This window comes from Blastomyces gilchristii (assembly GCF_000003855.2).
Source record: "Blastomyces gilchristii SLH14081 genomic scaffold supercont1.4, whole genome shotgun sequence".
Taxonomy (NCBI): domain Eukaryota; kingdom Fungi; phylum Ascomycota; class Eurotiomycetes; order Onygenales; family Ajellomycetaceae; genus Blastomyces; species Blastomyces gilchristii.
The window spans coordinates 3,363,768-3,435,856 of record NW_003101679.1 but is presented as its reverse complement, the minus strand read 5'-3'; the positions used below and the strand labels follow the sequence as shown (position 1 = coordinate 3,435,856).

At 30.0% G+C, this 72,089-nt stretch overlaps 5 protein-coding genes across 6 annotated transcripts in view; 3 read left to right on the top strand and 2 right to left on the bottom strand.

Moving 5' to 3' along the window:
* Positions 1–3,005, top strand: part of BDBG_02978 — a 6,925-nt gene extending 3,920 nt beyond the window's left edge. The window contains exons 2-3 of one of the 2 annotated variants that reach the window (XM_002626755.2): positions 1–1,944; positions 2,041–3,005. The exon at positions 1–1,944 is cut by the window's left edge and continues 2,516 nt beyond it. In XM_002626755.2, the coding sequence (XP_002626801.1) occupies positions 1–1,944; positions 2,041–2,291 (2,195 nt within the window). In that variant the 3' untranslated portion in view covers positions 2,292–3,005. The remainder of the gene's footprint in view (positions 1,945–2,040) is intronic. The other variant, XM_031721041.1, reaches the window with a different exon arrangement.
* A 16,950-nt stretch (positions 3,006–19,955) lies between these two features.
* Positions 19,956–20,252, bottom strand: BDBG_16719 (uncharacterized protein; the record flags this gene model as incomplete). Its single annotated transcript, XM_031724609.1, has 1 exon — positions 19,956–20,252. A coding segment is annotated over one exon (296 nt), but the record flags the coding sequence as incomplete, so codon positions are not given.
* Positions 20,253–42,066: 21,814 nt separating this feature from the next.
* Positions 42,067–42,528, bottom strand: BDBG_16718 (uncharacterized protein; the record flags this gene model as incomplete). Its single annotated transcript, XM_031724608.1, has 2 exons — positions 42,067–42,297; positions 42,451–42,528. Coding segments are annotated over 2 exons (309 nt in total), but the record flags the coding sequence as incomplete, so codon positions are not given.
* Positions 42,529–45,735: 3,207 nt separating this feature from the next.
* On the top strand, positions 45,736–46,018 carry BDBG_16717 (uncharacterized protein; the record flags this gene model as incomplete). Its single annotated transcript, XM_031724607.1, has 2 exons — positions 45,736–45,750; positions 45,826–46,018. Coding segments are annotated over 2 exons (207 nt in total), but the record flags the coding sequence as incomplete, so codon positions are not given.
* Positions 46,019–57,150: 11,132 nt separating this feature from the next.
* BDBG_16716 (uncharacterized protein) lies at positions 57,151–57,330 on the top strand (the record flags this gene model as incomplete). Its single annotated transcript, XM_031724606.1, has 1 exon — positions 57,151–57,330. A coding segment is annotated over one exon (180 nt), but the record flags the coding sequence as incomplete, so codon positions are not given.
* Positions 57,331–72,089: the final 14,759 nt, after the last annotated feature.

The window sequence follows — 72,089 nt, the reverse complement described above, 5'->3', positions numbered from 1 at the left end:
GGGATAAGCGATCCTCTTCTGTAGTTCGCAGTGGGTCGAAAACCCCGGGACGATCGGAATCGGGAAGTAGGCTGCGGAGGTATGCATCTTATCATAACGGGATGATAAATCTTAGAAAACACCCAAGCATTGACTCGACGGGCGAGGCTGCGTCACGCGGCGAATCTTCACGTGGGTCAGGAGAGAAGCTTCCTACTCGAATGCTTCGCCGTCGTCCTGGTGGGGATCTTAGGAAGATCCGAAACGTCCATGACCTTCAAGCGGTACCTAGAGCGCGATCCTTTGCATCTAGGACGTCGTACACGGATTCAATGGCAGAATCTCTCTTATTTTTGAATAGCGACGGTTCGGCAGGAATTCCACCAAGTGGAAGGCGCGGACATGAAGAAATTCTCCTTCCCATGGAACGTTACTCGGCTGCTGGAACACGTCCCTCGCAACAGATACGAGCCTCCTTTGAGGCTGCAGTTGCACGATTCGCTAAGATCCCTGACGATGAAGATGGAGGTATCGAATCGACCCTTCTTAAATTGGAGGGCAAGTGGGAAAGACCATCGCCAAGTACCCCTCGAGACTCTCAAGGTCAACTTAGCACAGGCGATATCCTCACGGATAAACACAACGATCGCAATGGGGAATTCTATCGTCACCAGTCCCTTGCCGAACCGAGCATTCTACCTACATACCAATCGGACAATGGTCGGACGTTGTCCGCACTTACTGCTCCCGATACAGAATCGTTCATAGGTTCTGAGGATTCGTATTGCTCAATCCCCCTCCTTGAGCGTGGTTTGAGCGACGAGTCGATGAAAAGCCCTGTTTTTAGTCCACCAATCCCTGTCCCACAGCCCTTATTTAGCCCGGATGACGATCCAGTGACTGACAAACTCGAGTCGTCTCATCCATCAATTGATATGGTGGAAGAGACGGAGAGTCTGAAACGGATCCCACAGGGCTCCACAGCTCCAAGACCCCCTACATTATCCTCTTCACTACACAAGCCAAATGACGATAATGATAAGGGTGACGATGATCACGGCTACGGCTCCGAGCTTTCCTCAGAAATATCAGTCATTGATAAGGACGAAGCGGTTGACAGGTATTATGGAACAGGCACGATTACTGGCATGGACGCAGCGCTACCGGGTCTGGGTGTTATTTCACATCCCTTGACGCACCCTCCCTCTCCGCCGATGACTGCACGGTATCACGGCTCGACGTCGTCTTATGCTGCTCCTGTGGACACGGTCCCATTCCAAAGGCAACCAATTACACCTGACTTGTCACCCAGTTGTAAAAACCTTCCTAGCACTACCACACAACGAACGCTAGACATGCAACACCTTTCGAGTAATATCTTGTTTAGCTCTGAGGGGCAAACGTACGTCAAAGAAACCCCGGCCATGGTAGCATCGAACCATCATCATCTGCCATTCATTCTAGCATGCGAATCCCTCACTCTTGCTCAGCAGTTCACCCTCGTTGAGAAGGCTGCACTGAACGAGGTTGACTGGAAGGACCTGGTTGACATGAGATGGAGTCAGTCCTCGCAGTCAACACTCAACTGGGCAGACTACCTTTCGCAACATGATCGCAGGGGAATTGATATTGTTGTTGCTCGTTTTAATCTCATGGTGAAATGGGCAGTCTCGGAGGTTGTTCTGACAAGGAATATAACTGAGAGAGCGCAAACGATCACCAAACTTATCCACGTGGCCGTGCACTCGAGGAGGCTTCGAAACTACTCAGCTATGCTTCAAATCACAATAGCACTCTGCTCAGTTGATTGTACGAGGCTGACGAAGACTTGGGAGCTTGTCGCGGACGGCGAGAAGCAGCTGCTTAAGGATATGGAGACACTAGCCCAGCCCATTCGTAATTTCCAAAAGCTGCGGTTGGAGATGGAATCCACGAACCTACAAGATGGGTGTGTTCCGTTTGTCGGTAAGTAACTTTCATCCCCTCCCCGGCTTGAACAAACTCCCATAGTTCCTACGTAGACGGAAAATTGGCTAACCGCAGGTGTAACGGCACATTTAGGCCTCTACGTCCAAGACCTGACCTACAACTCCCAGAAACCTGCTCAAATAGCGAGTACACGAGATGGTGAGCCGCTTGTGAACTTCGAGCGGTATCGCACTGCTGCAGCGATTGTGAAAAGCTTGCTTCGCCTCATCGACGCTAGTACAAAATACACATTCGAGCCTGTCTTTGGGGTCATCGAACGCTGCCTCTGGATCTCTGCGCTACCTGACGAGAAAATCATGGCTCTGAGCAAAGACCTTGCGTAGTGAATACGCCGGTGTACTTTCTTCTACAACTTACCTACATGGTATTCATGAATATCTCCACCTCCATATATTCGTTTTGACCAGCGGCTTTTCTTCCTTCCTCCTTTCCACTTCTATATCTATTTTTTTTTAATTTACTTGAACGAGTTTCTTTATAATCGTTATTTTCTAGGGGGCGGATTGCGATTTATTTACTTAAGCATTGTATCAATAAGTTATTACTGTGGCATTTTCAACTTTCTGCATGGCAATATGCTTGTTTTTCAACGTTCTAGTTTCTCTTTGCTTCTTCTTCTGTTTTGCTTGATAGATAGCATTTCGTCTCAATTGTTTGTTTATTTGTGTTTGGTTATCATAGATTTATTGGAATGCATGTAACGCATTTAGCCGTTGTTGCCTTCACTGTGAGGTCTAGATGGGGTTTTCAGAAGGAGGGGTGGGTTTCAGCGGGCCTCACTACCAAGTTGCCACTGTAATATTTAATCGTGATAATAATATTGCGTGATATAAATAATTGGGCGCCTAGATATTGTGGCGGACATATTGCTTGCGAAAACAGAATTTTCCCAGCACCCCCTGAAAATTAGTAGCAAAACATCACAAAAAAATCAAAATATTCACATTTCTCTAGAATCATTCAATATCATTCAATACATGTCTTTTTCAATCAAATATCATTCAAATACACATCTTTCTTATCTTTATCATGAATATGCTATCTCAACTCAGTGATTTCACTGTCAATGAGATTGTACATCTTCTTAAGAATGATTATATATCTGCTGAGATTATATAAAGTATTGATTATTATCTGATCACTGTATATTAAATTCAATGAAATCTTAACTGCTTTGAAACTGTTAGAGAATCTCATTTAATATACAGTGTAAAGTCAAAGATTACATCAGATATGTTATCAGAATTAAAGAATTTTTTTAAGATATATTCAACTATATATCATAATAAGACTGTCTGCTTTGTGAAGAATAAATTTGATATTAATATTCACTCACATTCAATATCTAAATTATTAAAGTTGTGATTCAAAGGTTGCTTGAGCTAGTGTACGATTACAGGCGTACACCGGCTTCTTATATACATTATACTAAATTAATTAGTGGCCGCTATGGCCCCTTTACATTTGTAAGCATGTTTGGAAGTGTAAGCATGTTTGAAAGCAGTCATGTTATTATTCAGCAGTCATACATTCTTCTGAACCACATTCTTTCTCACTAGATTCAGTCACACTCATATGACCATGATGTACATTCTAGCTTCATGCAGATTAGTATGTCACTAGTGTTTATAATTATGTAGTCTATCTCTGATTTGACTAGCATTCTGTGTATACTCTTACAAAGATACTTTCACTATATTATATCACTCATTTACTAACTTTTTTCATTCTTCAATTATCTTCTTCATCATCATTATCATTGAATATTATTATCTTATTCAAGATTTCTATCTCTTCTTCTATTTAATATCTTCTATCTGTTCATCTATCACATTGTACATGTTTCTGGCAATAATCTCTCATTCTCATAATAAGTATTATTATAGTGCTTATACCAGGCAGTTTATTAACAGTAAATGTAATACATTGTGAAATGTGATTAGAACTTGTTTATCTTCTAATAATTATCAGAATGTACTATTATAAATAACATATCTTCTTCATCTTCTTATACATTCTTGATCTTCTTTTTTCAGTGAGCATCTGATCATGTTTTCTAATTATTTTATATAAACACAGATACTGATATATTTGTTTTAATTTATGTAGAATCTTTATATGTTGACAGATCTGTATTCACTGATGATTGTGATCTCAATGTTGAATTGTTAATTGAGAACTTAAGAGACATGATAATGAAGAAATTGTCTGTATTATATGTGACTGAGTCTTCTATATCTTTCTCTGCTCTCTTTGTTTCTTTCTCTACTACTCTCTCTCAATCTTCTACATCTGTCTCTGTGTCTGATTCTCTCACTTCTGCTACCTCTGTTCTCATGAGTTTTACTTCTACTCTCACTACTTCTACTCTCTCTGTCTCTGCTGTTTCTGTCTTTATTATCAGCTTTTCTCATTTCAAGAAGATGTTATGTAGATAGACTGGCCGCCGAGATCATGAATTTCACATTTAATCTCATTTTATCTGGTCTCATACATTTCTTGATGTGAGCCCCACTAGAATCAAGTCTTAAAAAAATCTAAAAATGAATCATTTCTGAGAGAAATGATGTGAAAAATGACCAGATTTAATTCAAGAACAGTGAAATGAAAGTAATTTCTCAGAATAAACTGTGAAAGATAATCATTCTTCTAAAATCAGAATGAGACTAAGACTGAAGATTAAATTCAGTCTCATTCAATTTATTCAGTGATTACTTATATAATCAGAATTTGATAATAATTATTAATAACACTGATGAAATAACTAAATACATTCTTGTGTAAGTTTATTCTTCACTTTCTCATAAAAACTACACTTCTCTGATATACTGTGATCAGAGATATTAAACTGTCTGATAATATTATATTTTATAATTATAAGTTTCTTAATTGTTTCTTCTTATAATTGTTCTCAGTGATAGTGATAAATATCTCAGCTTGAGTTAAACTTTCACTTCATTCTCATCTCTATCAATGAAATTGTCAGAATATCACACATCATCAGTATAATAGTTGAATAGATACACTTAACAATTTTTTATAACTCTATAATTAATTTGATGTATAAATTGATTGAATTATCTTGAAGATAGCAGTTAAAATCAGTTTTATAAGTATATAGTTTTGTCTGATTTTCAGTTATAATCAATATATATAAGTTCTATTTAAAAGTTAGTATTATAGTTCTATATGATATAAAGTGTTATCAAAGATTATTACTTACTAGAGAATTGTATTTCACTGTCTTCACATCTCTAATATCTACTTATTCAAATCTCTGATAGTTAACATTATAGTAGTCTCAGACTAATTTAATATATAAGTCTTATTTCTTCTCTATTCAATCTTGAGAAGTGTAGATATTAACTTAATAAGAGAGATCTAGTAGAGCTGCTACAGTATAGTACTCTGTAAAAGATTGTTCAGTTTTACTGTAGTAATATATCAGTTTATTTCTTATAGTAATAATAGCCTGCACTATAGCATTATTTCAGACTGAATTTCTTTTTGAGTGATTCAACTGCTTCTTAAGATGAGTAAATAAACTGTTATACACTTATCAGACTGACTGCAGTATTGATATATAAGTAATTAAGACTGTCTTTATTATCTTATAAAACTGAAACAGTAAATTAATCACATATTTCAACTGAGTTTATTTCATATCAGAAAGTTTTAATATCTGAATCTTTTCTCAATCAGAGTATTGCACTCAATGATTAATTATCTGATATAATTGAAGAGTCTGAACAGTTATCTTATATATTAAACTTCATTATATTCTAATATTCTGTATCATATTCAGTGATATGACTAATTTGTTTATTTATTGAATATCATGAAATCATTATTATTATTTAGAGAAGATACAAATTGTATTAATAATGTTTCAAATCTGTGATATTTAAATTATTAGTCAATTTATTCAAAATTAACAGTAGTGTTATTAAAAAGCATTATTAAAAAGCAATATTAAAAAGTATTATTAAAAAACATTATCTTTTATAAAATGAATATAAAAGTTACTTGAGTAACTACTTTCATCTTATTCTCATTTCAAGAATCAGTCATCTCATTATTCTTTATCTTACTATTAAGATTCTTTATCAGTGTTTATATCATAAGTTAAATTATATAAGTAATACAGAAAATATGACCTTATTTATTATTTCAGAAATACAAAGTCAATTTTTACTTCAAGCTCTTTATCATAGTATAGTTATTCACAGTATTATCAGTTATAATTATAAGAAGACTGAGACTAATATCTCAATAGTTATTTTTAATCACAGTCATTAATATCTCTGTTATATAATTCATAGTATGACTACTAATCAATGATTCAAATTCAATTAATATCTCTTAATAAGTTCAGTTCTCATCAATGTAATAATATATAACTCTTATAAATATAAGATTATTTATACTAGTTTATATATTCACTGTGAGAGATACTCTTTAATGATTCTTCAACTCTGATTCTAGATATTGCATATTGACTTTGTAGTATATCTCAAGATTAATTCAAAGACAGAATTGAGATGAAATATAAAGATTTGAATTAAGCATTTGAAGAAGTGTTCAGAATTCAGAGTTTTCAATTAATTGAAGAGAAAGATTCAGAGATATATATATATAAAGTAATTATTCACAGAAGTTATCAGATGAGAGTTATGAAATTAGAGTATTAATATATGATTATTTTCATATAATTTTTCTCAAATTAGAAAGTGAGTATTATTAAAAATTATTATCTAGTAGAGTAACTTATCAGCTCAGTAGTAATTTTCTGATTATTTTTCTTTTATTATCTGCATTCTGATAACTTCAGATATCAGAAAATTTCTTCAGAGCTATGATCAGTTCATGATAAATGTTTCTGAATACAGTTACAGTAATTGTAGTAGAGAGATAACTCTTCAGTAATTTGTAATACAATCTATTGATAATTATTTCATAGTTCATCTCAGTATTTATGTTGAGTTTTTCATAAATTTTGTGCCCTGAACTAATATTGATAATTGATTACAACTTATACAATAATTTTTGAAAACTCAAAATTAATTTTAATTATTAACTAATAGTTATGAACTTATAACTAATTAATATAAAAAGAAAAAAACTTTTTCTATTTATTATCTTTCTTCTCTTTCTCACTCTTCTTATTATTCTTCATAATTCACTTCTTATTCTTCTTCTTCTTCTTCTTCTTCTTATCTGAGATGATAATTATCTTAAAATCTCTCTCTGCTATCTTCTCAGAGAAGAGTTCTCACTGCTCTCTCTGAGCTAGATTAATCTGTGTCTGAAAATCCTGTATTTTCTGATCTGCTGTCTTGTGTTTCATCTCAGTGATAAGCAGATTGATATACTCAGATAGTAGAGCTGTCTTCTTAATATTCTGAATTATGAAGTGTATTCAAGATCTGAACAAGGTCTCAATTCTCTCCTTCTCTATCAGCTCCTGCTAATCAATTAGAGAACAGAAGTGTTATCAAAAATCATTATCTCTTAATAAAAAACTTATCAGTTTTGACTTCTCTGTCTTCTACTTTAATATCTTCTCAATCTTCTTCTGCTACTGTTTATTTACAGTAATACTCTTCTTCTCTCTCTCTCTTTTCATCTTAGTCTTAAATGATTCTCAGAACTTCTTCTGATCTCACTACTACTGTATAGAACTCTTCACTGTCTTCTTTTTCAATCTCTTATAGATGATGTTATCTGCATTATTTCTATACTTAGTTCAGTCTAAATCTATCAGAAGTGTTACTTAAAATTGTTATCATTCTACTCTCTTACAGAGTCTCTTCAAGGTATTATAATATGTCTTACAATCTATCTCTTCTCACTTGAACATCTTCTTCTTCTCTTTCTTCAATCTGTGATAGCACTCACACACCTTGATAGTCTGCAGAACTGCAGAATATTTGAAGAGAAATAACATGATTGATTTTAGTAAGTGTAGAGAAGAGATAAAGGCAGAGAAGGCAGCTAGCAATGATATGATAATGATAATGATAATGATAATGATGATAGTAATAATGATAGTGATAATGATAATAATAATGATAATGATGATGATAATGATGATAATGAAAAAAGAAGTGTATTGAAATATATTATTGACTTATCAAATATAAAGAGACTCAAAGAAACTATTAACAGCTTTCAGAGATGTACAGAAATGACTACAGTGTTATATAGCAATATTATCTTCATTCAATACATGTACTATTGATATTCTTTGTATACAGTTATTATATAATCTATATTAGAAATACATGCAGAAAACAGATCTTTATTACTAGAGAGAATGATTGTAGCAATTCTCTGTTTTCATATTATAAAGATAAGTTATTCTCATTTCTTTCTTCTCTCTTTTCTCTTCTTCTTCAATTTATCACTAAGTTCAAGCTGATATGAAAACTATTAAAACACTCTCAGAAACCCTCAAATTGAAGAGTATAGACTAATCAAATTTTAAATACAGATGAATTAAATTACATTTAATAATACTAATTATTTATCTTCTTCTTAATAAAACAACAGTTATGTCTTCTTTCTCTCTCTCTCAAATAAACATGGCCTGTGAAAAGTGAGTACTATGCCAGGCTATAATAACTAACACAGCCTCAGTATACAGAGCTGTATACATACAGTGCATACTGAACTGAGAGACTGTGTGAGTTATAAACTGATAGCAGCATTTCAGACAGAGCTGTGTAATGTAAGAAAGCTATAACTCTCAGTTATTTACACAGAGAATGAATCACTGCAGTAAGTGCATATGTATTGCATAAAAGTAATGCTTTTTAATAATACTCAGTCTCTGATATTATGAAAATAGAGTCTCTTTATGAGATCTGTTTTTATCAGTAGTCAGAGAATCTTATATTTCTTAAAATCATCTTTATATATCTTGTCTGTGAAATTGATGAGAGAAATCATCAATTACAGCATTCTGTTCTTAATATCATTCAAGTGATAACAGAGTTCACGCTGATCACACTTTTTAAGTGTATATTTTCTAATTATTCACATTTATACAGATATATACTAATTATTTATTAGATAATATTAAGATAATAACTCATTGCAGCTGTGTTATTCTCACTGTGAGAAATACACAGTTAGTGATGAATATTGCAAAGACTCTGAAAAGTGAGTATTTTAGAAGTTATTATTATTATTATTATTATTATTATTATTATTCTTCAATTATAGATGTATGCAGTCAGAGACTATGACATCTACCTGAGAACCTTTAGTTCGCAGGGTTTTTCCTATATCTATAGAGTCAACTATTATACATTTATCAATTTCAGATATGCAAAATCAGAAAATTCCAGCTCAGAATACAAAAACTGTTTACAAATTGCAGTATTTCAACACCTTCTGATACTTTGAAATCATTTGAAAATATCATGACAAAGGAAAAGAGAACATAGTCTTAAAGATAGACACATTAAATAGATAGATAGAAAAGAACAGAAGGAAAGAAGTACAGTAAAGAGAGACTATAACAAAAAAAAATTATTAAAAGATAGTGTATAGCTGTTTTAACAGACTGTATCTAATCAATTTCTGCCTCTTCATATTCAGATACTTCTGAATGCAGTCATTTTCTTATAGCTGCTTGAGTTTCTGAGAGAAAGTCTATTAAGTATTTAATTCCTGTCTCAGTTGAGAATAAGAACCTCATATTTAATTGATTTAAATCATACTTCTTCTTTAATCTGACTCTGAGACTATTGTATAATGCACAATGCATTACAATATACTCATAATTTTCATTCACATTGCAGAATCAGCACTCTGTTGAATCAAATCTATCATCAAATCTTTGTATATAGAATTTGAAATAATCATGTCCTAGTTTCAGCTGAATTATAGATGACAATATTTTCTTTTTACATTTAATTGAACAAGATTTTCACTTTGATTTTATCTCAAATCTTGAATAATGTATGCTGTTCTTTTGTTTCTGCTAGCTTTCATTTCACTTGTTTAAACAAAATTCTTTTATCTTTCTCTTTATAAAAGACCAGAACATTGTTTTTTGAATAGATCTGCTTAATTCTGAACTCTTTTTTACAGCTGAATCAGTCAATTCATTGCCATGAATATTCATATGAGCAGGAACTCAATGCAGATGAATTATCAGTTTTAATATTCTTCTCTTTTGAATTTTCAAAACAGAGTTTAAAATCAGTTCAAGATTCATTTGATCATTATGAATCTGACTATTTCTAAGTCTTTTTAAAGCAGCTTGACTATCAGAGAAATTTATGTCTCTTTCAAACTATTTTCTCTTTTATAAGATTTTATTTCAATGAGTTTGAAAGCTTTCACTATTGCAAATAGTTCAGTATCAAAGACTTCAGATTCACAGTCTAAACTTCAGAAATGTAAGATAAAATTGATATTATCTTCAGTATAAGCAATGCCTGCGCCTAATATATTTAAATTCTTATTTTTTGAGTCATCTGAGTAAATCAGAATAGAGTCTTTTATATTGATTGTAGAGATCTTCTTCAAATGCTGTTCATATTCTCTCTCTTTAGATAGTTCACTTATTTGTAAGTGTATAAGAGATTTCAGCTTTTCTCTTCAGAGAGATATCTTCTCATGATCAATTTTCTCAACATTTAATGAAGAAAATTGATTCTTCATAAGTGAACATAGTCTATACAGTTGAGAGAGCATTTTCTTTAAAGCATTATTTTTATTTCAATCAAGAAATCTATTTCAATTCAGTTCATTTCCTGAGTTAACTGATGAAAATGAAGAAGAGACTCTTTCTCTGATTTTATGATTTGAGCTCATCTTCATGACTTTCAGAGCATAGTTCATACAGGCCTTTTCAAATTGAATAGTAGAAGGTGAAATTGAAGCTTCAATTTTCATTGCTTTAATAGGAGATGATTTGAATACTTTCAGAATTCTTCTCAAAGATCTGTTTTATAGACTTTGAAAGAGTTCAGTGAAGTTATCTTGATTATTTCATCAAACTTGAACTTCATAATCAGCTACTGAGATAATACAGGCTATGTATAACTGTCTCATAGCCTGAAAGAATAGACCTCTCTCAGTATTTAATAGTCTGATTATACTATTCAGTAGTCTCTCTGCCTTGATGATTCTTTGTTGAATATGATATTTAAAATTCAACTTGGAGTTTAATCATACTTCTAGTCATTTGACATTCAAACTGAGTTTAATCTCTGTATTCAAAAGAGTTAGACTTAGTTCTTTCTCATTAAATCTGAGAAAAAAGTAAATTAACTCAGTTTTATTTATATCAAATTGAATTAGATTGATATCTGCTCTAACAAAGATTTTCTTTACTGCTTTCTCAATCACTTCTAGATTCTCTTTGATTGTCTTTGAACTGTAGAGTAGACTAATATTATCTACATAACTTGAAGATCTCACTATTTTCATCTCTCTATTCTTGAATAGATATGCAGTGTATATTGCAAATAAAACAGATGAGATTGAAGATTCTTGTAATACTTCTATTTTTATCTCAGTTTTATCTTGTTTTCTTCCATCAAAGAATAGTTGTATAATTCTTTTAGACATGAAATAATTAACTTATTTTATTAGAGAAAGTGATAGTTTTAACATCTTCAAACTTTGAATCATCTTAGACTTTGAAACATGATCAAATGCATCTTTTATATCAATAAAAACTGCAGTTGAGACCAGGCCTTCATACTTTGCTACTTGAATATTATGAATAACTGAGAGAATAGTATCAATTGCAGAACATTGTTTTCTATCTTTCATTTGTTCATTAAATAGAAGAGAATTACTAATAGAGCTTATAAAAGATAATCTAGTAGCTATTATCTTTTCTAGAATTTTTCACAAACAGTTCAACAGAGATATTACTCTATATGACTTAGAAATTGAAGCTTTTCTATTAGATTTTGTAAGGATTACTTCAGTAGCTTTTCTCCACCATTCAGGATGATAATCATTTTTTAAGAGATTGAAAAAGAGCTCAAAATATTCATTCTTCAAGTAGAAATATGTGTTTTGAATAATCAAGTGATTAATTGAATCAGGCCCTGCAGCAGTTTTAATTGAACTTGAGAATATTGCTGACTCTAGTTCATCACATGTAAGCTCAGACCATTCCCAGTTATTTTCATCAATATATAGTATTTTAGAAGTACTACAGCTCTGCAATCTTGATTTTATTTTTATTTTTTTTTTTATTTTTCTTTTCTTTTATTTTATTTTTCTTTTTCTTTGTTTTTCATTGTGATTTTTTCTTGTTTTTATTTTATTTTTTGTTTTTTGTTTTTTTTGTATTTTATATTTTTTTTATAATTAAAATTATATGAATTATGATCTGTGTTCAGAAAAGTAATAATATTTGATAATACTTTCTGTTGAATTCTTAATTAATGAGTACTATGTTATTATATTATATAAGTGAGAAATAATTTCATGATCTCATTTGATATTATTCTCAATAATGAGATCAGAATAAAAATATGACTAAGAATTCAAATATATTCTTTATCTTAGACTAGATTTTTATTTGAAAAGTGAATCTAGAATCTTTAATATTTGAAATAATGTGATTTGAGATCAATGTGATGAATATAAATCATGATCAGAAGTAATGCTTTTAGACAATATAATAACTGTAAAGTTTGATCCTGGTCTCAGACACGGTCACACGGTCAGTCTATATATAGGCTTGATGAATCATGTTTCTCAGTATATATACTTCTGTCTTTCTTGTTAATTTCTAGAACAATCTATTGTATGAAGACTGTGTATAATATAACTATTTAAAGCTCAGTCACAGATGCTGATTATTATATTCATTTCAAATATTTATAATAAGACAATTATTGATTCATACTGAAGAATTACTTCTCTTTTTAGCCGTATTGAGATTATAAGTCTTTTCTTTTTTCTCTTCTCTTCTAATGCTGATTTTTCTAGAGAAAATTGCTATAAGTTTTATTATGCAGAAAGTTATAATGTTCATGAATATCAAGAAACTTTTTACTACTGTAAAGTTCAATATTACAGGTACATTCACTCTGATGAATTTCTTTGAGATAATAGATCTATATTGACCTATTCTCTGATATCTGTTATCTGACTTTGTGATACAGATAAAAGATATTCATGTTTTCAGAAACAGAAACACAGATGTTATACTCTTTTACACCTGCAGTTATAAGACTTATACACCTTGTCTGAGTTATTGTTGTAGAAATAAGTTATTCATATATTATATTCTTCTTTCTGTATTTTTCTGTGTCTCTGTCTCTCTTTCTGAGAAGTCTTGTGCATGTTATAATTACATATACAATTCTAAGATCAGTGAGTGTTTATTCAGTAATTATTATCTCTGTTTTTACAGTTTTATACACTAATAATGATTCTTAGTTACTCTGATATCAGAGATTATTTTAATTGATGATGATAACATCACTGAGATCACTCTCTTTCACTCTTAAGCTTCTCTCAGCACTTTCTCTCTCTCTTCTGCAGAGAAGATTGTGTATACACTGAGTTATAAGCATTCAGTCTCAGATGACTTCTGCTGTCATTCATTCAGTTCTGTATCTTCTTCTTCAGTTTCTTTCATTTCTGTTCTCTCTGTTCTGACTTCTGGTTCTGCAGATCTCACACTCTTCTTCAATTTTTCTACACACACATGTACACATTCTTACATTGGCATATCAGTCAATCTTGTGATAAATGACATTAATGTTGTACACAGAGTGATTGTCACGCCCCTGGCCGCGCCAAGGCCCTGCTGCGGTTCCGCACGGCCCATCGCTTCCCTGCGGATGATTCCATTCATCCCGCAGGCCATTCAAACCGGTTTTCAACCACTCTATGACATCATTCAGATATATTATGAAAAGATCTGATTGATGAATATAAGAACTCTGCTTCTATATAAGGTCAGCAGATTACTCTTCCTTGATAGTGAGGTATCACTGAGGTATCACTTCAGCTATTCTTACTCATAGAATGAGAGAAGAGTATCTATTCATTGTCTATATAGAATAGCTAGATGCTGGCTTCTCATCAAAGAGATCAGTAATTCATTTTTCTCTCACTGAAATATATACAAGAGTTACTGTATTTCTCATATAATCTTCTTAGTATACTAAGTATTATATCTGTGATATTCTTATAATCACTCTGTAGTCTACAAGCTCACTATTCAAGCAAGATAGTCAAGCTCATTTATACAGCTTTTTAAACAACTATCTCTATATAATGCTGCTGACTAGCTACTACTTCAGTTCTATCATATTATAATTTAAATTACTTGACCTGATTATAAGTTTAAATCAGTTGAGCTCTATTAACAGACTAATATAGTCTTATACATCTGTGCTGAGACTGATCTGATCTCACTCTCTGAGAAAAACTTTATATTATTCTCTAGAGTGTGTACATCTCTACTCTGACAGAAATCTGAGATTTCTGAACTCACTGAACACTTTGATATGAGCTTTTTAACTGCTCTGTTATCACTGCAGTCTCTACACATCTACATCTATTATAAAGATAGAGAGATTAAGATTAGAGATTTTTCAAGTCATAAGAAAAATATATTATCTGAATTTCACAGCTTTATCTGTACTCTTGAACAGAAATTCTGCCTTAATCTGAGCCAGTTTAATACTCACAAGATATAAGTAATATACATTATCAATCTTCTTGAAGACATCTCTACAATTACTTGAGTTATTAAGAAGAGAAAGCTTGAGTGTATCAATACTGTTATAACTTAAGAAGAAAATCAAAGACTTTCTACTGAATTAAATTAAAAATTATTATAACTGCAGCTTTACAGCAGCACAGTAGTTTAACTTATTATATTAATGAAATAATAAGAATTCTTCTGATTTCAATGCAAGATTTGAAGAATATTGAGAGAAATTGATTAATGATTTAAATCAATTAAAGACACAGCTTTATCTTATAAAGCTAACTTATAAGATATGAATAATAATATTACAGTATCAGAGTTTATTAATCAATTATACTGAGCTTGTTAACTTGACTTTCTAAATCTATTTTAATAATCAATACTCTGAGAAAAAGACTAACAAGACTTCTTCTAAATAATCAATAATGAGATTTCAATAGCACTGTGATGACTTCAGTACAGAGAAAGTAAAGAAGAATTTTAAGTATATTAATTCTTGACTCACTGTGAAGAAATATTAAAAAAGATTTGATAAAGATCTCTATTGTAACTGCAGAGCTAATAATTATTATACTAGTAAGTACAGAAAGCTGAAGAAGAGAAGAAACTGAGAAGATATCTTCTCAAAGTTAACTTCTCTTCTAACAAATGCATCTGCAGAAGATAAAGAAGAGAAAGAAATAAAGAATTAATAATTCTCATATCTCTGAGTTCATATTATGATTATAATGAATACTCTGAATAAAGAGATATCAGTGAGATGTCTACTCAACTTCAGAGTAGATACTAACTTCATATCTTATTTCTTTTCTTTAATAAAGAATTGAAAGAAGATAGATCTGTCAGACTATATAAACTTTACTGATGAAATGAAATATCACTGTTTTAACATAATCTAAGCAAAGTGTGTGATTACAGACTCAGAAGAAATCTTCAAGAAGAACAGTCTGCTTCTTCACACTGTTAATATTATAGATGAGAATATTATTCTAGATCTTTTATAATTGAGAGAAAACAATTCTCTCATTGACTGAGTTCCTCAGACATGACAGTATTATCTCACTAATAAAGAGACAGTGATAGAGAAATCTGAAGAGTTTCATCAGAAGAATCTTGAGAAAAAGATAGAGTTAATATACTGTATAGTAGATGACTGAGACTTGAAGATAGATGAAGAAGTCATCATTCTCACTATAAGAATAGTAGCAGTATTCATCATTGAAGATAGATGAATATAATATCTCTTTACAGATTATAAGAATGTCTTTTCAGAAAGAGAAGCAGTGAAGTTTTCTAACATTAAGATATGATATAAGATTTATCTTGAAGATGATGAAATGATGCTGTACAGATCTTTTTATAACTTGTTAGTAAAGAAATTGAATGTTCTGCATAAATATCTTGAAAAAGTGCAATCAAAGAATTGAATATACTCATTAAAGAGTCTGACAGAGACATTCATACTATTTGTGCCTAAGAAGAACAGTAGACTATGTCTATGTGTAGACTACAGAGATCTCAATAAGATGACAGTTAAGAATTACTATTTATTACTGTTAATTGACAAGATAATCAATTAATTATCTGAAGTAAAGATGTTCTCAAAGATTGATATACAGAATATCTATCATAGAATCAGAGTTAATAAAGATGATATTTGAAAAACAGCTTTTCATATTAAGTACACTAATTTTGAATATCTTATTTTATCTTTTGATCTTTGTAACACTTCAGTCATCTTTCAGATCTATATAAATGAGACACTGTGAGGTCTTGTCAATATCTTCTGCATAGTTTACTTAAATAACATTCTAATCTTCTCAAAAACAGAGAAAGAATATGATACTCATGTTTAAGAAGTGTTGAGTCCCTTGAGACAGTATTAACTCTATACAAATACTGAAAAATGCTTGTTCTACATATAGAAGATTGATTTCTTAGATTATATTATTGAGATGAACAGCATTTTAATGAACAGAAGCTGAGTCTTTATCATTGAGAACTGATCAGTGCTGCAGATATACTGTGAGATGCAGATATTTCTAGAATTTGTGAATTTCTACAGATGATTTATCTATACATATTCACAGATTACTGTCTCTCTTACAGATCTGTTAAAGAAAAGTGTGAAAGATAGAAAAACAGAACTGTTTATTCTCACTCAAGACACTGTGCAGATATTTGTAGAATTGAAATAAGCTTTTACAGATATTATAATACTGAATCACTTTAATTCTGACTTACTCAGTCAGTGACTCAGTGTGAGACTGATGCATCTGAAAGTGAAGTCTGTGAAATCTTTTCACAGTTGACACTGAAGATCTTTTAACATTGAAAGAATCAGAGAATAATAGCTTCTGAGAATATAGACAATGAAATATCTGTAAGAGAAGACTTTTTCACAGAGTCTATAAAATACTGTGAATAAAGAGCAGTAATCTTCTTTTTCAAGAAATTATCACTTATATAGAGAAGGTATGATACTCATAATTAAAGAATATTAGTAATTATCAAATCTTTTAAGATCTGGCAATATTATCTTCAGAGTAGTAAGTACTCAGTGTAAGTTCTCACTAATTATACAAATCTATATTACTTCTTAATAATAAAGAGCTTGACAGAATATCAAGCTAGATGAGTGAAGCTGCTTTCAGAGTATGATTTCTATATATGATACTGTTCAGATCAGCTTACTCCTGCTGATATGCTGTCTAGATAACTCAATTATAATATTGTTAATAAGAAGAAGAATTCTATAAAAGAATCTCTGTTATCACTGCAGAAGAAGCTAGCTGCAGAGGATTAAGATTCTCTGAAGCTTAGAAACAGCACTGATAAGACAGCTATGTGACTCAGTATAGAAGATGAAAGAAAATCTGAATCTCTGCAGAGAACTGACACTGAAGATCATGAGCTTCTCATATTATATCTTACTATCATTGAATTGACAAAGAATGAAATAGTCTATAATGTTTCAACTTAACTACTTTTAAAATTTATTGATAAGTTATAGAAGAGAGATATCTCTACTGCAGTGTGAATTCAGAAGTTAAAGAAGAAAGAATTCAGTTTAAACTTGAAAGAGACAGACTCTGAGTAAGACAGTGTTACTAAGAAATCAAGTCACTGATAACTAGAAGAATGTGAACTTCTACTACTGAATGATTCAGTCTTCATTTCTTATAGCAGAATAATGTGTTAGAAGTTATTAAGAATTTATTATAATAATTCTCATACAGAGCACTTTGAGCTAAAGAACACTGAGAAGCTTCTAAAATATAAATATATTTAAGACAAGCTCTGAACAGATGTTAAAGAGTATACTAAGACTTATAATATCTATTAAAGAATAAAGATTCTGTGATATAAGTAATACAGTGAGTTAATATCACTATATGTTTCAAAGAGTCTATGATAGAATCTATTAATGAATTTCATAGTTAATCTGCTGAAGTCAATAAGAGTCAAAGAATATGACTCAATTTTAGTTATTATCAATTATTTCATAAAGATGATAAAATATATCTCTACTTATAAAAAGATTAAAGTCTCTGAATTGACTGATCTGTTTTTAGATATTATTATTTATAATCACAGTACTTCAAAATCATTGATAACAGATCAAGAATCTCTCTTCATTAGTAAATACTAATCAGTCTTTTACTATTATCTTATAATAAGATATCTTCGCAGCACTGCATTTTATCTGCAGACAGATAATCAGACTGAACATCAGAATCAGACATTAGAACAGTATTTTTAAGTATTCTATTTATATTATTAGAATAATTAGCTCAAACATTTTCTGATCACTGAATTTATATATAATAATACAAAGACTATAATCTTCAAAGTATCTTTTTTCTATACTTACTATAAATATAATTCTTTGTTATTCAGTGATATTGCAGATAATGTTTCAAAGAGAGAAATAGACAGTCAGAATATTGAATAGATGCAGAGAATAGAGTATCTCTCAATATCAGAAGTAAAAGTAAGATTGAAACTTTTAAATAAAATTCATAAGAAGACAGTGAAAAGTATTTATCATACTCAGAAGTAGTAGATAGAATACTATAATTGAAAACATCTTTTAATGAAGTTCTTGATAGAGAATTAAGTACTACTTTTAGTAAAGAATATCAAGATAATAAGATTGTATAAGAAGTTTAATGAGTAGTGACTAGAATCTTTTTCAGTAATAAGAGTAATGAGTAAGCAGATATATAAGTTGAAATTACTCTCAGAATTGAAATCAATTTATTCTGATTTTTATATTTTCTATTTAAAGCTCTATAAGCAATGTCTCAGAATGAAGCTGTCTCAGTCAGATAGTATCAAGATTAAGAGTGATACTGAATATCTTATAAAGAAAATATTGAATAAGTGAATATATTATAATATTCTTCAATATTTTATTAAATAAGAAGATTATTCATTATCAGAGAATTTATGAAAATCACTTAAGTATTTGAAAAATGTTGAGAAAGAGATTGTAAGCTATGAGATAACTAGTAGAGACTGTCTCATTACACATCAGAGATGTTGAGTAAGAAATATTATTTAAAACTTCTTATTTTTTTAATAAGTTTTTTAGAGATAATCTTATAGTAATAAGCTGATATCTTATAAACTCTGTAGCACTCTTCTTCTATTTTCTCTTAAAGAGATTTTAAAATTTTAATAAAACTATATAAGTGTAAAATTCCTGAAGCAGTTAGAGAAAAGAGATATTTGAAACTAATAAAAAGATTAATATTATCAATCTGTGAACTACTGCTATTCTAATAGAGCTGCAGCCTGTAGAAAAAGTAAAAAGAAGAAATTTCAGAGTCTACTCATCAATAATCACACTCTTATTAAACTCATTCTTCACTGTTGAAGTCTCTAATATCAGTATCTTTATCTGCTGAGAAGTTAGTGCTGCAGTGCTGTAGAAAAGTATAAGAGATATATAAAGTATTAACTTATTAATTTACAAAGTATCTCAGTTATCTGCTTTAATTAAAGTGAGATTCTCTTCAATCAGTAATTTATCTCTGTGATACTTTTAATAACAGTACTAACTGATCTCTTCTTAGAATCAGTTATTCTGAGGTGTTTTTTCATCTCAGAGACTTATACTTTTATCTTCTTCTGTAGATAAGCAAGAGAAATCTTTTCAGTCTTGATAGAATTTATCAATATTTGAAGCTCTGAGATTCTCACTCTGTACTACTTAAGTATCTGAGCTTCTTATCAGAATCAATATAACATCTTCTTATAGAATAGATAATACTTCCAGAGAAATAAAAGTTATTATTACAGATATAACAGAAAGAATAGAAGTGAGAGAAGAGATAGATATATAAGATTCTCTCCTTCTTTAGCTGCTTAGTATAGTGTAGATAAGTAATAGTACTGATCAGAGACTGCACTGAAGCCTTCTCACAGAGAGAAGACAAAGAAATTATGAGATTCTGCAGACTCAACTTAGCAGCATTCTGAGCAGGGCTTAAGTGTGTCATGAAAGAGAAACTATGAATTGAGCTTCTCAGAGTCACTATCTTCAGAATCAAGCTCTCTCTGAGGTTCTCTCTGAATAATCACATGAGGTCATATATCATTATGTTGACTGAGGAGAAGAGGCAGTATTACAACAGTGATAAGAGAGGCAAAGAACAGACTGAACACAGACAAACTGACTGATAGAAGGGATGACATCTCACTGCAAGATGCAGCTACTACCACCACAGCTGTAAGAGATGTAGAAGGAGAAGAAGATGTGACAATGAAAGCAGTGCTCCCGCGGCTCATTGACATCATCATCTCTGCCTTCAACCTGGCTTTCTTAGCAGCTACAGAGGCTGCAGCTGCATTACAAAGACATTTATTACTCACTAGAAAACATCAGAATAAGTCTCTTATTATCTTTCAAGAATGATGCTTTCATACACTCACTATTACAGATGAGAGAGAGAGAGAGAAATATGTTACAGAGAGAAGAAAATCTTTTTAAAAAATCCTGTTACTACTGTTAGCTTTGTCTCTAAAATACATCACTTTTACAAAGAGTTTTACACACAGAATGAAATATATTAAGAGATCTGTAAGTAGACTGGCCGCCGGAACCATGAATTTCACATTTAGTCTCATTTGATCTGATCTCATACATTTCTTGGCGTGAGTCTCATCAGAATCAAGCCTTAAAAAAATCTAAAAATGAACCATTTCTGAGAGAAATGATATGAAAAATAACCAGATTTAATTCAAGAACAATGAAATGAGAGTAATTTCTCAGAATAAACTGTGAAAGATGATTATTCTTCTAAAATCAGAATGAGACTGAAACTGAAAATCAAATTCAGTCTCATTCAGTTCATTCAGTGATTGCTTATATAATCAGAATTTGATAATGATTATTGATAACACTTATGAAATAACTAAATACATTCTTGTATAAGTTTTTTCTTCACTTTCTTATGAAAACTACACTTCTCTGATATACTGTGATCAGAGATATTAAACTATCTGATAATTTCATGTTTTATAATCATGAGTTTCTTGATTATTTCTTCTTATAATTGTTCTCAGTAATAGTGATAAATATCTCAGCTTAAGTTTAACTTTTACTTTATTCTCATCTCTATCAATGAAATTAACAGAATATTACATACTATCAGTGTAACAGTTGACTATATACTCTTAACAATTTTTTATAACTATAGAATTAATTTAGTATATAAATTCATTGAATAATCTTGAAGATAGCAGTCAAATTCAGTTTTATAAGTATATAATTTTGCCTGATTTTCAGTTATAATCAATATATGTAAGTTCTGTTTTTAAGTTAGTATTATAGTTGTATATGATATGAGGTGTTATTAAAGATTATTACTTATTAAAGAATTGTATTTCACTGTCTTCATATCTCTAATATCTGCTTATTCAAATCTATGATAATTGACATTATAGTAGTCTCAGACTAATTTAATATATAAGTCTCATTTCCTCTCTATTCAATCTTGAGAAGTGTAGATATTAATTTAATAGAAGAAATCTAGTAGAGCTGCTATAGTATAGTACTTTATAAAAGATTGTTCAGTTTTACTGTAGTAATATACTAGTTTATTTCTTATAGTAATAATAGATAGCACTATAGTATTATCTCAGACTGAATTTCTTTTTAAGTGATTTAACTACTTCTTAAGATAAGTAAATAAACTGTTACACACTCATCAGACTGACTGTAGTATTAATGTATAAGTGCTTGAGACTATCTTTATTATCTTATAAAACTGAAACAGTAAATCAGTTATATATTTCAACTGAGTTTACTCTATATCAGAAAGTTTCAATATCTGAATCTTTTTCTAATCAGAGTGTTACACTTAATAATTAATTATATGATACAATTAAAGAGTCTGAACAGTTATCTTATATATTAAACTTTATTATATTCTAATATTCTGTATCATATTCAGTGATGTGACTGATTTGTTTATTTATTGAATATTATGAAATTGTTATTATTATTTAGAGAAGATATAAATTGTATTAATAATGTTTCAAATCTGTGATATTTAAATTATTAGTCAATCTATTCAAAATTAACAGTAGTATTATTAAAAAGTATTATTAAAAAGTAATATTAAAAAGTGTTGTTAAAAAACATTATCTTTTATAAAGTAAATATAAAAGTTACTTAAGTAACTACTTTCATCTCATTCTCATCTCAAGAATCAGTCATTTTATTATTCTTTATCTTGATATTAAAATTATTATTATTATTATTATTCTTTCATTATACTCATATGCAAGCGGAGCTTATGATGAGTCCTTGCGTGATGTTAAATACAGGTCAAGTGTTGGTTATACAGGAGGAAATACAGGTGTTGAGACCACGCCAAGATAACAAGAACATAGGAAAATACAAAGGAGTGACAATTAGATACATGCAATAATAACTTCCCAGCCCAGGAACATAGAGCAATTCATTGAAGCGATTTGTACACCTCTGTATTTATTAGGAACCTGAGGTGCTTGAGTTCCGGATTTAATGTATTCCCTGCGGGTTTCGAACCCACGCGCCTTGGTTTCCCACGCCAAGGTGCTACTGGGTGGCCGCATTAACCATTCAGCCACCGGGGCTTGATATTAAGATTCTTTATCAGTGTTTATATCACAAGTTGAATTATATAAGTAATACAGAGAATATAATCTTATTTATCATTTCAGAAATACAAAGCTAATTTTTACTTTAAGCTCTTTATTATAGTATAGTTATTTGCAGTATTATCAGTTATAATTGTAAGAAGACTGAGACTAATATCTTAATAGTTATTTTTAATCACAGATATTAATATCTTCATTATATAATTCTCAGTATGACTACTGATTAATGATTCAAATTCAATTAATATCTCTTAATAAGTTCAGTTCTCACTAATATAATAATATATAACTCTTATAAATGCAAGATTATTTGTACTAGTTTATGTAAGAAATCCCGCTTCTCACGGATCTGTTACCTCTATTCCTATCTCTCGCGTAATCAATAGAGTTAGCAGCCCTTGGCTACACACAACTATATAGACTGAAGTTTGCAAATACTATTCATAACTCAGCTTGAATACTATTATATATTTAACTTCTACATTTTATCTTTCTACTATAAATACTTCTAGTAGTTAATAGTATATATCACATCAAGCTGCAAACACCTGAATAATCATCTGTGAGCACTTATTCTTACATTTCAAGCTTAGTCAGTCAGCAACTGCTCATTATAACTGAAAGAACTAGAAACTTATATATTTCAATCTATATAAATTCTTCTGCAGACACTCAGAAGCAGTTATCTGAATTATAAATAACACTTATAAAAGAAGTTTCAGAGAACTTATTAATCACTTATAAGATATTATTCTCTACATCTGTGACAGAGAAATTCTCTGAACTCATAAATAAATCAATCTTAGTGAAGAATATTCTTGAGAATCTTTCACAGAATCAAGTTATTTTTCTACAAGAAATACTTACTATCTGTAAACATTCTCAAACTGAGTCTCTAAACATAATCTTCAGAGATACTTATGAACTGAAAAGAAACTTTCTTAAGCTGTGATCACTTAAGATCACTTATCAAATCACAATCTATAAAAGCTTTTATAAGTTTGTATTTAAAATTGACTTACAAGCTCAGCTGTGAAATATGAAAGATGAAGAAGCTGTTATCTATATAATGATAGATCTCTACTACACTGAAGTCAAGAACTGACTAAATTATCTAGAGAATAATTACAAGAGATTCTGCTAATCTGTTCTCAAGATCTATTTAGAGAATAAGTTAAGAGACTCTGTGAGCTGAACAGAGAATATCTGAGCTATAATCATTAATATTAGAAAAAGAGGTAAGAAATCTGATAAAGACTACTCACAGTGCTTCATGAAATTATAATATGAATTGAGATCTGTGAAAACAGAGTTCTGAAACAAGACCTGAATAATGATATTTATAAAGAGACTGAATAAAGATATGCAGAATAAGCTTATTAAGTAAGACTCTAAACTCTTGACTCTGAAGAAACTGATGACTCTTATTCACTACTTACAGATCACTGTGAGAGTTATAGATCTGTGAAGAGTGAATCACTGACTAGTTCTGTAAGAGTGAGAACAACAGAGAACAGATTTATCAGAGAAAGATAATAAGATATAGAGAGATTTATATCTAACTGCTGAGCAGAGAGAGAGAGCTTTATAAGCTTCTATGAATAGAGTGTATAATAGAGAGATTAAGAAAAAGAGACTCTGCTTTATCTATTCTAAATCAGAATATCTTCATGCAAACTGTCTGAATAAATTAAAATAGAAATTTGAGAAGTTGTGAACAGAGTCAGTAACAGTCTTCTTAAGAGTTTTAAAGCTGATATCTGAATCTGTTACTCTCTCAATGAAAATACTTACTTATAGAAAGAGACTGTACTGTAGTACTACTGTCTCACAAGTATAAGAAGTATTAATAAACTCATAATCTCAGGTCACTGTAGTGTTTCTAAAGCTCACAGAGTAAATGAGCTGAATGATAAAAACTGAGAATCTACTCTTATAATAAGAAGAGTATGAGAACTCAGATCTGAGAGCTAAGAGACTTACAAGAGTTATCTTTAAATTGCAAGATCTCTTCAGAATCTGAAGAAGATTTGCAGAAACTGTGATTATTACAGATATCACAGATAATATATACTTAAAACTTGTATAACTTCAAAGACACAATCTGCACATAGCTGTTCATAAGTCAGATTTATACTTTCAATCAGTGTTAATAGACTCACTTACAGAGATAGAATCAGTTGATGCTGTAAAGTGAATTAGAGAAGACAAGCCTATCTATATAATAACTTTACAAATGTCTGAGAACTTCACAGTTATGAAAACTGAGCTTCAGATATCAGAGAAATACTGAGATCTTATAGAGATATTCAGCTCAGTAAAGACAGCTGAGCTTTCTTCTCACTATAAGAAGAATCTGATAATAAATTTAATAGAAGAGTAGAAATTCTTCTAAGAATCAATTTATAAGCTCTCTCATTATAAGACAGAGATCTTGCAGATCAATATGAAGAAGAATCTGAAGAATAACTTTATCTGATCTTTACAGATCTCTGTGAGAGTCTCTGTAATATTTATAAAGAAGAAGAATGAAGATCTCAGATTATGTGTAGACAATTATAATCTGAACTTCAAGATAATAAAGAGTCACTATTCTCTGTCTCTGATTGAGAATGTGATTAACTGTCTCACAGAAGCTATCATATTCACATAACTGAATGTGATTAATGTATATACACAGCTGTGAATACAGTCTGAGAATGAATGAAAGACTGTCTTTAGAACTGCACTGAGATTGTTTGAATATCTAGTGATATCTTTTGATCTAACTAATGTCTCTGCAGTATTTCAGTCTTTTATTAATAAAACACTTCATGTATATCTGAATGTCTTCATGATAATATATCTGAATGATGTGATGATATACTCTGCAGAGAAGAAAGAACACACTGAGTATATATAAAGTGTATTGAAGATCTTAGATGAGACAGAACTGTATATTAAGCTTATAAAGTGTAACTTCAGTATCTGTTGAATTAATTTCCTAGAATATGTAATCACTGCAGATGATATTCAGATGAAACCTTTGTAAGTTAAGACTATTCTATTATAACTGAAGTTAACTAGTATTCATGAGATTCAGATCTTTCTAAGCTTTGTGAATTTCTATAGATAATTTATCTTTGTATTTATAAGAATCTTCTTAACTCTTACAGACATGCTGAAGAATGAAAATAAGAAGAAGTCATTTCATGAATAGAGAATGAAAAGATTATTGAGAAGAAAGAACTATAAAAACTTTCTTATCTCAGAAGCTTGCAGAGTCTTTATAAGATTGAAACAGATATTTATAAATACAGTAATACTGTTTCACTTTGATCTCTTGCTCTTAATCAGATTAAAGATAGATGTCTTCTTCTTTATAATTTCAGAAATAGTCTTATAACTACAGTTAAATGAGAACTGAGTTTCAGTGATCTTTTTCTTACAGAAGATGCAATCTGTGAAGATTAACTATAACATTTATAATCAGAAGCTTCTTATAATAGTGAAATTCTTCTGTCACTGATATCACTACTTTAAGAGTCTTATAACAGTGATTACTGTTAGAACTAATCATGACAGCTTATAACAGTTTACTTTAATCAAGAAACTCTTACAGTGACAGGTTCACTGAGCTCAGAGACTGAGTGAGTTCTGATTCAAGATAGAATATATTAAGAAAACTAAGAACTCAGCAGACAGACTCTCTCACAGATCAGACTATATTAAGAAGATCAGAGTAACAGACACAGAGAAGCTAGAGAAGGCAGAAAAGCTTTGTAAGATGCTTAAACTGAGTGTTATAAAGAGATTGACTGAAGAGTCTCTTAATCTCTTATAAGAGAAGAGAAAAAAGAGAGAGAAGAAGTCTGTATAACTACTCTCTATAACACTGAGAGTTAACACTCTGAGAATCTTTATAAGAATTCTTGAAGAGAGTATCTATAATCTGAAGAGTTTGCAGGCTTTAAGAAACCTTATAAAAGATCTGATATAAGAGAAAACAGAGTATAAGTCTTTGTAAGATCTTCTATTCAGATTATCTAAACTGCAACTGAAGAATGAATATACTCAGTATATTCAGAAACTGCTTATAACAGAGATCAATTCTGCAGAAATAAAGAATTAAAAAGACTTAAATAATCTCTTATAAAGAGAGGGTCAGATTTATATATCTATGAATGAGTTTCTATGTATAGAACTTATTAAAAGATATCATAACTCTTCTCTAGCAGATCATTTTATAGACACTAGAACTTATGAGTTATTTATAAGAAAATACTTCTGACTGAAGATACAAGAACTTATGAAGAAAATAGTGAATTCTTATACTATTTATCAAAGTTCATGAATATTGCAGTTCAGACTATATAAAGAACTTACTTCTCTACTCATCTCACAGAAACCTTGAGAACAGCTAGAAATGAATACTCTTATAAGTCTCTCTGAAAGTAAGAATATATACAATGTCTGTTTTAACAGTGTACTGATGATAGTGAATTACTTTATCAAGATAACATACTTTATACTCACTTATAAGAACTTAAAGTCAAAGAATTTAACTCATATCTTTATCTGTAATGTAGTTCAGTTACATGAATTATCTATGAACATTGTCTCAGACAGAGAATCAATCTTTATAGAGAAGTTCTGATCTGATCTGATAACTATACTGAAGATCTTGTGAGATCTAAGTACAGCTTTTCATTAATAGACAGATGATCAGACAGAATATCTGATAAGTATATTAGAATAGTATCTGAAGTATTTTATCAATTACAATCAGAATGACTGAGTGTATTAATTATTACTTACAGAGTTTATATATAACAACTCAAAGCATGTTAGTACAGATAAAACCCTCTTTAAGATGCTCACTGAGACTTATCTGCAGATGATCTTGATAGATCTGTGAGAGTATACTATAGAGTGTGATAATATCTGTGAACAGGCTGAGAGAATTCAGAAGATTCAGAAGAAAGTCTGTGAATTCTTGAGAAAGACTTAAGAGTATCAGAAGAGATACTATGACTTCAAGTATATTATAAAGAGTTTCAAGAAAGATGATAGAGTCTGACTGAGTCTAGAAAATATTATTATATAGAGATTTAGTAAGAAGCTGAATCTCTTACAGACAGAGTCTTATAAGATTATAAAGAAAGTTAGTTTATAGTTCTATAAATTAAAACTGTTATCTAAGTTATAGATATATAATATTTTTTATATCTCTTTACTCTGTGAATATAAGAAATTCTCAGAAGAGAATTCTGTGACTCATCACTCTATTTATAAAGTACTAGAGAGTGAAAGAGAATATCAGATTAAAGAGATTATTAACTCAGAGAAATGAGATCATGAGCTCTGATTCAAGATTCAGTGATAAGAATATTCTGATAAGATGAATAAGTTCACTTAAGAATCATCTGAGCAGATAAGACATCTGTAGAAGCTGAGACATGACTTTCATACTGTGAATTCTGATAAGTTAAAATGACACAGTCTTTGCTAAGAATCTGATTATGATAAAGATATTAACACTGTTATTTATGAATTCTAGTCTATAAGATGATGAGTTTCTACTGAGATGAACTGTCTACAGTGTATACAAAGAAAAGAAGAAATCATATTCTTATTAAAGCTAAAAAAAAAAACAAGAAAACAGAAACAGGGCTATGAACACAATTTAGAGATTAATAAAGAAAAAACAAAGAAAACTCACACTCATATTCTCAATATCTATAACACTCAATTCTCTCACAACTATCAATTTCTTTCTTCAAAGAAGCAGAGAGTATCATATCTATGATACAGACAATTATTCTATTTAGTGCAAAGATTATCAGAAATGCATAGACTTCAGAGAAGCTGAACATCAGAATAGATACAGTTGTAACAGAGTCTTACAAGCTGGCTGTCTGTGTGTGTGATTAGATATCTCTTACAAAGCTGTGTCTACTTTCTCAGTTGTGCTGAAGTATTCAGCTCAGAAATAATTAAGATATGAAGAGAAGACTTATCTACTCAGATCAACTCTTATTATGAATTCATGACATTCACATTGTCTTGATTACCTGGATTTTGCAAGGACTTAGAGACTTATCTCTCATTGATAATGAAATTGCAGAAATGCACTGTGATATGAGAATCATTGATAGAGAATCTAGACATATTTGCATATGCCTGATCAGAGATCATGTGAACAGAGAGAGAATAATCATAGGCTCACAGAACTGTAGAAGACACTGATAACATCAGAAGCTTTATAAGAACTGTTAGCTAGAATCTGTAAGAAATTACTTATGAGAAGACTTACAGTAAAGAGAGAGACTGCACTGCTTAAAGTCAGAAGCTGGTCTGAGATAGACATGAAGTTGACTGCTGGTCTGAAGATCAGGTGTGATGATGAGACTGAGAGAAGTGAAGACACTATTATAAGTAATGATGTCTCTGCTTCATCAGTCAGTAAAAAGTGATCAGAGAAGTCACAGAGATACTCACAAGAAGCTCAGCAGCAGTCAGACATTATTTACAAAGATATTAAAATTGAAAAAATTTTTATTCTTGAGAAGTTCTTGAATTAATATATAGATATTGTCAGAAACACTCTCTCTCTATCATCTAAGTGAAAACACTTTCTAAATGAATGAGAATACTCATAGTTTATAAGAATGAGAGCTGTTATAGAAGAAGAAAAAAGAAGATGAGATTCTACAGACAGATCTGAAATATTTATACTACTTTAGAGAGATTTGCTTACACTGTGAGTGATTTCATAAAACAGTCAGATCACTCTAGTAAATAAAGAGTAATTATAAATTACAGATCTGAATCTTTCTATATGACTATATAGAGTGATTACAGACTGCAGACATCTTAATTCTACAATTCTACAGAGTTGAGAAAAGAATGAAAAATTCCTTACAATTCTACAGTGTCAAAGAACAATGATTTATAAGAATAAGTGAAAGATTAATCTGTGAATACTTCTCTTTGATAAGAGTAATCTCACAGAGAGTGATTCATCTGTGAGATGAATCTGTATAATGATCACATAAGAATCTCATGAAAATAATTGAGAGTCAACCAGAATTCTTCTGTATGAAAGATATGAGATGAATCTGTATAATAGTTAAAGAACAATCTGTAGATCATAAAGAATCTCATAGAATAAGAAACTGAGTGACAGACTCTTTTCTCTTCACAGTAATAAGAGATTTTTCCTCACTGAGATTTTTTATAGATATGAAGGATTTTTAGTGAGTATCACTGCAGTGCTGAGCAGATTCTATGAAGTCACTCAGTGAAAGGCTTCACAGATGAAGTCTTAGAGAGGGAAGAGTATGTAAGAAATCCTGCTTCTCATGAATTCTTTATCTCTATTTCTATCTCTCATGTAATTAATAGAGTTAGCAGCTCTTGACTACACACAACTATATAGACTGAAGTTCATAAATACTATTCATAACTCAGCTTGAATACTATTATACATTTGATCTCTACATTTTATCTTTCTACTGTGAATACTTCTAGTAGTTAACAGTACATATCACGTCAAGCTGCAAACACCCGAATAATCGCCTGCGAGCACTTATTCTTACAGTTTATGTATTCACTGTGAGAGACACTCTTTAATAATTCTTCAACTCTGATTCTAAATGTTGTATATTAACTTTATAGTGTGTCTCAAGATTGAATTGAAGACAGAATTGATATAAAATATAAAGATTTGAATTAAGTATTTGAAGAAGTGTTTGAAATTCAGAGTTTTAAATTAATTAATGAGAAAGATTCAGAGATATACACAGATAAAGTAATTATTCACAGAAGTTATCAGATAAGAGTTATAAAATCAGAGTACTGATACATGATTATTTTTACATAATTTTCTTCAAATTAGAAAGTTAGTGTTATTAAAAATCATTATCTGATAGAGTAACTTATCAGCTCAGTAGTAATTTTCTGATTATTTTTCTTTTATTATCTACATTCTGATGACTTCAGATGTCAGAAAATTCCTTCAGAGTTATAACTAGTTTATGATAAATATTTCTGAATAAAGTTGTAGTAATTGTAGTAGAGAGATAGCTCTTCAGTAATCTATAATATAAACTATTAATAATTATTTCATAGTTTATCTCAGTGTTTGTGTTGAGTTTTTCATAAATTTCATGACCTGAAATCAGATATGAAGAATGAAGTAATTCTTTATCATGATTGAAAAAGAGTATTCTATATTAAATTATAAACAACATAGACTTTGTAATTTATAGTAATTTCTTAAAGAGTTTGTGAATCTTCAATAGAAGTAAAAGAAGTAAAAGAAGTGAATTCAGAAGATATAATAATAATTTAAGAAAGATAATAAGTTATTTTTAATAACTGATTACTGATGTGTGTAAGAAGAATTAATATAAGAGAAAATAATCTTCTTTTCTATCTTAGTTATAATTTTAGTAGTAACTCAGATTGAATATAATCAATGTATAAAAGTAAAAAATAATCTTGATTAATCTCTGTTATATTTCTTGAAATATATTAATATTATGAAAGAGAGTGTTATCAAATTACATTATTAGATAATATCATTAAAAATATATTAATATTATGAATATCAATGTTGAAAAAATGTTAATACTTATACATTATAGTGATTTATGAATCATAATAATTAAATATATATATATATATTAGTCCTGATATTGATAATTAATTACAACTTGTATAATAATTTTTGAAAACTTAAAATCAATTTCAATTATTAACTAATAGTTACAAACTTATAAATAACTAATATAAAAGAAAAAAACTTTTTCTATTTATTATCTTTCTTCTCTTTCTCATTCTTCTTATTATTCTTTGAAATTTACTTCTTATTCTCATTCTTCTTTTTCTCCTTCTCATCTGAGATAATAATCACCTTAAAATCTCTCTTCACTGTCTTCTCAGATAAGAATTCTCACTGCTCTCTCTCAGCCAGGTCAATCTGTGTCTCAAAATCCTGCATTTTCTGATCTGCTGTCTTGAATTTCATCTCAGCAGTAAGTAGATTAGTATACTCAGAGAGCAGAGCGGTCTTCTTAATATTCTGAATCATGAAGCATATTTAAGATCTGAACAAGATCTTAATTCTCTTCTTCTCTATCAGCTTCTGCTAATCAATTAGAGAACAGAAGTATTATCAAAAATCATTATCTCTTAATAAAAAACTTATCAGTTTTGACTTCTTTATCTTTTACTTTAATACTCTTTCAATTTTCTTCTGCTGTCACTTATTTATAGTAGTACTCTTCTTCTCTCTCTCTCTCTTTATCTTAATCTTAAATTATTCTCAGAACTTCTTCTGATCTCACTGCTACTATATAAGACTCTTTACTATCTTCTTTTATAATCTCCCACAGATGATGTCATCTGCATTATTTCTATACTTAGTTCAGTCTAAATCTATTAGAAGTGTTACTTAAAATTGTTATTATTCTACTCTCTTACAGAGTCTCTTCAAGGTATTATAACATGTCTTATAATCTGTCTCTTCTTACTTAAACATCTTCTTCTTCTCTTTCTTCAATCTGTGATAGTGCTCACGCGCCTTGATAGTCTGCAGAATCACAGAATATTTGAAGAGAGATGACAGAATTGATTTTAATAAGTGTTAAGAGAAGATGAAGACAGAGAAGGCAGTTAGTAATAATATAATGATAATACTAATGATAATAATAATGATGATGATGATGATAATAGTAACAATGATAATAATGATGATGATAATAATAATGATGATAATAATGATAATGATGAAAGAAGAAGTGTATTAAAATATATTATTAACTTATCAAACATAAAGAGACTTAAAGAAACTATTAACAGCTTTCAGAGATGTACAGAAATAGCTACAGTGTTGTATAGTAACATTATCTTCATTTAATACATGTACTATTGCTATTCTTTGCATACAGTTATCATATAATCTATATCTGAAATATATACAGAAAACAGATCTTTATTATCAGAGAGAATGATTACAGTGATTCTCTGCTTTCATATTATAAAGATAAGTTATTCTTATTTCTTTCTTCTCTCTTTTCTCTTCTTCTTTAATTCATCACTAAGTTTAAGCTGATATGAAAACTATTAAAACACTCTTAGAAATTCTCAAATTGAAGAGTATAGACTAATCAAATTTTAAATACAGATGAATCAAATTACATTCAATAATATTAATTATTCATTCTCTTCTTAATAAAATAATAATCATGTCTTCTCTTTCTTCTTTTCAAACAAAACATGGCCTGTGAAAAGTGAGTATCATGCCAGATCATAATGATCAACACAGTCTCAGTATACAGAGCTGTATACACATAGCACATGCTGAACTGAGAGACTGTGTGAATTACAAATCAGCAGCAGCATCTCAGAGAGAGCTGTGCAGTGTGAGAAAGCTGTAACTCTCAGTTATATACACAGAGAATGAATCACTGCAGTAAGTGTATATACATTGTATAAAAGTAACACTTTTTAATAATACTCAGTCTCTGATATTATAAAAATAGAGTCTCTCTATGAGATTCATTTTTATCAGAAGTTGAGAAATCTTATATTTCTCAAGATCATCTTCATATACCTTATCTATGAAATTAATTAAAGAAATCATTAATTTCAGTGTTCTGTTCATAATATCATTTAAGTGACAGCAGAGTTTACTCTGATCACACTTTTTAAGTGTATATTATCTAATTATTCACATTTATACAGATATATACTGATTATTTATTAGATAATATTAAGATAATAACTCATTATAACTGTATTATTCTTACTGTGAGAGATACACAGTTGATAATGAATATTACAAAGACTTTGAGAAGTAAGTATTTTAAGAATACTATAGCTCTGTGATCTTGCTTTTTTTTATTTTTATTTTTTATTTTTTTCTTTTTCTTTTATTTTCTTTTTTATTTTTTTTTCATTGTGATTTTTTCTTGTTTTTGTTTTGTTTTTTATTTTTTATTTTTTTTTGTATTTTATATTTTTTTTATAATTAAAATTATATAAATTATAATCTGTATTTAGAAAAGTAATGATATTTAATAATACTTTTCATTGAATTTTCAACAAATGAGCACTATGTTATAATATTATATAAGTGAGAAATGATTTCATAGTTTTATTTAATGTCATTCTCAATAATGAGATCAGAATGAAAATGTAACTCAGAATTCAAACATATTTTTTATCTAAGACTAGATTTTTATTTGAAAAGTGAATCTAGAATCTTTAATATTTGAAATAACATGATTTAGAATTAATGTAATGAACACAAATCATGATCAGAAGTAATACTTTTAGACAACATGATAACTGTAAAGTTTGATTCTGGTCTCAGACACGGTCACACGGTCAGTCTATCTGTAAGTCACTTATTAACTATATTTTTCACATTTCAATCAATATATAAGAAATTCACTTATCACATAGTTGATTTGAACAGAGATGAGAAAGAGAAGATCTACACAGTCAGCAGAGAAACTCATCTATTTCTTTGTATTACATACAGTATATATGCTGTCAAATCAGTTGATAACTGTGGCGGGCTGCGCCCGATCAATCATATAGACTATTCCATTACACTTCATAGATTCTTCCATTCCCGATCGCCGATCCGCGGCCGCTACGAACGCGCGTAGTGTACACTCCGATTCTCGGCCATTCCCAATCACTGATCCTCGGCCGCTATGAACGCGTGTATATTCTTCTGCCCTGAAGCTCCACCGCGTATACCACCACATATGTGTATAAATATCCACCTCAATTGCTGATTCTTGCACTTTCTCTTTCTTTCCTTCTTTAACATTTTTATCTTTGTTATATAAGACCTATATATTATACTGATCTATTCGGCGTAGGCCTCTTACACTATAAAAATGTTCATCATCTCCTCAGTAGAAATGATTATTCATCAAGAGATATTCAAACATGTAACAATGTGTAAGAAATAGAGAAACAGTCAAACAGTTAAGCAGACACTGAGTTCTCAGATAGAAGCTTGCTCACCAGTTACTCTGGCCCTGCAACAAGATCTTATGAAGAGAATAAGATCTTATAAGAGAATGTTAGCAAAAGATCTGAGAGTTCTGACACTCAGACATATGAGAGATTTATACAATTACACATCTGACAATCAATATAACCATGTCTAATGATAATATGAAACCCTCAAATGTGAGCATAGATGTGATGTCACAGTGGCTTCAAGCAATGTTGAAATTACAACAGCAATAGATAGCAGACATGCACATGACTCAACAACTTCAATACAAAGAGATTCAATGATTAATCCATGCAATTTCAACATCTACAGAATCAAGTACAAAAGCACTGAAAGAACACTTAGATGCTCTCACATATTTCAATACTTCTGATCTCACTCTCTACTCATCATGAAGAATGAAAATGCTTGTAAAACTGAGTGTAGATAAAGATGTCATCAGTTTATTAATTAATCAAGATTGATATATCAATGAAAAATTGAAGAATCACATAAAACAGAAGTTTTATTCATGAATGAAAGCATGTGAATCAGTGTTGTGAATATCTGATAATATTATGAAACATCTTGATATTCTGTTCTGAGACACTGCTATGTAACAGAAAGTATTAGATTGATTATAGAGTATCTGACAGAGAAATACTTCTCTTACAATATTCATTCCTGATTTCAACACCAAGATTCTAGAAGCAGATGATCAATCTTGACAGAATTGAATGAAGATTAGCATGCTCAAGAAGACATTGACTTTTGAACTCTTACAGACTCTTATAAGTGTAAACAAAGACCAGACTTATGAAGGCTTCTGCACACAGCTCTGAACATTGAATGATTATCTTATCAAGCTCAAGAGTATACAGAACAGTGACAGAAGATATTACACTCACACAGCTGTGCTGAGAAATAACTCAGTCACTCATACATCTGTGCTGAAGAATAACAATGATGCAGATGTCATGAATTGAGTAGACATGAATGTCTACACATAAGCAAGAGTTTTCACTGCTTGAACAGGCTTTCAAGTTCCTGGGATCACTCCCGAAGAAGTCACTGATTGACATTAATATGAAGTGTGCATCAACTGTAACTGATCAGAACACATTGTTTTCAACTACTGATCAATCTATGTGTCTTCACACTTGAGAGAAAGATCAGTGTCTGTTCATGCCAATCATGTTACATTAGAGAAAGATTCAGAGAATAACTATGAAGATGCTCTGATGAAACAGAGAAAAGATTAGCTTCTGTTCAAATTTGCAAACAGAAGCTTGAAGAGATCAGATGACAATGATTTGAAAAGAAGATAGCAATGAATGTAATTCTTATATCTACTGTGATTGATAACATGTATAATATGAAAGCCATGATAGACAGCGGTCTATATCACTATATAATGATTAAATCTTCTGTCATGAGACATTATAATCTTCAGTGTATTCTCTTATCAAAACCCTGACTTCTTGCAGAATTCAATAACTCAAAAGATGTTTGCATCTGTTACATGATGAAACTAAACATAGATGTTGAAGAATATTAGTGTGAAGATATCTATGCATATGAAGTTGATAATCTTGATTATAATCTTATATTAGAACTTGCCTGACTATCTGAATAAGACATCTTATTGAACACTTGAAACAGGAGTTTAATATTCCCTAACAAAGATAGGGTCCATGAGGATAACATTCACAAGACTATGAATCTGACACAGATCTCTGTCAATGCCTATGAAATGCTCAGAAAAAGAAGTCATAGAAAGAATTATCAACAGCAGAATCATATATCAATCTATTTCATCAGTCTAGCTAATATCAAAAAGACTCTAGAAAAATTATCCCACGTCATAATAACAGATTCTCATATGAAACTCTCTCAATAATATCATGAATATCTAGATGTCTTTTAACAAGATAATAATGCTACAAATCTACCTCTCTTACAAGAGTCAGAAGTGAATCACAGTATCAAGTTGAAAAAGAAGAACAGCAGAGACTCTGAATCATCATGAGACTCTCTTTATAACATGTTCTGAGATGAACATCTTCTTCTTTGAAAGCCACTCAATGATCTGTTGAATAAAGGATTCATACACATTAGCAACTCTTTCATCACAGTCTCTATTCTCTTTGCAAAGAAATCAGGTGAAGAACTTCAATTCTGTGTGAATTATTAAGAATTGAACAGATTAATGAAGAAGGACTGTTATTCTTTATCTCTTATCAATGAAACTCTAGCTTGCATTGAATAAGCTTAATAATTTACAAAGTTAGATGTCATTACTATGTTTCATAAGATCTGTATTACTAAAGAAGATAAGTGACTTACAGCATTCTGAACATGATATGATCTCTTTGAATGAGTAGTCACACTCTTTAAACTGACTAACACTCTCAGTACATTTCAGAAGTATATCAACTGAGCACTTCAAGATTTTCTTAATAAATTTGCATCTGCATATCTTGATAACATTCTCATCTTCACTGATGAATTCAGGACAGAATATTAAGAACATGTGTGAAAGATATTACAACAGTTATGAGAAGTAGAACAACTGATAGATATTGATAAGTGTGATTTTGAAGTTAAGAGTACTAAGTATCTGAGTTTTATTATAGAAGCTGGTAAGAGAATTTGAATGAATTCTGAGAAAGTCTTCATCATTCTTGAATGAAAAGCTTCATATACTGTGAAAGATGTATGAAGCTTCATTAAATTTGCTAACTGTTATCAGTAATTTATATGAAACTTCTCAGATATTATGAGATCACTTATAGATCTCATTAAGAAAGACTCAGTATTTCAATTATCAGCAGACACTGAAGCTGCATTTATACAGATAAAGAAGATATTCATTAATATCTCTCTACTGATAATATTTAATCCTGATTATAAGACAGTTATTAAGATCAATTTCTCTAGCTATGTAACAGAAGAAGTAATACTGCAGTATAATAATAAAGATGTTCTATAATCTTATGTCTTTATATCTAAGAAACTGAGTCTCACTGAATGCAATTATGAGATCTATGATAAGAAACTTCTCACAATTATACACTGTTTAGAAGAATAAGACTCTGAACTCTGAAGTATCTCTGAATTTGAGATAGTCACAGATTATAAGAATCTCAAATACTTTATAACTATCTATAAACTTACTGAATGACAGATATAATGATCTGAGTTTCTAAGCTGCTTTCATTTTATAATACACTATCATTCTGACAGTCAGAACTTGATGATAGATGTTCTCTTATAATGAGAGTAAGATATGTCATCTGATGTAATAGATACTCACTGAATGAACTGAGAGCATCAGCTCTTGAATCTGAAGATACTAGTTGATTAAGATGAAACAGCTCACAGCATTATATGTACTTCTCTGATTAGAACTGACATTGATATCTTCACTTTCTCTACACTGAATGAACTGTGGTACATAGCAGCTCAGGCTGATGAACTTCTTCAGACTCTTACTAAAGCAGTATGTCAAAGAGTACTCTGATTCTTCTCAGAACTACATATAAGAACTAATATCTTAGAATGTTCAATTGATGATAATAATACTCTATAATTTCATAAATAATGCTGAGTCTCTCACTCTGAACTCTTATACACTCAGATAATACAAGAGATACATGATTTATATATGACTGATTATTCAGGCTATGAACAACTGTATAGAATGATCTTCTGAGAATTCTACTGATCTGAGATATTAAACAGTATCAGATACTTTATCTGAAACTACAATCACTATTCTTCTATCATCTTATAAAAGAATTATAGAAAAGATCTACTGAAATCACTTAATATCTCTGATAAAATCTGATGAGATATAATGATTGACTTCACTATTAATCTATCTAAGAGCAAGAGTTGTAGAAACATTCTGATTATTATTGACTGACTAAGTAAGAATATAATATTGAAATCTTGCAATAAGATGAATATTGAACAAGTTATTGAAGTCTTCTTACAGAGTTCATTCTATCAGATGTATGAGTTGCTGAGATTAATAGTATCAGATTAAGACTGTCAATTTGTAAGTACTCTCTGAACAAGAATCTGTCAAGTTCTCAAGATTATATACTGTCTGTCAACTGTCTATCACTCTGAGACTGATAATACATCAGAATAAATAATTCAGACTGTAAAGAATTATCTCTATAAGTTCTGTAATTACTTATAAGATGATTGATATGACCTGTTTTTACACACAGAGATCACTATTAATGAATAAAATATTATTTTAACAGATGTAAGTCTGTTCTTTCTTACACATAGTTATCACATGAAAGTGTTGAATCTTTTAGAGATTATACAGTTCACACTGAATTCTTACAGTTTAATTCAGATCACTGATAATATAGTAATAAAGCTTTAAGATATCTGTGATTGAGCAGAGGTCTTCATGACAACTGTGAAATAAGATTAAGAGAATTAAATTAATGTTCACTGAGATCTCACTGAACAATATAAGATAGAAGATCTGATATAATTGTATCTTAAGAATATATAAATCACACATTCATCTCATATACTAGATTACTATCACATCAGATATAAAGTAATAGTAGTTTTAGATAGCTATAACTATTATCTTGACACATCATCAGAGATTTATAATGTATTTCATACAAGCTTGCTTTATCATATTATCACTGATTCATTTCCTTCTCAGCTGACTTCTGACTGACAGCTGTCAGACATCATAGAAGAAGATAATGAGCTTGAGTGAGAGATTGAAGATATTCTCAATGAGAGATTCTACAGCTGTGACTGATAATATCTTATGAAATGAATCAGCTATAATTAACTGACCTGAACTCTGAGTTCTGTGTTATCTGAAACAGCAGCTCTTGACTGATGAGAACTGCTTCTGAAAAGAGAGGGCTAATGTGATAGGCTGCGCCTGATCAATCATATAGACTATTTCATTACACTTCATAGATTCTTTCATTTCTGATCACCAATTCACGGCTGCTATGAACACATGTAGCATACACTCTGATTCTCAGTCATTCCCGATCCCCGATCCTCGGCCACTACAAACACACATATATTCTTCCACTTCAAAGCTCCACCACGTACACCATCACATACACATATAAATATTCACCTTGATTGCTGATTCTCACACTTTCTCTTTCTTTCCTTCTTTAACATTTTTATCTTTGTTATATAAGACCTATATATTATACCGATCTATTCGGCGTAGGCCTCTTACAATAACTATTACTATATATCAAAGATAATTTCTAATTCAGTAATCTTAAGAGTATCAGAACTATACTCTTAAAGAAGAGAGTATTATCATATCTCTGACTGTACTAAGACTCTGCTATAGTTTCACACAGCTCATCACTTCTCTGCAGATGATTTCATTCATCTCACAGACTGTTTAAACTGGTTTTCAATCACTCTATGACATTATTCAGATATATTATAGAAAGATTCAATTGATGAATATGAGAATCTCACTTCTATATAAGATCAGCAGATTACTCTTTCTTAATAGTGAGATATCACTGAGATATCACTTCAGCTATTCTCACTCATGCAATGAGAGCAGAGTATCTGCTCATTATCTATATAGAATAGCTAAATACTGGCTTCTCATTAAAGAAATCAGTGATTCATTTTTCTCTCACTGAAATATATACAAGAGTTACTGCATTTCTTATATAATCTTCTTAGTATACTAAGTATTATATTTGTGATATTCTCACAATAACCCTGTAGCCTATGAGCTTGCTATTTAATCAAGATAGTCAAGCTCACTTATACAGCTTCTCAAACAACTACCTCTATGTGATGCTGCTGACTAGTCACTGCTTCGGTTCCGCCACGTTACAGTGATAGAGAAATCAGAGATATGTATAGTATTGTTATAAGAGCAGCTTGCAGCTCTTGAATTTCTTATGAATCTTGAGTTTTGAGATTTTCTTTGTTTTTAGTGTTTTTCAGGTGATGTAGCAATGAAAATAGATTAAATATATAGTGTATAAAAATGAATGAGATGTGTATAATAATATTTATCTTTTATATCTCACTTCTACAGTTGATGATTAATTTATTATTTCCTCTCTTTTCTTATGCTTTTTCTTTATCTGCTAGTCACTACTCTTACATAATCTTTATATAATACAGTGTTTAGTGACTAGATTCAGCAGCTTTCATCTCTTGTAATTCAGTCTTATGTATTATACTATCTCTCTTCACCTGCTCAGATCACTACAGTAAACAGTTTATTGCAACTAATCTCACTCAATCTCTGAGCATTTTCAGAGATTGAGATGACTTAGTTTCATACATCTGTGAATGTTTCAGATGCTTTATTCTCTGTTATCTCTGTGATTAAACTGATGTAAACAGTTGAATTCAACTCTGAATTCCTTTTTCTTCTGTGATCTAATTTATATATAAGTCTGCTGCTATGAGACTGCTCTTTACTGTATTACACTTACTATCTGTAGCATATTATCATATAATCAGCTACAGTCATATCACTTATTAAAGTGTAATATTTATCTGATTTCTTCATTTCTTCTCATTCTTTTCTTATAATTGTGAAAAGATCAGAATAAGTGAGATTATCTGATTTGTAAGTGTCTATGATTTCTCTTACTTCACAAGACTTTTCAATTATAAGTCTCTTCTTTTTCAATACTGATAATAGTGCTGTAGATAATTATAATCTACTCAGATCTTACATCTTTATCTTTATAAGATATGAATCATTTATTAAGTTATGTAAGATCTGTTTCTCTGATTCTTTCAATGTATATGTTCTCAGAGAATGTGATTTGAGTATCTTATATAACTTAAATCATCTAGATTAAAACTTCTCAGAACTTTTATTACATATAAGAACTTATGTTCTTATCTTGAGACTTGGTTTCTTAACCAGTGAGTCTTGTATTCCTTTTGATTGAATTACTCAGTTAAGGAGTAACTTGTTAGCTTTTATATGTGTATGACTGATCTCTTTCAATCTTGATTTCATATCTGTGACTGCTGTGTCTGTGACTATTGCATCTGTAATTTCTGTTCTCTCTCTCATCTTTTCTGAAGCATTCTCTGAGATGTGTGAATGCAATTCATATAACAGATAGAATTATGAATACTCGAAGACTGTATACTGTCAAATCTGCATGACTAATAGCATCTGTCTGAGATATTCATCTTATAGTTATATAGGCTTGCTCACTAGATATTTTATTAGCATGTTATTTAAGATTTCATTCAAGTATTTTATCTTTCTGTTCATCTGTGAATGATATAATATTGTTCTATAATATCTTGTTTGTAACTGGCTCATAAAATGCCTCACTACTTCTTCTATGAGATTTGTATCATTATCAGTTAGAATCTCACACAGTATTTCATAGTTAACATAGATCTCACTATGTAGGAACTTTATCATCATCTTCTCTATTATCTCTGAAACTGCTTTCATGACTGACCAGCTAGTAGTATAGTCAATAGCAGTGATTATTCAATAAATTTCATTTGACATTCATAGTAATATGTCTATGAGATTCACTCTTCATCATTCAAATGATTATATTATACATTCTATCTAATATTATACTTTCTTATATTCTAATCCTTTCTTAGATTCTTTCACAATCTGACAATTCAGACACTTGTGAGTGTACATCTGAATGTTCTTGATCATGCTTGATCAGTATACTCTTAATTCAAGTATGTTTATAAGTTCAGAGCTTTCTAAGGGACTGAATTCCTTGTGTATATCAGTCATCAAGTCATGTCTAAATAAATGTTTTAGATAGAGAGCTTGCACATATTCTAGATCATAGTAAAGTATAACATTGTTTTTCAATTTCCTCAGCTTGAAGTTTGAAAGCATCTCTTCTACTACTTTTACAAGATGCTTATCATCTGACATCTTGCTATTCTTCAAGTGAGAGATTATTGTATTCACTTATTCTGATTTCTTGCATTCTCTCAGTATGTTTAATACAAACTTTTCTTATGCCTGATTTACAGAATTCTCATTTATGAATTTGAGTCTGTAACTGATTGTATCAAGCATCACAGTGTCTGATTCCTTTCAGTATTTAATATAAAGATTGTATGCTTGGAACTCTGAGATTTAACATGCTAAGTGTTTAAAAGGTTTCATTGTTAATTATAGATAGATGAGACTTTTATAATCTGTGATCACTGTTATTGTATAATCAAACCGCTCCATCACGAACTCGCTCGATTTTTCGAATAAGAACCTGCCGATAGATCCATCGAAAAGCCCTCGATCATACGAGCATTTTGACCCCATCGCCGACCGCATACCCTGTGTAGTGGTGGAGTTATCCAGCCAAATGTGAATCAGACGTTGTTCGAAACTCCTGTGTGGGATTATCCCGCATTCTCCCCTACCACACCACAACCCCGGGCCAGATTGCCATACAAATTGTAAGGTGAAGAGACCTAGCCATATGCACCAATCTTCTCGATTTTGGAAGATCCCTGATCTGTAATTGTGAAGATATCTGAGGAGCAATCTCCGCGAAAACCCTGTCCATCTTTGATGTTTCAAAACACCAACACCAAGTCTCACCCTCGTACCGCCCTTCCCAATCTGGCCCATCCCCAGCAGAAAAATACAAAAAGATACCTTGATGATAATATCAAGCACATAATCAACAGCCACTTCTGAAGTGCAATCTCCACAGTCTGTCTTCAGTGTATCTAGACATCAACACCAAGTCTCACCCTTGTATCACCTCTCTCAATCTGGCCCATCCCCAGCAGAAAAGTATGAAAAGATACCTCAGCAACTGTATTTGATACATAATCAGCAGACACAATAACTATAAAATCAGTATATTTCAAGGTCTGACTGAGCCTTTGATCCCTGCACAGTGAGATATATTAAATCTAGTTTTAATATCTTAATATTCAATAGACTCTGCAAGAGATTGAGAACAGCAACATTAGATTTCTATTGAATTTGAGAATTAACTCTATATTGATATAATTATTGACAAAGTCTTCTATTTTGAGATATAAATAACCAGTTTCTCTACATCCTGCTGACAATATTTATATTATTATATAGAAACAGACTTATATTCTCTATAATATTAAGACTCTGAAGAGGGAAAGTCTTGATAGAGAATATATAGTAGTGTATAGTTTAGCAGTTTCTATCTCATTCTTCTGCAGCAGTTAATGCAAAAAAAAGATCTTAGAAATAGTTTTTTACTTCTCTTGAAAAAGTAAGGTGTTTTTCTCTGGATTTTATACAATATTCTTACAAAGAATTAAAAACAGAGCTGTTTTCTGTCATAATTTCATATTCCTTTAAGTAAGAATTACTTTTTCAGTGACTGAAGAGCTTTTATTAATACTTAATTCTTTTTTACACTCTTTATTAACTGATTTGAGTTGCACACTTGTTGTGTGAGAAGAATTGAATGATATAGAATAAAATTGAATAGTTTTAATCAATTTCTCTGCAAAAAATTGATTTATTTTGTATCAGTTTTTCTCTCAAAAACTGTCATATTATGTGATTTATTATCAATTGATATCATACTTTTCCTCACTGTATCTCAAGAAAGCGATTGTAAAGATTTTATTAATTTATCTCAAAAATCAATTTTAGTTTATTAGATTCTCTTTAAAAATCTAACCTAGTTACTGAACTAGTGTGAAAAAAATCAGGTGTTTTATATATAAAAGTCTTTTATTCTTCTTTTGAAACAGTCTAATCAACTTTTCAATTGAAAACAGACTTAGAAACCTCTTAATTGAAACAGTCTGATCAACTTTTCAAAAGAGTTCAATACATATCTCAATTGAAACAGTCTGATCAACTTTTCATTAAGTGAGAACAATGAGTTCAAAAATACACTCAGTTGATGTGAAAAAAGATGCTTTCTCAAATGCTATTCCTGAGATTGAAATTCTGAAGAGAAGAAAGAAAGAAGAAATAGAGAAACAATAAGTTCATGAAATATGAAAACTTGAAAAAGTAAGCAAGATTCTTGAAAAGCAGTATCTGAGTGAGATAAATGAAGAAGTTCTGTTAATTCTTCATACTCAGACTAGATAACTACAGAAGATGATCAAGTTCAAACTTGGAATTTCAAACACAGTTCAAAAAACATTGAAAATTTCTAGTATAATCACTGACTTCTCATCTTACTCTTCTTTCTTCTTTTCTACTTCTTCTTCTTCTTTGAATCAGAAAAAAACATATGCTTAAGCAGTTGAATCTGCTGTCTCTAAATCTGCTATCTCAAAACATGCTCAAAATCCTGAGAAAACTGAGAAGAATAATGCTCATACTTCTATTGATAGAAAAGTGAAGAAAAAAATGTAAAAGAAGAAAAACTTTCAAATCTCCAGAAATAGAAGACTTATTCTCAAAGTCTTAAATCAGAACATCTTGCAAAGAAATAAGCTAAACTCAAATCTCATTTTCAGAATCAGAAATGAAATTAATCAGCAGTTCTTTTCTCAGTTAATAACTGATATTGAAGTTCAAAAACCAGTTATAGCTTCAATTGTGTCATTCTTCTTTAAAAACTCTATTATTCTGACTATAATGCCTGAATTCAGTGCAGAATTTCTTATTTAGAATGAGAATCTCTGAAAATCAGCAGTAGAATCTTTGTTAAACACAATAATTCTATCTGAGAGAGATGAAAAGTGAAACAAATTCATTCTTTATAATATTTCAGTTGAAATTTTTGACTGTGAAGAAGAAATACTACTTCTCAAAAATGAATTAGAAGAATACAACTCTATTCAACTGAGAAAAGAGTCTGTATGACTAAATTCAATTAAGTTCAGACAAAGTAGAAGAAATGTCTCTGTTCTAGTATATACAAAGACACTTAAACAGTCAAAGATCTCTGAAGTAAGAGTAGCAGATTTGAAAATGAGAGTTCATGAATACAAAGACTCAAGAATAAATCTCAAAGCTCAAACACAGTGTTCAAACTGTCAAAGATATGAACACTTTACAATCTTCTATTTCAGAGACTCAAAATGTGCATTCTGTATCAGAGATCACAAAACTAGTAAGTATAAATATGAAATATGCTTAAAAAGAGATGAAATATGTCAACACACTCTGCTTAAATGCTCTAATTGTAAAGAAAAACATGCATCTAGCTCAAAAGAATGTATGTTTGCTTCTAGAACTTAAAAGAACTGAAGAAAAGATGAAGCTCAAAGTAAATCTAGAACTGAAGAGAATAGTCAAGTCAGTAAACTCACAACTGTAAGCTTAAAAAGAAGAAACTCTTAACTATCTAAATCTTCAAACTTCAATTCTTCAGTTAAATGTAAACAGAATTTGAATTCTCAAACTTCTGTTAAGATTAGAGAATTGAGAAATGACTCTGATGATAAACTAGATATAATATAAGCAGTTAAGATTTCTACTTTTCAGAATAGTTATAATCTACTATCTGATAATAGTGATTAGATTCCACTCTACTCTCTTTTAGTATGAATATACAATAAAAACAACAAAAAAAGTTTAAAAACTCTTCAAAAATCACATTTATTTAAAATAATGTGAATAGAAACTCAAATTGTATTTATTCTTGTCTTTAAATTACATTTGAATAAAAAGTTGATTTTATACTACTTCAGAAGCTGAATTTTAATGCTGAGTAAAAATATGTTATTTTTCATTCAAGCTACTGCTGCTTTTTATCTCAAAAGTCTGAGATAAAGTTAAGAGTAGTGATCTATGAAAGCAAGAGATCAAGATATTAATTTAATCTAAGATTTAGTATCATGTCTGACTCTGATATTCTGGTGAGTGATACTATGAATAAAGAGAATGAGTTTGATACTATACAGCTTATAAATATCTATAATGAAAAGTCATTGAAGAAAAATAATAACATCTGGATAATTAATAGAGAATTTCTGAATATAACTGCATTAAGAAACTCCATAATTATAGGAGATTTCAATGCACATTATCTCTGATGAAATTCAGAATGCAAAAGAGCAGTAAGAGCTGATAATCTGATTGATTGAATCTTTGAGCATTCAATAGATTTAATTAACAAGTCTGATTAATAAACATTCTTTAGAAAAGACATGAAACAGAAATCTATTATACATCCAATCTTCATATCACAAAATCTAATAGAAAAAAGACTTATAAACTGATTTATTGATTGAAATGAGACATCAGAATCAGATCATGAGATTATTCAATTTGATATTGAACTGAGTGAGAAATAAATGAGTGAAAACTCTCTTCTCTCTAATCAGTTTAACTTTGAAAAAGCTGACTGAAAGGCAGTTGAAGAAAGTATAAAACTGTTAAAATCTGAAAGACAGAGTGAGCTGTATTGAAATCCTGATCAAGATATCTCAAATGAAATACTTGAGAATAGAGTGAAGCTTATTACATCTATTATTCTAGTAAGTGTTAAAGACAATATTTCAAAGAGAAAGTCTTCTGAGTATTCAAAATCTTGATGAAATGAGAATATCACATCTAAAAGGAAACAATTGACTACTACTAGAAGAGATTGAAAGAATGATATAATTTCTGATAAAGAGTTCAAAGCTGTCAGAAATGAATATTTTTCAGATATTAAAAAAACTAAAACAGACTGCTGAAATAAATTTCTTAAAGAAGTATAAGAAAAAGAAGTTTTTAAAGCTTTTAACTATACTAAAATAAGAAGTGTAGCAAAACTTTCAATCTTAGAATATGAGTTTCAGAATGAATCATATACAGCAAAGTCTTTTGAGAAAAAATGTTAAGCTTTTATAAGAACTCTCTTTCAAAACTCATCAGATTCAGATTCAGAGGAAGAGAATATATCACTTCTCAACTATATTAATGAAAATGACTGGGAATGGCCTGATCTTACTTAAGATGAATTAGAGTCAGCTATCTTCTCAAGTTCAGTTAAGACTGCTGCAGGACCTGATTCAATTAATCACTTAATTATTCAAAATACATACTTCTACTTAAAGAATGAATATTGTGAGCTCTTTTTCAATCTCTTGAAAAATGAATATTATTCTGAATACTGGAGAGAAGACACTGAAGTGATTCTTGCAAAACCTAATAGAAAAACTTCAACTCTCAAGTCATATAGAGTAATATCTTGATTGAACTGTCTAGGAAAGATTTTAGAAAAGATAATAGCTACTTAACTATCTTTTATAAGCTCTATCAGTGATTCTCTTTTATTCAGTGAATAAATGAGAGATAGAAAATAGTGTTCTACAATTGACACTGTTCTCTCAGTTGTTTATAATATTCAAATAGCAAAGTATGAAGATCTGATCTCAACTGCAGTTTTTATTGATATAAAAGAAGCATTTGATCATGTTTCAAAGTCAAAGTTAATTCAGATATTAAAGATGTTAAAACTGTCACTTTCTCTAATAAAATGAGTGAACTGTTTTATATCTAAAAGAATTATACAACTTTTCTTTGATGAAATAAAATAAGACAAGACTGAGATAAAAATAGAAGTACTGTAAGAATCTTTAATCTCACTCATTTTATTTGTAATATACACTGCATATCTACTTAAAAATAGAAACATAAGAATAGTGCAATCTTCAAGTTATATGAATGATATTAATCTAGTCTACAGCTCAAAAACTATTAAAGAGAATTTGAAAGTGATTGAAGAAGCTGCAAAGAAAATCTTTATTAGAGCAGATATCAATTAAATTCAATTTAATATGAATAAAACTGAGTTAATTCATTTCTTTTCTAGATTCAATGAGAAAGAACTATCTCTAACTCTTTTAAATAGAGAGATTAAACCCAGTGTAAATGTCAAATGATTAGAAGTATGATTAAACTTCAAGTTAAATTTTAAATATCACATTTAACAAAGAACTGTCAAGGCAGAAAGACTATTGAACAATATAATCAGACTATCAAATACAGAGAGAGGTCTATTCTTCCAGGCTATGAGACAGTTATATATAGTGTGTATTACATCAGTAGCTGATTATAAAGTTCAAGTTTGATGAAATAATCAAGAGAATTTCACTGAACTCTTTCAAAGTCTGTAAAACAGAGTCTTGAGAAGAATTCTGAGAGCATTCAAATGATCTTCTATTAAAGCAATGAAAATTGAAGCTTCAATTCCTTCTTCTGCTATTAGATTTGAAAAGATCTGTATGAACTATGCTCTGAGAGTTATAAAGATGATCTCAAATCATATAATCAGAGAAAGAGTCTCTTCTTTATTTTCATCAATTAACTCTGAAAATGAACTGAATTGAAATAGATTTCTTGATTGAAATGAAAATAATTCTTTAAAGAAAATGTCTTCTCAACTGTACAGACTATACTCTCTGATTAAAAATCAAGTGTCTTCTTTAAATATTGAAAAAGTTATTCATGAGAAGTTATCTCTTTGAAGAGAAAAGCTTGAATCTCTTATAGACTTATAAATAAGTGAACTATGAAAAGAGAAAGAATATGAATAGTATTTAAAGAGAATTTCTACAATCAATATAAAAGACTCTATTCTGATTTATTCAGATGACTTAAAAAATGAGAATTTAAATAGATTAGATGCAGACATTGCTTATACTGAAGATAATATTAATTTTATCTTAGATTTCTGAAATCTAGACTGTGAATCTGAAGTCTTTGATACTGAACTATTTATAATAGTGAAAGCTTTCAAACTCATTGAAATAAAATCTTATAAAAGAGAAAATAGTTTGAAAGAGATATGAATATTCTCTGATAGTCAAGCTGCTTTAAAAAGACTTAGAAATAGTCAGATTTGTAATAATCAAATGAATCATGAACTGATCTTAAACTCTGTTTTAAAAATTCAAAAGAGAAGAATATCAAAGCTGATAATTCATCTACACTAAGTTCCTGCTTATATGAATATTCATGATAATGAATTGACTGATTCAGCTGTAAAAAAGAATACAGAATTAAGCAGATCTATTCAAAAAATTATATTCTGATCTTTTATGAAGAGAAAAATAAAAGAATCTTATTTAAACAAGTGAAATGAAAGCTGACAGAAACAAAAGAAGAGTATATATTATTCAAGATTTGAAACAAAACTCAAGTGAAAATCTTGTTCAATTAAATGTAAAAAGAAAATATTCTCATCTATAATACAGCTGAAACTAGGATATGACTATTTCAAATCTTATATACAAAGATTTGATGATAGATTTGACTCAATAGAATGCTCATTCTGCAATGCAAATGAGAATCCTGAGTATATTGTAATACACTGTGCATTATACAATAGTCTCAGAGCCAGATTGAAAGAGAAGTATGATTTAAATCAATTAAATATGGGATTCTTATTCTCAACTGAGACAGGAATTAAATACTTAATAGACTTTCTATTAGAAACTCAATCAGCTACAAGAAAATGGCTAAATTCAGAATTATCTGAATATGAAGAGGAGAAAATCAATCAGATATAGTCTGTTAAAACAGCTATATACTATCTTTTAATAATTTGTTTTGTTACAGTCTCTCTTTACTTTATCTTTTTCTTTTAATTTCTTTCTATCTATCTATTTAATGTGTCTATCTTTAAGACTGCGTTCTCTTTTCCTTTGTCATGATATTGTCAAATGATTTCAAAGTATCAGAAGATGTTAAAACACTGCAATTTGTAAACAGTTTTTGTATTCTGAGCCAGAATTTTCTGATTTTACATATCTGAAATTGATGAATGTATAATAGTTAACTTTACAGATATAGGAAAAACCCTGAGAACTAAAAGTTCTCAGGTAGATGTCATAGTCTCTGACTGCATACATCTATAATTGAAGAATAATAATAATAATAACTGTTATTATATATCTGTTGTTGATATATCTATCTCACAATGTCAGTGTGTGCTTGATTGCTAGCAATTTCTTTTCATACACTGAATAATTAAGCTCAGCGCCTGATAGTTTTCTAGTGTTGTATATCACTGAGTGCAGCTTATTGTTCTCACTTATCTGCAGAAGAGTGTCTCTGATAGCTTATTTAGATATGTGTGTCTTGATGTAAAAAGGTTTATCATAATCTGATTGAATAAGCACTAAGAATATTGTCACATGTTCTCTCAGTGTGCGCAAGACCTCTTTGCATATAATATTTCAAATAATTGAGTGAAACTTCTTCTTCTGCATATTGATATCTGTTTCTCTTAAGAGATCTGAGAGTGATACAGCTATTCATGCACAATCTTTAATAAATCTGTGATAATATGAGACCAACTTAAGAAACTGTTGTATATAGTGTATATTTCTCAGTCATGATAAATTCACTATGACTTTCAATATCTCTGAGATAAAGTGTATACAGTCATCACTCATTACATGTCTCATGAACTTTAACTCTTCTGTTTCAAACACTCACTTGATTGATTTAATATAGAGCTTATACTCTGTCAGAGTTGTAAGCACTTCATTGAGATACTTTAGATGTTTATTATATGAGTTTGAGAAAACTAAGATGTCATTCAGATATACAAGGTATGAGATTTCATTCTATTTATAGAGAATTGTATTCATCATTATTTAAAAGATGATGAATGCATTTATCAGACTGAATGACATTGTCAGGAATTTGAACTTTTCTCATTACATATTAAATGCTGTTCACAGTACTGACAGTTTGTCTACACAGATCTGCTAGTATTCTGAGAGAAGATTGATCTTTGATAGATATTGAGTGTTTTTAACTGTATTCAACTATTATTGAATCTGTGACAGTGAATATTTATTTTTGATTGTAAGCTTGTTAAGTGCTTGATAATTGATACATATCTGTCACTCCTCACTCATCTTTTTTATAAATAGAACTGAGAAGTCTTATATACTTGATGAGAATTGTATAAGATCATGTTCTAGAAGGTCTGTAATCTGATGCTTCTGTTCTTTAAGATGTGTTTATAACAGAGAGTATACATTCTGATTGACTGATTTCATGTTCTTCATGTTAATCTCATGCATGAATCCTCATTCTGGCAGCAATTTCAGTAAAAGATCTGTTTGAAAGATCTTCTTATACTTCTTCAGAAGTTTCTTCATACACTTGTTCTTCTATATATTCTGTATCTTGGTTTTCTCTGCTTTCAGATCCTGTATAATATACAGAATACTTTCAGATGATATCTTGTGAATTGGTCTCTTTACTTGTTAATGTATAAGCAGATTTAACCCTTCTATATCAGAGATGTGAAATGTCCTTCTCATATCAGTTGATAGAATTGTATGAACTGTTTTCTTTCTATCAGTTAACTGTATAGAATATGTACATCATTAAATCTGCATATTAAATCTTTGAAATTAATTAAGTCTGAGAATAAGATTGTATTTCATGTTCTGCAGCTCTCACACTCAGATATAGCAAGATCATTCTCTGAAGTGTAAGGGAACTCTTACTCTTGCAGATAATACTAAATATTAGTTATTAAACAATCTTATATATTAGAAATTCTTCACTTAGCAGACCTCTTTTAGTCTTTGAATTATATAATTATCAATATATTGTGTAGAAGCTTCTGTATCTGCTAACACTTTTACAGTCATCTCTCAATTCTTATTCAAGTGTTCTTTACACATAAACATTTCAGATCTTAAGACATTGAGATAAGTATCTGCTTCATCATTCTCATCTGCATGTTATTCAGAAGTCTGCCTTCTCTTGATATTTGCAGGATTTAGAGAGTCATCTAACACAGGCATCTCTTTCACTTTGAAGACTTTTTATAGAATATCAGTGAGTGTCTCTGAGCTTACTGATTCTGCTAGTTTTTTGACTTTCTTGCTTCTCTTGACTGTGCATGCTGTGTGTAATTCTTTGCATCATGATTTTAGCATCTGCAGTTGAAGCAAGCTTGATACTTATAATATCAAGATTTTCATTCAGAGAATCTCTTTTTTGAGAGATTCAGTGCTTTAGTAATGACATTCAAATCTAGATTCATTGTGTCTGAGTGTATGACTTATGTTATAGAAGTCTGATTATTCATTCTCTACTAAGACATACTTGATTATAGTATTTTCTATTACAATTGACTTACTTACTTCTGTATAATGAGAATATTATATACTTCTTTCACTGTGTCTGATTATAAGGTTAAACATTTTTATTTCACTCTCAACTCAGATATAAGACTATGAATAAAGATCTGTAAACAGAAAGATGTTGAAAGCTCTTTATTCAATGTAAGATAGTGTAAGCTGAAGTGTGTGAAGTATAATATAAGATTACTCACTTATCTACACTCAGTGAAGTATTTATATCACTTATCTCATATGTTCACTTTCTCAAAGTGGTATAAGATTCATTTGAAAAACTCATTTCATGTTCATAGAAATGAATATCACTACAGATCTGTGAGATTCATCTTTTCACTGATTATTTATAATAACTTCACTTTTTCATGTAGAAACACAGCAGATCTTAAGACTTGTTAAAATTTCATTAACTGTCTGTCTGTGAGTTCATGTTCAATCTGATAATATAATTATATCTGACTTAGTCAGCTGATTGCAGTATTATTTTTTCAGTTATCATTGAAGCTTAGTGACTCTGACAGATCTTCTGACTTAAAATATTTCATGTTTGAATTCTCCTTCTGCACAGCAGTCTCAGATAATGTGTATACTTCTAAGCAAGTTATCAATGATTGTGATGAAATCTTCAGCTTCAGTGTAATTATCTGTCTATGTAAATATTTGATCTCTTATTACAGGTCTATGACCTGATTTTCTCTATTCTTATTAATGATAATGATGACATCAGTGAAGCTCTTCATAGTAAATACTGGATCTGCAGTGAATATCAATTGTTGCTTAGCTTGTGTCTCAGCCTGTCACTGTGTACACAAATTGCTTTACTTTTTTCTTTCTATTCTTTTCTACCTATCTATTTAATGTGTCTATCTTTAAGACTGTGTTCTCTTTTCTTTTGTCATGTCAAATGGTTTCAAAGTATCAGAAGATGTTAAAATACTGCAATTTGTAAACAGTTTTTATATACTGAGCTGGAATTTTCTGATTTTGCATATCTGAAATCGGTGAATGTATAATAGTTAACTTTATAGATATAGAAAAAACCCTGAGAACTTTTAGTTCTCAGGTAGATGTCATAGTCTCTGACTGCATACATCTATAATTGAAGAATAAGAATAATAATAATAATAACTGTGTACACAAGGCCTTGATCTTATTTAGAGTTCTTGTACACATACAGAGTTTCACTTCTGATTTAGTGATCTCAGCTGCTTTTCTTACTGCTTTGAGTAAATTCTCTGAGAGATTCTGCATATTTTCCAGTCCAGATAGAAGAGAAGAGTGTTTATATTAACTAGAAGAGATGTTCATTTCAGTAATTTCTCATTAATTGCATAATATCTATTGTTATATTATTATATCATTATATTATTATATGATTATATTGTTATATGATTTCTGATTTCTGTTTTCTGTTATTATTATATAACTTTGATGATGATTATCTCTCTTTTATTCTTCTGAGTAGAGAGCATTCTTCTTTGAATCTGATTCACTACTTGTATTTCCTTTCTCACATCTCATCTGTTCACATATGTGGCATTTGCCTGAGTGTGAAGTTTTTCCTCAACAAGCAGAGTAACATCAATCAGATGCTCTTTCACTCACTGCTTCTTTGTACACTATTCATAAGACACCGCTCCACCACAAACTCGCTCGATTTTTTGAATAAGAACCCGCCGATAGATCCATCGAAAAGCCCTCAATCATACGAGCATTTTGACCCCATCGCTGACCGCATACCCCGTGTGGTGGTGGAGTTATCCAGCCAAACGTGAACCAGACGTTGTTTGAAACTCCTGTGTGGGATTATCCCCCGTTCTCCCCTACCACACCACAACCCCGGGCCAAATTGCCATACAAATTGTAAGGTGAAAAGACCTAGCCATATGCACCAATCTTCTCAATTTTGAAAGATCCCCGATCTGTAATTGTGGAGATATCAGAGAAGCGACATCCGCGAAAACCCTGTCCATCTTTGATGTTCCAAAACATCAACGCCAAGTCTCACCCTCGTACCGCCCTTCTCAATCTGGCCCATCCCCGGCAGAAAAATACAAAAAGATACCTCAGCAATAATATCAAGCACATAATCAACAGACACTTCTGAAGTGCAACCTCCGTGAATACCCTGTCTGTCTTCAGTGTATCTAGACATCAACGCCAAGTCTCACCCTTGTACCGCCCCTCTCAATCTGGCTCATCCTCAGGAGAACAATACAAAAAGATACCTTAGCAACAGTACTTGATATATAACTGGTGGACAATAAGTCAACAGAATAAGTCAACAGCACATCAACAACTATAAATTCAGTATATCTCAAGATCTGACTGAGCCTTTGATCCCTGCACAGTGAGATATATTAAATCTAGTTTTAATATCTCAATATTCAATAGATTCTGCAAGGAATTGAGAACAGCAATACTAGATTTCTATTGAATTTGAGAATTAAATCTATAGTAATATAATCATTGACAAAGTCTTCTATTTTGAGATATAAATAACCAGTTCCTTCACATCTCACTAATAATATTTATATTATCATATAGAAACAGACTTATATTCTCTATAATATCAAGACTCTGAAGAGAGAAAGTCTTGATAGAGAGTAGACTGATCGTGTGACCATGTCTGAGATCAGGACCAGATTTTTTGATAGTCTCATTACCAATTCGACTGATCTCATTACACAGTTTTAACATTAGATAGTAGTCTCATACTGTCTCAGTGAGACTTACTGTCTACTCTTGTCACATTTTCCAAATGAGACCATGATTTCCACTTCTCAATTTAAATTATTTTTATTGCTTTAAATGACTTTAAATCTCATTTGAGTGTTACCAAAAAGCGTTACTTTTTAAAAAATTAAAAATAGTCTAAAAAAACCTTAAAATGTCTAAAAATAGTCACTTTATGCCAAGAATGGGACTAAATGGGATCAAATGAGATCACTTTCTCATTTTTTTCAAGTCATGGTTCCATTTTAAGATCTGATATATAGTCACTTTACATGTTTTTTTGATAGCCAGTCCCAGCGGGATTCACGCCAAGAAATGTATGAGATCAGATCAAATGGAATCAAACGTGAAATTCATGATTCAGGCGGCCAGTCTAATAGAGAGTATACAGTAGTGTATATCTTAGCAGTTTCTATCTCATTCTTCTATATCAGTTAATGCAAAAAAAAAAAATGATCTTACAAATAGTTTTTTACTTCTCTTGAAAAAGTAAGGTGTTTTTCTCTGAGTTTTACACAATATTCTTACAAAGAATTAAAAACAGAGTTGTTTTCTGTCATAATTTCATATTCTTTTAAGTAAGAATTACTTTTTCAGTGACTGAAGAGCTTTCATTAATACTTAATTCTCTTTTACACTCTTTTTTAACTGATTTGAGTTGCACACTTGTTATGTGAGAAGAATTGAATGATTTAGAATAAAATTGAATAGTTTTAATCAATTTCTCTGCAAAAAATTGACTTATTTTTTGTCAGTTTTTCTCTTAAAAACTGTCATATTATCTGATTTATTATCAATTGATATCATACTTTTCCTCACTGTATCTCAAGAAAGAGTTTGTAAAGATTTTATTAATTTATCTTAAAAATCAATTTTAGTTTATTAGATTCTCTTCAAAAATCTAACCTAGTTACTGAACTAGTGTGAAAAGAAATCAGGTGTTTTATACACAAAAGTCTTTCATTCTTCTTTTGAAACAGTTCGATCAACTTTTTAATTGAAAATAGACTAATAAATCTCTCAACTGAAACAGTCTGATCAACTTTTCATTTGAAAATAGATTAATAAACCTCTCAATTGAAACAGTCTGACCAACTTTTCATTTGAAAATAGACTGATAAATCTCTCAATTGAAACAGTCTGATCAACTTTTCATTCAGTGAGTAAAATGAGTTCAAGAGTACACTCAGTTAATGTGAAAAAAGATGTTTTCCCAGATGCTGTTGTTGAGATTGAAATTCTAAAGAGAAGAAAGAAGGAAGAAATAGAGAAACAACAAGTTCTTGAAATACAGAAACTGGAAAAAGCAAGTAAAATTCTTGGAAAACAGTGTCTGAGTGAGAAGAATGAAGAAGTTCTGTTAATTCTTCATACTCAGGCTAGACAACTATAAGAAGTGATCAAGTTCAAACTTGAAATTTCAAATATAATTCAAAAATCATTGAAATCTTTAAGTACAGTCACTGACTCTTTTCCATCTTTCACTTCTTCATCTTCTTCTTCAAATCAGAAGAAAATATATGCTCAAGTAGCAGAATCTGCTGTCTCTAAACCTGCTAGTTCAAAATCTACTCAAAATTCTGAGAAAACTGAGAAGAATATTACTCAGACCTCTGTTCACAAAAAGAAAAAAAAAGAAATGCATAAAGAGAAGAACTTTCAAATCTTCAGAAATAGAAGACTTATTCTCAAAGTCTTAAATCACAAGATCTGACAAAAAAACAAGTTAAACTCAAATCTCATTTTCAGAACTAGAAATGAAATTAATCAGCAGTTCTTTTCTCAGTTAATGACTGATATTGAAGATTGAAAATCAGTCATAGCTTCAATTGAGTTATCTTTCTTTGAAAATTCTATTATTTTGACTACAATGCCTGAATTCAGAGCAGAATTTCTCATTCAGAATGAGACTCTCTGAAAATCAGTAATAGAATCTCTACTGAATACAACAATTCTATCTGAGAGAGATGAAAAGTGAAATAAATTCATTCTTCATAATATTTCAGTTGAAATTTTTGACTGTGAAGAAGAAATGCTACTTCTCAAAAATGAATTAGAAGAATACAACTCTATTCAACTGAGAAAAGAGCCTGTATGACTAAATTCAATTGAGTTCAGACAAAGCAGAAGAAATGCCTCTGTTCTAGTATATACAAAGACACTTAAACAGTCAAAGATCTCTGAAGTAAGAGTAGCAGATTTGAAAATGAGAGTTTATGAATACAAAGACTCAAGAATGAATCTTAAAGCTCAAACACAGTGTTCAAACTGTCAAAGATATGAACACTTTGTAATCTCTTATTTCTGAGACTCAAAATGCGTCTTCTATACTAGAGATCACAAAACTAGTCAGCATAAATATGAAACATGCTTAAAAAGAGATGAAATATGTCAACATACTCTGCTTAAGTGCTTTAATTGTAAAGAAAAACATGCATCTAGCTCAAAAGAATGTGTATTTGCTTCAAGAACTCAGAAAAACTGACAAAAAGATGAAGCTCAAAGTGAATCTAAAACTGAAGAGAAAAGTCAAGCTAGTAAATCTGCAACTGCAAGCTCAAAAAGAAGAAACTCTCAACTATCTAGATCTTCAAACTTCAATTCTTCAGCTAAATGTAAACCGAATTTTAATTCTCAAACATCTGTTAAGATTAGAGAATTGAGAAATGACTCTGATGATAAACTAGATACAATGTAAGCAGTTGAGATTCCTGCTTTTCAAAATAGTTATAATCTACTATCTGCTAATAGTGATTAGATTCTACTCTATCTTCACTCTCTTTTAGTATGAATGTACAACAAAAATAATAAAAAAAGTTTAAAAACTCTTCAAAAATCACATTTATTTAAAACAATGTGAATAGAAACTCAAATTGCATTTATTCTTGTGTTCAGATTGTATTTGAATAAAAAGTTGACTTTGTACTTCTTCAAGAATCAAATATTGATACTGAGCAAAAGTACATTATTTCTTATTCAAGCTATTACTACTTTCTTTCTGAAAAATCTGAGATAAAATCAAGAGTAGTGATCTATAGAAGAGAAAGATCAAGATATCAATTTAATCTAAGATTTGATATCATATCTGACTCTGATATTCTAGTGAGTGACATTATAGATAAAGATAATGAGTTTGATACTATTCAACTTATAAATATCTATAATGAAAAGTCATTGAAAGAAAATAACAATATCTGAACAATTGACAGAGAATTTTTGAATATAAGTCTCTTAAAAAACTCTATAATTGCAGAAGACTTCAATACACATTATCTCTGATGAAACTCAGAGTGCATAAGAGCAGTAAGAGTAGATAAACTGATTGAATGAACTTTTGAGCATTTAATAGATTTAGTTAACAAGTCTGATCAATAAACATTCTTTAGAAAAGACATGAAACAGAAATCTATTATATATCTAACTTTCATGTCACAAAATCTAATTGAAAAAAGACTTATAAACTGATCTATTGATTCAAATGAAATCTCAGAATCAGATCATGAGATCATTCAATTTGATATTGAACTGAGTGAAAAACAAAGAAGTGAAAATCCTCTTCTCTCTAATCAGTATAACTTTGAAAAAGCTGATTGAAAAGTAGTTGAAGAAAGAGTAAAACAGCTGAAATCTGAAAGACAGAGTGAGCTCTATTGAAATCAAAATCAAGATATCTCAAATGAAATGCTTGAAAATAGAGTAAAGCTGATTACATCTATTCTTCTAACAAGTATTGAAGAAAATATTTCAAAGAAAAAGTCTTCTGAGTATTTCAAATCTTGATGAAATGAGAATATCACTTCTAAAAGAAAGCAATTAGTCACTGCTAGAAGAGATTGAAAGAATAACTTAATATTTGATAAAGAGTTCAAAGCTATTCAAAATGAATATTTTTCAGATATTAAAAAAGCTAAAACAGATTACTGAAACAAATTTCTTAAAGAAGTATAAGAAAAAGAAGTTTTTAAAGCCTTTAACTATACTAAAATAAGAAGTGTAGTAAAGCTTTCAATGATAGAATATGAATTTCAGAATGAATTGTATACAGCAAACTCTTTTGAGAAAAAATGTCAAGCTTTTATAAGAATTCTCTTTTAAAACTCATCACATTTAGAAGAGAAGAATATGTCATTTCATGAATATATTGATGAAAATAACTGGAAATGATCTGAGCTTACATGTGATGAACTAGAGTCAGTAATATTCTCAAGTTCAATTAAAACTGCTACAGGGCCTGATTCAATTAATTACTTAATTATTCAAGATACAAATTCCTACTTGAACAATGAATATTTTGAGCTCTTTTTCAATCTCTTAAAAATTGATTATCATTCTGAATGCTGGAGAGAAGCTACTGAAGTAATCCTTGCAAAGTCTAATAGAAAAGTGTTAATTTCTAAGTTATATAGAGTAATATCTCTGTTGAACTGTTTGAAAAAAATTCTAGAAAAGATAATAGCTACTAGATTATCTTTTATAAGCTCTATTAGTGATTCTCTTCTATTTAATGAATAAATGAGAGATAGAAAACAATGTTCTGCAATTAATACTCTTCTCTCAGTTATTTATAATATTCAAGTAGCAAAGCATGAAGACCTGATCTCAACTGCAGTTTTTATTGATATAAAAGATACATTTGATCATGTTTCAAAGTCTAAGATAATTCAAACTTTGAAGATATTAAAACTGTCACTTTCTCTAATAAAATGAGTTAATTGTTTCACATCTAAAAGAATTATACAACTATTCTTTGATGAAAGAAAACAAGATGAAACTGAGATAAAAATAGAAGTATCACAAGAATCTTCAATCTCATCTGTTTTATTTGCAATATACACGGCATATCTATTCAAGAATAGAGAGATGAAAATAGTGAGAACTTCAAGTTATGTAGATGATATTGATCTACTCTACAGTTCAAAGACAATTAAAGAGAATTTAGAAGTGATTGAGAAAGCAGTAAAGAAAATCTTTGTTAGAGCAGATATCAATCTAATTTAATTTGATATGAATAAAACTGAGTTAATTTACTTTTTTCTCAGATTTAATGAGAAAGAACTAAGTCTAACTCTTTTGAATACAGAGATTAAACCCAGTTTGAATGTCAAATGACTAGAAGTATGATTAAACTCCAAGTTGAATTTTAAATATCATATTCAACAAAGAATCATCAAGGCAGAGAGACTACTGAATAGTATAATCAGACTATCAAATACTGAGAGAGGTCTATTCTTTCAGGCTATGAGACAGTTATACATAGCCTGTATTATCTCAGTAGCTGATTATGAAGTTCAAGTTTGATGAAATAATCAAGATAACTTCACTGAACTCTTTCAAAGTCTATAAAACAGATCTTTGAGAAGAATTCTGAAAGTATTCAAATCATCTCCTATTAAAGCAATGAAAATTGAAGCTTCAATTTCATCTTCTACTATTCAATTTGAAAAGGCCTGTATGAAATATGCTCTGAGAGTCATGAAGATGAGCTCAAATCATATAATCAGAGAAAGAGTCTCTTCTTCATTTTCATCAGTTAACTCAGAAAATAAACTGAATTGAAATAGATTTCTTGATTGAAATGAGAATAATACTTTAAAGAAAATGTTCTCTCAACTGTGTAGACTATATTCACTTATTAAGAATCAATTTTCTTCATTAAATATTGAGAAAATTGATCATGAGAAGATATCTCTCTGAAGAGAAAAACTGAAATCTCTCATAGACTTATAAATAAGTGAACTATCTAAAGAGAGAGAATATGAACAGCATTTGAAGAAGATCTCTACAATCAATATAAAAGACTCTATTCTGATTCACTCAGATGACTCAAAAAATGAGAATTTGAATAGATTAGATACAGGCATTGCTTATACTGAAGATAATATCAATTTTATCTCAGATTTCTGAAATTTAGACTGTGAATCTGAAGTCTTTGATGCTGAACTATTTGTAATAGTGAAAGCTTTCAAACTCATTGAAATAAAATCTCATAAAAGAGGAAATAGTTTGAAAGAGATATGAATATTCTCTGATAGTCAAGCTACTTTAAAAAGACTTAGAAATAGTCAGATTTATAATGATCAAATGAATCTTAAACTGATTGTAAACTCTGTTTTAAAAATTCAAAAGAGAAGAACATCAAAACTGATAATTCATCTGCATTGAGTTCCTGCTCATATGAATATTCATGACAATGAATTGGCTGATTCAGCTGTAAAAAATAGTTCAGAATTAAGCAGATCTATTCAAAAAACAGTGTCCTGATCTTTCATAAAGAGAAAGATAAAAGAATTCTGTTTAAACAAGTGAAATGAAAGCTGACAGAAACAAAAGAAGAGTATACATTATTCAAGATTTGAGACAAAATCAAAGTGAAAATCTTGTTCAATTAAATGTACAAAGAAAATATTCTCATCTATAATTCAACTGAAACTAGGACATGGTTATTTCAAATCCTATATACAAAGATTTGATGATAGATTTGATTCAACAGAGTGCTCATTCTGCAATGCAAATGAAAATTCTGAGTATATTGTAATGCATTGTGTATTATACAATAGTCTCAGAGTCAGATGAAAGAAGAAGTATGATTTAAATCAATTAAATATGAGGTTCTTATTCTCAACTGAGACAGGAATTAAGTACTTAATAGACTTTCTATCAGAAACTCAAGCAGCTACAAGAAAATGACTGAATTCAGAAGTATCTGAATATGAAGAGGTAGAAATTGATTAGATATAGTCTGTTAAAACAGCTATACACTATCTTTTAATAATTTTATTATGTTATAGTCTCTCTTTACTGTACTTCTTTCTTTCTGTTCTTTTCTATCTATCTATTTAATGTGTCTATCTTTAAGACTATGTTCTCTTTTCCTTTGTCATGATATTTTCAAATGATTTCAAAGTATCAGAAGATGTTGAAATACTGCAATTTGTAAACAGTTTTTGTATTCTGAGCTGAAATTTTCTGATTTTGCATATCTGAAATTGATAAATGTATAATAGTTGACTCTATAGATATAGGAAAAACCCTGAGAACTAAAGGTTCTCAGGTAGATGTCATAGTCTCTGACTGTATATATCTATAATTGAAGAATAATAATAATAATAATTGTACACTATCTTTTGAGGTGTTTTAGAACTACACTGGCATGATAACTATGAATTACTTTGTAGATGAAATTATCATGTTCTGTAGAAGCCTGCACTTCTCACCAGTTTTGAGACATGGTATCAGATGTGATTCAAAGGTTGCTTGAGTCAGTGTATGATTACAGGTGTACACTGGCTTCTTATATATGTTATACTAAATTAATTAGTGGCTGCTATGACCTCTTTACATTCGTAAGCATGTTCAGAAGCATAAGCATGTTCAGAAGTATAAGCATGTTCAGAAGCGGCCGCGTTATTATCCGGCGGTCATACATTCTTTCAAACTACAAAGCAACTGAATTTAATATAAAAGAAGATAATTAATATTACAATTAAATATTATTTAATATATAGAATCTACTAATTCATTAATTCTATAATATAGATTGAATTTATAGCTACTTGTAAAAGATTCACATCAAAGAGATCAGCATTACATATAGAACTTATATAACAAAAGTAGAAAACTTTAGAGAAGGAAAAAGAGAGAAGAAAAAGAGTATAATCAGAATAGATATTTATATACATATAAGGTGAAGCTCTAGAGTAGGAGAATAGAAGCTCTGACATGAGTTTTCAGCTGAGAATCAGAGCTTTCAGTAGAAATAGCTAATAATTAGAGTATTTGACAATTAGATCTTTCAGCAGAAATTCATAAAGTGTAGTGAAATGATCTACATAATTAGATGTAGCTTATCACATTAACTTCTTCTTTTCAGAAGTAAGTATAGTTTTCATCCGTCAAGAGCTGCTGTGTTAGATAGTATAGAGTCTGAGATTCAGATCAGATAGTTATAATCAACTTATTTTATAAAAGATTATCAGTTACAGTTACAGAGTCTTTCATTAAGAATATATTCAATCTTTTATTCAAATTTATTATATTGTTCTATTATCTCCAACAGTTGTCAGTTGAAAGCCAGTTAAGAAGAGAATGAGTCAGTGACAGAGTAATAGAGTAAGCTTGTATAAAATATATTGTAAATCTCTGATAGAGTATTAAGATAGTAGTTATAACTGTCTAGAACTTCTGTTACTTTGTATCTAGTATAATAATAGTTTAATATACAAAATGAATATGTAATGTGTATATTTTTAAGATTCAATTATACAAGATCTTCTATCTAATATTACTCAGTGAAATCTTGTCAGACATTAGCTTAATTCTCTTAATCTTGTTTAGCACTCACTATGAAGACTTCTGCTCAGTTATAAGCATCTCAGAGCTTTGTTACTATGTTATCAGTGATGTGAATTAAACTGCAAGAATTCAGTGTAAACTGTGTAATCTCTAGAAGATTTAACATCTTTATATAATAACTATATATAAGAAAGAACACACTTATATCTATTAAAATAGTATCTTAATCATTGATAATAACTTCTATATGTAGAAGAAGATTATATCAGTCATCTTATAAAAAATTACAGAACTTATAAAGATAATTCTTTCAGTCTGAATTATTTATTCTAATATATTATCAGTCTCAGAGTGATAAGCAGTTGATAAATAAAATATAATCTTGAGAACTTGACAGATTCTTGTTCAGAGAATGCTTATAAATTAGCAGTCTCAGTTGAATACTGTAGATCTTAGTAAGTTATATATTTAATAGAACAGACTTTATAAGAAAGCTTTAACAATCTATTCAGTATTTATCTTATCACAAGATTTCAATATTATATCATTACTTAATTACTTAATAATGACTATAATATTCTTATAACTCTTACTCTTAGAGAGATTAATAGTGAAGTTAATAACTATATCTTATCAGATTCCATCAGAGATATTAAGTAGTTTCAGTAGATCTTTTCTTCAGTTCTCTTATAAGATGATAGAAGAATAATAATTATAGTTTCAGATAAAATATCTAATACTGTTCAATACCTCAGATTAGTAAAACTCTTGAGAGATTATTTAATATAATTATTCATAACTCAGATAGTCAGTTATATTTAAATTATACATCTCTTATGTAAGAGGCCTACGCCGAATACATCAGCATTAAAATATAGGTCTTATATAATAAAAGTGAAAAATGTTAGAGAAGGAAAACAAAAGAGAAAGTGTGAGAATCAGTGATTGAAGTGAATATTTATATACATACAAGGTAAAGCTTCAGAGCAGAAGATTAGACACTCTGTAAGTTTCTCAGCTAAGAATCAGTGACTGAGAATTGAAGCTTTTAACAGAAATCTATGAAGTGTAATGAAATAATCTATCAATTAAATATAGTCTGCTACTTTAGCCTCTCTCTTTTCAGAAGTGAGATGAAATCATGAGTATGTAGTTCTGATCAGTTGAGAGCTGCTGTTTGAGATAACACAGAGCTTAAAGTTCAGCTCAGATGATTATAGCTGACTCATTTCACAAGATATTATCAGCTATAACTGCACAGTCTTTCATTGAAAATATCTTTGATTTCTCATTCAAGTTCATTATCTTCTTCTATACTCTCTGATGATTGTCAGTCAGAAGTGAGTTGAGAAGAGAATGAGTTAGTAGCAGCACAGCAGAGTAAGCTTGTATAAGAGACATTATGAATCTCTGACAGAGTGTTAAGATAGTAGTTATAACTGTCTAGAACTTCTATCACTTTGTATTTAATATTGTAATTCAAAGGTTGCTTGAGCCAGCGTACAATTACAGGCATACACCGGCTTCTTATATATGTTATACTAAATTAATTAGTGGCTGCTATGACCTCTTTACATTTGTAACTATGTTCAGAAGCGGCTGTGTTATTATTCAGCAGTCATACATTCTTTCAAATCACATCCTCTCTTATCAAATTCAGTCACGCTTATGTGACCCTGATGTAAGCTGCTTCTCAGAGAAGCTTTCACTATTTTACATCACTCATTCACTAACATTTTCATTCTTCAATAATCATTCTCATTATCAACATTATTGAACATTATTATCTCATACAGAATCTCTGTATTTCTCTCTTTATCAAGCTCTTTTCAATCTGTTCATCTATCACATTGTATGTGTTTCTGATAATAACCTCTCATTCTCACAATAAGTGTTGTTGTAGTGCTCATACTGAGCAGTTCATTAGCAGTAAGTGTAATGCATTATAAAATGTGATCAGAACTTATTTTTCTTCTAATAATTATCAGAACATCTTATCATGAATGACACATCTTCTTCTTCTTATACACTCTTAACTCTTTTCTTCTCAGCAGGCATCTGATCATGTCTTCTAGCATGATTTTACATAAACACAGATGCTGATATATTTGTTTTTTTTATATAGAATCTTTACATATTGACAGATCTATATTCACTGATGATAATAAACTCAATATTGCATTGTTGATCAAGAACTTGAAGAACATGATAATGAAGAAATTACTTATATTATATGTGACTGAATCTTCTATGTTCTTCTCTACCTTCTCTGTTTCTTTCTCTACTGCTTTTCTTTAATCTTCTACACTTGTCTCTGTATCTGATTCTTCTGCTCCTGCTATCTCTGCTTCTGCTACTTCTGCCCCTGTTACTTCGGCTGTCACTTCTGCTGCTGTTATCAGCTCTTCTCATTTCAAGAAGATTTTATATAGACTTAGTAAATTCTATTTCTCAGTATATATACTTTCACTGTTTTTACTGATCTCTAGAATATTTTATTATATGAAGACTATGTATAATATAACTATCTGAAGCTCAATCATAGACACTGATTATTATATTTATTTTAAGAATTTATAATGAGACAATTATATGTTTATATCAGAGAATTATTCCTCTTCTTAACAGTGTTAAGAGTATAAGTCTTTTCTTTTTTATCTTCTCTTCTAATGCTAATTTTTCTAGAAGAAATTATTATGAGTTTTATTATGTATAAAGTTATGATATCTATGAATATTAAGAAACTTTTTATAACTGTTAAATTCAATATTATGAATATATTCACTCTGATGAATATCTTCAGAATGATTAACTTATATCAGCCTATTCTCTAATATTTATTATTTAACTTTGTAATGTAGATGAAGAATATCTATGTTTTCAGAAATGAGAATATGAATGTTATACGCTTTTACACTTATAAGTATGAGACTTGTATGCCTTGTCTGAGATGTCATTATAAGAATGAGCTGATTATATGTTATATTCTTCTCTCTGTATTCTTCTGTGTCTCTCTCTCTCTTTCTGAGAAGTCTTATGCATGTTGTAATTGCATGTACAATTCTAAGATTAGCAGGTGTTTGTTCAGTAATTATTGTCTCTGTTTTTCATATTTTTATATACTAATGATTCTTAGTTGCTTCAGTGTCAGAGATTATTTCATTTTCTAAAGATCATATTACTGCTGAGACTACTCTCTCTTACTCTCAAGCTTCTTCTGTCATTTTCTCTCTCTCCTCTGCAGAGAAGGTTGTATATATATCAAGTTATAAGTGTTTAGCTCTGAGTAACTTTTACTGTCATTTATTCAGTTCTGCATCTTCTTCTTCTTCTGTTTCTTTCATCTTTATTCTCTCTATTCTGACTTCTGATTCTATAAGTTCTGTGCTCTTCTTCAATTTTTCTACACACATATATGCACATTTCTATATTGACATTCCAGTCAATCTTGTGATAAATGATATTAATGTCATACACAGAGCAGTAGAGAAATTGAAGATATATATAGTATTATTATGAGAGCAGATAACAGCTCTTGAATCTCTTGCAGATCTTAAGTTTTGAGATTTTCTTTATTTTTGATGTTTTTCAGATGATATGATGTTGAAAATAGAGTAAACATGTGATATATGAAAAGAAATGAGATGTGTATAATAATATTTATCTTTTTATAACTGACTCTTACAGTTGATAATTAATTTATTATCTCTTGAGTCATTCTCTTTTTTTTGCTTATGCTTTTTCTTTGTCTGCTAGTCATCACTCTTACACAATCTCTATATAATACAGTATTTAATGACTAGATTCAGCAGCTTTCATCTTTTATAATTCTATCTTGTACATTATACTGTCTCTCTTTACTCACTTAGACTACTACAGTAAATGACTCATTGAAACTAATCTTACCTGACCTCTGAGTGTTCTCAGAGATTGAGATAGATTAGTCTCATATATCTATAAATATTTCAGATGCTTCATTCTCTGTTGTCTCTGTAATTGAACTGATATAAACAGTTAAATTTAACTCTGAATTTCTTTTTCTTCTGTGATCTGATTCATGTGTAAGTCTGCTGCTTTGAGATCACTCTTTACTGTGTTGTACTCACTGTCTATGATATATTATTAGAAAATTGACTACAGTCTCATTACTTATTTGTGATTCAAAGATTGCTTGAGCCAGCGTACGATTATAGGCGTACGCCGGCTTCTTATATATATTATTCAAATTAATTAGTGGCCGCTAGGGCCCCTTTACATTCATAAGTGTGTTCAGAAGCGGCCGCGTTATTATCCGGCGGTTGTACATTCTTTCAAACCACATTCTCCCTCATCAGATTCAGTCACGCTCACGTGACCATGATGTACACCCTAGCTTCATGCAGATTAGCGCGTTACTAGCATTCATGATAGTGTAGTCTATTTCTGATTCAGCTAGCATCATGCATACACTCTCACAAAGAAACTTTCACTATATTACATCACTTATTTACTAACTTTTTCTATTCTTCAATTATCTTCTTCATCATCATCATCATTGAACATCATTATCTCATTCAAGATTTCTATCTCTTCTTCTGTTTAACACTTTCTATCTGTTCATCTATTATATTATACATATTTCTGGCAATGATCTTCTGTTTTTATAACAAGCATCATTGTAGTGCTCATATCAAGCAGTTTATTAGTAGTAAGTATAATGCATTGTGAAACATGATCAGAACTTATTTATCTTCTAATAATTGTCAGAACATACTATCATGAATGATACATCTTCTTCATCTTCTTATACATCTCTGACTCTCTTTTCTTCAGTAAGTATCTAATTATGTTTTCTGATTATGTTTTCTGATTGTTTTATATAGCTGCAGATACTAATATATTTGTTTTAATTTGTATAGAATCTTCACATGTTGACAGATCTGCATCTGCTGATAATCATGATCTCAATATTGAATTATTGATTAAGAACTTAAGAGACATAATAATGAAGAAATTGTCTGTATTATATATAACTGAGTCTTCTGCATCTCTCTCTGCTTTCTCTGTTTCTTTCTCTGTCACTTCTTCTCAATCTTTCACACCTGCTTCTGTGTCTGGTTTTCCTGCTTCTGCTATCTCTGTTTCTGTAACTCTCACTTCTACTACTTCTGCTTTCTCTGCTTCTGTTATCTCTGCTTTTATTATCAGCTCTTCTCATTTCAAGAAGATATTGCATAGACTTAATAAATCATGTTTTTCAGTGTATACACTCTCACTCTTCTTATCAATCTCTAAAATAATTTATTGTATAAAGACTGTGTATAACATGACTCTCTGAAGCTTGATCACAGATACTGATTATTACATTCATTTTAAATATTTATAATAAGATAATTATTTATTTATATCAGAGAATCATCTCTCTTCTTAACAGTATTAAGATTGTAAGTCTTTTTCTTTTTCATCTTTTCTTTCTAACACTGATTTTTCTGTTCTTAGAAAAAATTATTATGAGTTTTATTGTGTATAAAGTTATGATATTCATAGATATCAAGAAACTTTTCACAACTATTAAATTTAATATTACAGATACATCTGCTTTAATGAATTTTTTTAAGATAATAGATCTGTATCAGTCTATTCTCTGATATCTATCATCTGACTTCATGATACAGATGAAAGATATCTACATTTTCAGAAATGAGAATATGAATATTATACTCTTTTACACCTGTAGATATGAGACTCATACATCTTATCTGAGATGTCATTGTGAAAATGAGCTGTTCACATGCTGTGTTCTGCTTTCTGTATTTCTCTGTGTCTCTCTCTCTCTCTTTCTAAGAAGCCTTGTATGTGTTGTAATTGCATGTACAATTCTAAGATCAGTGAATATTTATTCAGTAATTATTACTCTTGTTGTTACAGTTTTGTATGCTAACAATAGTTCTTAGTTACTCTGATATCAAAGATCATTTTAATTGAAGACGATAATGCTGCTGAGACTATTCTCTCTCACTCTTAAGCTTCTTTCAGTACTTTCTCTTCCTTCTCTGCAGAGAAGATTGTGTGCACACTGAGTTATAAGTGTTGAGCTCTGAGTGACTCTTATCATTATTCATTCAGTTCTGTGTCTTCTTCTTCTTTCATTTCTTTCATCTTCACTCTCTCTGCTCTGGCTTCTGATTCTGCAGGTTTTATACTCTTCTTTGATTTTTCTACACACATGTATACACATTTCTATATTAACATTTCAGCCAATCTTGTGATAAATGATATTAATGTCATATGCAGAGCAGTAGAGGAATTGAAGACATGTGTGATATTGTTATAAGAGTGACTTACAGCTCTTGAATTCCTTTCAGATCTTGAGTTTTGAGATTTTCTTTATTTTTGACATTTTTCAGATGATATGATGTTGGAAATAGATTAAATATGTGATGTATAAAAATAAATAAGATATGTATAATAATATTTGTCTTTTTACAGCTGACTCTTACAGTTGATAATCAATTTATTATTCTCTTTTCTTTCTTACACTTTTTCTTTGTCTGTTAATCACTACTCTTATACAATCTCTATATAATACAGCATTCAGTAACTAGATTCAGCCGCTTTCATCTGATGATTCTGTCTTATATATTATACTATCTCTTATCACTCACTCAGATCACTACAGTGAACAGTTTATTGAAACTAATCTCATCTGATCTCTAAGTGTTCTCAGAGATTGAGATAACTTGATTTCATATGTTCACAGATGTTTCAGATGCTTCATCCTCTATTATCTTCACAATTAAACTGATGTAAACAGTTAAATTCAACTCTGAATTTCTTTTTCTTCTGTGATCTGACTCATGTGCAAGTCTGTCACTTTGAGACTGCTCTTTACTTTGTTGCACTCACTGTTTACAGCATGTTATTGTACAATCAGCTACAGTCTTATCACTTATTGAAGTGTGATATTCATCTGATTTCTTCATTACTTCTCATTCTTTTCTTATAATTATGAAAAGATTGAAATAAGTGAGATTATCTGATTTGTAAGTGTCTATGATTTTTCTTACTTCATGAGACTTTTCAATTGTAAGCTTCTTCCTTTTCAACACTGATAATAGTGCTGTGAATAATTATAATTCACTCACATCTTACATCTTTATCTTCATAAGATATGAATTATTTATTGAGTTGTATAAGACTCATCTCTCTGATTCTTTCAATGTGTATGTTCTCAGAGAATGTGATTTGAGTATTTTATATAACTCAAATCACCTAGGTTGAAACTTCTCAGAACTCTCATTATGTATGAGAACTCATATTCTTATTATGAGACTTGATTTTTTAACTACTGAGTCTTGTATTCTTTTTGATTGAATTGCTTAGTTCAGAAGTAACTTATTAGCTTTTACATGTGTGTGACTGATCTCTTTCAATATTGATTCTGTGTTCACAACTGCTGTGTTCACAACTATTGTATCTGTAACTATTGTTCCTGCTGTGTCTGCAACTGCTGTGTCTGCAATCACTGTTCTCTTCTTCACCTTTTTCAAAGCATTCTCTGAGATGCGCGGATGCAATTCATACAACAGGTAGAATGATGAACACTTGAAGACTGTATACTGTTGAATCTGCATGACTAATAGTGCCTGTCTGAGATATTCATTTCATAGTCTTGTAGACTTGCTCACTAGATATTTCATCAGTATATTACTCAAGATTTCATTCAAGTGTTTCATCTTTCTGTTTGTCTGTAAGTGATATAGCATTGTTCTACAATATCTTGTCTGTAACTAGCTCATGAAATGCCTCACTACTTCTTCTATAAGATTCACATCATTATCAGTTAGAATCTCACACAGTATTTCATAGTTAATATAGATCTTATCATATAGAAACTTTGTCATCATCTTCTCTATCATCTCTGAAACTGCTTTTGTAACTGATCAGTCAGTAGCATAGTTAATAGCAGTGACTATTCAATGATTTTCATTTGATGTTTATAGTAATATATTTATAAGATTCATCTCTCATTATTTAAACAGTTATATCTTACATTTCATCTGATGTTATACTTTCTCACATTCTAACTCTTTCTTAGATTCTTTCCTAATCTGATAATTCAGGCACTTGTGAGTGTATATCTGAATGTTCTCAGCCATGCTTAGTCAGTACACTCTTGAT